At 43.8% G+C, this 70654-nt stretch overlaps 4 protein-coding genes across 5 annotated transcripts; 2 read left to right on the forward strand and 2 right to left on the reverse strand.

Annotated features, from left to right (window-relative positions):
- Positions 1-8957: 8957 nt before the first annotated feature.
- Positions 8958-36631, reverse strand: top3a (DNA topoisomerase III alpha). The gene is made up of 19 exons (XM_074695822.1): positions 36123-36631; positions 35599-35658; positions 35425-35498; positions 35268-35343; positions 35059-35167; positions 34633-34776; positions 34355-34525; positions 33816-33916; positions 30840-30914; positions 29690-29772; positions 25933-26143; positions 25569-25754; positions 25323-25452; positions 21462-21575; positions 21138-21303; positions 17995-18141; positions 13927-14049; positions 10439-11172; positions 8958-9938 (listed from the first exon to the last, which is right to left on the reverse strand). Exons 1-19 carry the CDS (start codon positions 36333-36335, stop codon positions 9769-9771), a joined length of 3087 nt encoding a protein of 1028 aa, XP_074551923.1. The 5' UTR covers positions 36336-36631; the 3' UTR covers positions 8958-9768.
- A 10739-nt stretch (positions 36632-47370) lies between these two features.
- smcr8a (Smith-Magenis syndrome chromosome region, candidate 8a) lies at positions 47371-54465 on the forward strand. The gene is made up of 3 exons (XM_074697153.1): positions 47371-48362; positions 50049-51749; positions 52092-54465. The coding sequence occupies exons 1-3, from the start codon at positions 47761-47763 to the stop codon at positions 52549-52551; spliced, it is 2763 nt and encodes a 920-aa protein (XP_074553254.1). The 5' UTR covers positions 47371-47760; the 3' UTR covers positions 52552-54465.
- Positions 54466-61826: 7361 nt separating this feature from the next.
- Positions 61827-63565, reverse strand: bud31 (BUD31 homolog). The gene is made up of 4 exons (XM_074696960.1): positions 63361-63565; positions 62741-62863; positions 62351-62517; positions 61827-62264 (listed from the first exon to the last, which is right to left on the reverse strand). The coding sequence occupies exons 1-4, from the start codon at positions 63452-63454 to the stop codon at positions 62214-62216; spliced, it is 435 nt and encodes a 144-aa protein (XP_074553061.1). The 5' UTR covers positions 63455-63565; the 3' UTR covers positions 61827-62213.
- Positions 63566-64229: 664 nt separating this feature from the next.
- On the forward strand, positions 64230-69237 carry pdap1b (pdgfa associated protein 1b). Of its 2 annotated transcripts, none has more exons than XM_074696658.1 (6): positions 64230-64384; positions 65380-65471; positions 66030-66131; positions 66284-66405; positions 66674-66825; positions 68845-69237. In XM_074696658.1, the coding sequence occupies exons 1-6, from the start codon at positions 64321-64323 to the stop codon at positions 68907-68909; spliced, it is 597 nt and encodes a 198-aa protein (XP_074552759.1). In that variant the 5' UTR covers positions 64230-64320; the 3' UTR covers positions 68910-69237. The 2 variants fall into 2 exon arrangements, with proteins under 2 accessions (XP_074552759.1, XP_074552760.1); XM_074696659.1 differs by having other exon boundaries at positions 66033-66131.
- The last annotated feature ends 1417 nt before the right edge of the window (positions 69238-70654 follow it).

Consider the following 70654-nt stretch of genomic DNA (forward strand, 5'->3'; position numbering starts at 1 on the left):
TTCTACAGGTAGTTAAAGGGAATACAGAACTCTCATTGCCCAAATAAAATCTTCAATGCCAACACTTCTGTTCCATGACAATATTTTAGTGCTTGTCTTAAAATTGTGACAGGAATTCATGTAGGGCTCATGTGGGCTACATATCACACAACAATGTAAACACGATAGGAATGAACAAATGAATAAATTCATCTAAGAAATAAATCAGATATGTTGCATGCTACAGTAAAAGTGCATGGTGAACAGTGCTATTTCAGGATGATAATGGCACAAAATATTTTATTTGCACTACACCACTACACTTACGCATTTAGACTGTCAGCAATTTTCTGCCAGCACTCCTTCCGTGCTTTAGCAGCAGTGACGGTGTTGCTTTTAACGTTAATTAGCCTACATGTTTCATCTTGTCATACTTCCTCATGATCACCTCCTGCTCCTCCTGTGTGAAGTATGCGGTCCTTCTCTCTCTGGCCTGCTCTGATGCTCCAGACTACTCCATGTTCGCGATTGGTCAGATGCAGCAGGCTTCGCCTTATATGCGTGCACAAGCTCATTGCCAAGCTGGATTCACTTATGAGGTTGGTAACCAGCGTCGTAAAACCGTGTAGCAAGACTGCCGGCTACCGCGCTCAGTTCAGCCCTCCAAGGCTATCTCGCTAGGCTGAACTTGCTTCGTAGAATAGGGCCCTGTCGTTGTTGTTGGTGGTGGTGTGTGTGTGTATGTCTAGGCCTAAAGTTTGTCTGTTTTAGATGTATTGTTTTATTGTGGGTGTTAAAGTGTTTTTAGTAGGATTTTTTGGTGTTTCAGTATGTTTCAGTGTGTGTTGGTCTGTGTCATAGTTAGGGAGCTCCAGTAGGCCTAGTTCTCCACCGGGGCTCTCGGTGACCTACACACTCTCCCAACCCACTACCCCTCCGTTTGCGCGTTCTCACGGAGGGTACGCCACATTAAGGGCCACCCAAAACCGATCTGCAGGGAAGGGCTATAAAACCCTCCACAAGCGAGTCTGCACGGATGCCGGTAGTGTGCCAAAAGTTGATTTTTGCAAGAAACTGATGTCCAGTCCACGGGAGTGCACATAGCCGCTATAGTTGAAAAGCACAGCTTCTGTGGCTCTGCAGCAGGCTTCGTCAGGCTCAAACAACGACTTTGTTTATGATCATAAAGTCAAATCTTGCAAATGTCACTCTGTGTTATATTAAGTTCTTTTGGGGTTAAATATCCTTCAATGTACAATACCAGCAGCATAAATTAGTTTTTGGCAAGCAATAAATACTGTTTTTTACAATGTAATGTCCCTTTACTAGCTCTGCTAGAAGGTGCCCTCTGAGGCCTATATCACGAAGCAGGATTAGTGTCTTAGCGAGATAACTTCAGGGTTAACGCTTGATTACTGATAGCACAAAGCCAGTTCCTATTTTATCAGAGTAGATCACCATGGTGACCTACTCCAAACAGCTATCCTGCTCTGGAGCAGGATAAGTTGGAGGTTGAATCCGATCCTATAAAAAGCCCCTCTCACTGGCCAATCGGCTTCTTAGAAACAATGGCCTGCCCTTTTCTCCCAAACCCGGTGGACAGAGGCACACAAGTTGTAAGAAGAGCTTTACGAAGAGAAAGGGTAGGCCTACTTAAAGATCGATCAGATCCACTCAATCAAAGCGATGATTCGCTGTATCAGAGGTATAGATTCTGACGACCCGGACAGCTCTGTGAAATATTAGAGCCGTACATTGCCCGTGCAACCCGCAGGAGCGGTGCACTGACTGTCCCACAGACATTGTGCATCGCCCTGCGGTTCTTTGCCACGGGCAGCAACATGTACTCTGTCAGGGATGCGGAGCGGCTGAGCAAGTTTATGTTATCCCGCGTTGTGCATCAAGTGGCTGCTGCCCTCACGCAACTTAGGGATGAATTCATAGCGTTCCCAGGATGAATGAAAAGAAGGTTGTGCCAGTTACCTGTGATAGGTAGCTAATTCTGAACAAAAGATGAAGGAATTCTAGCGCATATTTTGTCAATGAAATGTACACACAGCAGTACTTCGCAACACTTTTTTGGGAACAATTTAGGGGAAGATGAGCTTCCCTTGTAACCTTAGAGCAATCGCCACTGCTTGAAACAGACTTATCAGACGTGATGATGTTCTTGTATTTGTTTTTTTATCTGCTCCCATGTTCTTTTGACTCCAGAAGGATTACATCTGGGAGAATGATATGATAATTGGAATAGACTACACGCAAGTCATTTGCACAGTAGCATTTATTATCTTATAAGATTTAGAAGTGTGATCACTATCATACTGAGCCACTGATGAGTAATTGACGCATTTACACATGCATTGCCATGCATTTTGCCTTCGGTTGGCCGCTGCTACCATGTTCCCCCTTACCGAGTTATTGCTTCTCTCCTCCTCGTATTGCAGCATTATCAGCCGCTGCTCTGCAGCAGTGAAGTACGGAGCTTTCTTAGTCGCTCATGATTGTGACATGCGCGTTCACGGCTCTTGATGAGACAATCCTGGGTTGAGTTACCGTGTTGATAACTTGCATCGTGCTATCAATTATCCTGATTGCCATTGTTATGGTTACTCAATCCTGGATAGATGTGAGTTACCACGGATAAGTTGACCACGCTTCGTGCTATAGGCCTCAGCTCAGGCCGAAGACCCAAATAAACATTGTTGGATGATCATAAACAAACTTGTTGTTTGAGCCCGACGAAGCCTGCCACAGATGGCTGTGCGCGCTCCCATGGACCGGAAATCAGTTTCTGGCAAAAATCAAATTTTGGCACAACACCGGCTCGCTGAACACGTGCAGCGCTGAATACAGCCATGGAGGAAGCAACATACAAATGTAAGTTCCATGCATATGTGCCTGCACAAACACTGTTAAACTAACACAAATATTTAATGATTGTCATGCAGATGTTCACAACTTCAGATGTACATGTCATTGATTAAGGCCTGCCTTGTATTTGTTCAGACAGTTCGTGTTTAATATTTACAAAAAAAAAACAAAAGAATTCATTCAAGCGAGAGTGAAACATGAAAAACTCTTCAATAAAAAAGAAATACAGCCAAAGAAGGAGTACGTTTCTTTTGTATTTTCCAGGTTGTATTTTCTTTGTTTATCTGTTTCCGCCTGAGATCGAGTGAAGTTTCTGTCCCCAAGCTGTATTTAAACCCTACACCCTGATGAAGTGAACTTCATTCAGCTGCGAGTGTGATTCTGTGACGGAGTGCACTCCGTCACGGAGGGGGAGTGTGTAGGGGGCGGTTTGAAAAAGGCCCTTACGGTCGGTTCTCTGGTAGTAACTCCTCAGGGACCGGGTTCCGGGCTGTGTAATGTTCTCCGGGATGAAGATCGGTTTCCCGTAAGAAGGAAGTTGTGTGTTCAGAAACACGGATATCACGTGTCTCCGTATCTGCCCAGATACTCCTGCAGGAGCAACAACACAGCAGCTCCACAGATCCACACCCACGGGCTCTGAGTCACCAGTGAGTCACCAAACGTGACGGTAAGTCCGCTTCTTCTGTGGAATCACACACACACACACACACACACACACACACACACACACACACACACACACACACACACACACACACACACACACACACAAGGGAGCTGATTCTTGCGGGAATCAGCTCCGGTGCAGCTGCTTCGAGGCTTTAGTGAAACCATGAGGCTGTGAACTCGGATGATCTGTTCTGGAACACCGTTCATTATAGGCTACTTCTGACGAATGAACAGAAACTCCTCTAAATACTCTACAGGTCTCATTCACAAACAGTGCGTACACACAAATTTGTTCCATGAACGTACGTCGGGACATTCTTCCGGGAGGGGGGTGTTGTTGGGGGCGGCGCGAAGAGACACACACTTATCAATGATTAAGTCCCTGTGTGCAACTGTTTGTGCTAATGTTCATTCCAACCATAGACCGTATATAGAGTAGACAGCGTCGTCCCGCCATTTATCATTGTACGGTTTTGAAGCCAAAATTTCCCCGTCACAGGTGCCACCATTGTAGCAGTTTGCAGCCAGAGTCTGCGCTGTAGAGACGATGAGGGATTCTGGGAGACTCTGAGTGGAGCTGGGTGGCAAAAATAATATATATATTTTCTTTCAAGAGTCTAATCACTTCTTGACTCTACCTCCTGACATATTTTACAATCCCCCCAAAAATACACGAGAACGGCATCTGTCAATCATCATTAAACGCTATGTAAAACCTCGTTTTTAACCTTGTATAATGAAAACAAAACTTTTTTTTAAAAAAGGACTATGTTGGACTGAAGCTGCCATTGGATCTCCTCTTCTTCATTGAACTCCGTCTCTTCTTCTTGCTAGTATTAGGAAAGTAGCCCACAAAGTTATTACGCAGTCAGATCAAGAGGACCAGGAGTGAACCTCACTCTAGGAAAGACAAGTCAAATCAAGCCTTTTAAGAACCATACCAGCATTCATCTTTATTTTCATACCATTGTTCATACCAGGCTTGTTGTTTTGCACTGCTTTGTTTCTTTCTCTGTTTTTATATAAGTTAATTAATGATAATCATATTACACATCTAGAAGGCTTGAAGTTAAAACAATCAGTCAGTATTCTACTGTGATTTTAATTGTCCAAAGAAGATATGTTGTTTATATCACTTCATGCATCAATTCATCTCATTTCATCATAGCATGCAGGCCTGGCCTGTAGGAAAGAGTTTACATGTTGACAGTATCCTTTGTCGTGTTAGTCATGTTATGGAACGATTTATATCTTGTGTTTAGTGAGTAATGCAGAAAATAAATACCCCCAAAAGCACATGCTAAATCGCAATCGCAATATTGTTTAAAAAACATTACAATTAGATCTCCGGTGTCCGATACCTGATAATGTGATTTAGAGAAATAAAAGTTCAATTGTGTCTTCTTTGCTCTCCATTTTGGACAGGTTTGTCATTCGGACAGTCACAAACTAGAGTCAAAACTCTTGAAACATTTTAAATTGGAGGACGTCAGATGGGGCTCATTGAAGCTCACACTGCATCGGCAACACTCAGAGTAGGGGTGGAGGGGGGTAAGCGCAGAGGGAGAGGAGTGTATGTAGAGAAGAGAAACTGAAACTTACAGTGGGGGAAACAAGTGTTGAACTCGTCAACTTTTTTTCCCATTTCATTTATTTCCAAAGCTGCAATTCAAACAAAATTTCTACCAGGCATTGGTATTAACTCAAATAATCCACACATGAAAAGAAATCATGACATTCAAGTCCATAAATAATGATTATGTGTAATTAAGTACGATAACACAAGAAAAAAGGATTGAACACACCTTGGAAAAGCTGTATACTTTGGCAAGGAAATGCACCATACCACCTGAAATCTTTCAGTAATTATTACTTGAACTTCCAAATGGAGTAAACCAACATCAGCTGGGCTAGAGCAAATTGATGGTCCTATAAAACAGTGTTTCTCAACCCTGGTCCTGGGGACCCCATGCCCTGCATGTTTTTATGTTCCTGACTCCAACACACCGGATTCAAATGATCAGCTCGTCATCAAGCTCTGCTCTAGTCTGATAACGAGCCATTCTATACTATCTAATATCTAATTCTATACTTTCTATACTCTTTCTTACCTTTGTTTTCTTAAATGCTGCAGTGACTCCTGAATTTCCCCTCGGGGATAAATAAAGTATTTTCTATTCTATTCTATTCTATTCTATTCTATTCTATTCTATTCTATTCTATTCTATTCTATTCATTTGAATCAGGTGTGCTGGAGTGGGGTAACATCCAAAACATGCAGGGCAGGGGGTCCCCAGGACCAGGATTGAGAAACACTGCTATAAAAAAGGTTGTTTTTTCACCAAGCAGTTAAATACACACCTCATGATGGGTAAAGGCACAAAGAGCTCTCTGAAGACATTTGCAATCTGATTGTTGCTCAGCATCAGAATGGAACTGGTTAAAAACTTATATCAAAGCACCTGAATATTCCAGTCAGTACCGTTGGGGCCATTATTCGCAAGTGGAAGAAGCACCACCTTACCATCAACAGGCCACGCACAGGAGCTACTTGCAAGATTTCTGACCAGGGAGTCGAAAAAATAGTCAGAAGAGTACTCAACGAGCCATGGACCACCCTGAAAGTGCTCCAGAAAGACTTGGAGGTAGCAGGTACAATTGCTACAGAGAAAAAAATAGACAATGCACTCCACCGCCATGGCCTCTATGGACACTCAGCCCGCGAGACTCCATCCCTCAAGAAAAGGCATGTTGAAGCTGGTTTAAAGTTTGCTAAACAGCATCTTGACAAGCCTGTAGAATACTGGGAGGATGACCAAAATTGAACTTTTCGGCCTGTTATACTACTTACCATGTTTGGAGGAGAAATGGCACTGCACATCACCCAAAAAACGCTGTACCAACAGTGAAGTTTGGAGGTGGAAGTATCATGGAATGGGGTTGTTTCTCATCTCATGGTATTGGCAAACTTTGTTCAATTGATGGAGCAATGAATGAAGCCATGTATCTGTAAATTCTTGATATGAATCTGCTGCCATCCACCAGGATGATGAAGATGAGACTTGGCTGGACCTTCCAGCAGGACAACGATCCAAAGCACACAGCAAAGTTGACTCTTGAATGGTTTCAAAAAAAGAAAATCAATCTGTTAGAATGGCCCAGTCAATCACCTGACTTGAATCCAATTGAACATTTGCGGAAAGAACTTAAGAAAAGGGTTCACCAGAGGGCACCAAAGAATATTCAAGATTTAAAGACAATCTGTGCAGAGGAAAGGGGCAAAATCACACCTGAGCGGTGTGGGCGATTAGTTAAAACATACAAGAAGCTTCTGGAAGCTGTCATTACAAACAAAGGCTTCTCCACTAAGTATTAGATAAGTATCAGTTAGCATGTTCAATACTTCTTTTCCTGTGTTATCATACTTAATTCCACATAATCATTATTTATGGAACTGAATGTTCTGATTTCTTTTCATGTGTGGATTATTTGAGTTAATACCAATGTCTGGTAGAAATTTTGTTTGAATTGCATCCTTGGAAATAAATGTGATGAGAAAAAAGTTGCTGCTTTTTTCACACGTTCTCCTGAAAATGTGGAGAAATGTCAGGGCGGGCTTTCTATCAGACTGCAGAGGTGTCCCATCACAGGTTCCACCACATGCAGCTGGTGTCTTCTGGCTGAAGAGGTTCTTCTTAGCAGGAGGCTCCTCTCAGTAGCAGTTTTTCCTCTGTGTGTTTTATGAAGGATCACAGATTTCACCTCAGGTCTTTTTCAGGTCCTCCCCTGAGGCTCTCTCTCAGCTCCTGTAGAGTCAGAGCTGACTTGTGAATGGCCTCAGTTTAAAATGAATAACATGTCAAAGTCTACAGATCGTGTTTATCTCCACATTAGAGCTTCAACTCACAGACTAATCCACAGGATCAGTGAATGTCAGAGAGAGCACAGAGCTCAGCTGAGTCTGACTCCCTCCAGTTAGCTCATCACCCTCTCTTTTTCTATCACCTGTTGCACAATAAGGCCTCCCCAGTTTATAACTCACAGAATTTACCAGATCACTCCTGAAATGATGGGAGGGTCCTTTGATTCAGTTTGAAAGCTGTGTGTGTGTGTAATATCAGTCCTTCTACATGCACAGACCCCTGAGCATGTTTCTCTGCTTTAACCTACAGCCACTAAAGGTTTGCAAAATGTAATCACCTCTAATGTCTGCACCAGTAGATGTAAACATATATCATCTATAAATGTCTGCATGTGCACTCATCTCTGAATGTCTGCGCCTGAACTCATCTTTACAGGTTGGGCCTGCACTTATCTCTAAGGCTCTGTTTACAGGACAGTGTTTCATCTGAAAACGCTAAAATGCAGTGAAAAAAATTTGTGTCTATACGGAAACGCAGAGGGACTAAGAGCGCTGTAGTAAGCATGCCAGACCTATAGTCGGCGCTAACTGTCTTGTCCAGAAGCCGCCTTTGAGAAATCTCCACGATCATCTGGTGTATTGGAGAATACTAAATGCAAAAGTGGTGCAACAGATGCACATTTTGTTGGAAGACAGTCAGCAGATTGAGTAGCACAAGCACAACATGGTAGTTTGGGACAATCGTGACAATGGTACTGTTGTCCTGTTGTATGCGCTCGCGCGAAGCTGAGTGTGACGTCAGCCTTTACACTGAAAACGTTGGCTTACTGTTTATACAGCAACAGTGAAGGCAGAAAAACCCAAATCTGGAGGCCATTTTGAGAAGTTTGCACTTTAGGTTGGCTGAAATGCTGTTTCTGTGTAAATGCGAGGCCTAAATAAACAAAACTTTTGCGTTTCAACCTAAAACTGTTGTCGTGTGAACGAGGCCTAAATGTCTGCGCCTGCACTCATCTCTGGATGTCTGCACCTTTCTTATCTCTAATTGCCTGTGCCTCACTCATCTCTAATTGCCTGTGCCTCACTCATCTCTAATTGTCTGTGCCTCACTCATCTCTAATTGTCTGTGCCTCACTTATCTGTAAATGTCTGTGCCTCACTCATCTGTAAATGTCTGGGACTGCAGCCATGCATCTGGTAATGTCTGCTTCTACAGCCAATGAAGCTTTCTGCTTGTAGATGTAAGGGTCTGTTTCTTGTCCTTGTTATGTGGAGATGAGTTAGTTTGAGATCTGAACCGACAAAAGAAACTTCTTATGTCAGTTTTGATTTGACTGATTAAAAGTTTGTGTGTGTGTGTGTGTGTGTGTGTGTGTGTGTGTGTGTGTGTGTGTGTGTGTGTGTGTGTGTGTGTGTGTGTGTGTGTGTGTGTGTGTGTTTGTGTGTGTTTGTGTGTGTTTGTGTGTGGTGTTGGTCAGAAAGAAACTAAAACTAAAAAAAGATTCAGAAGGAAAGAGAAAATGGAACATTGATCAGCAGAATTGTTTACAATCTGTTCACAGCAGTTCAGCTTTATTCAGGGATAAGAAAATAAAACCATCAGTTTGCTAATACACTGAAAGAGGGGCATCCTTCATCAGACAGGACAGGATCCCACAGGACAGATTTCTGAGCTCTGCTAGAGGCACATGGTAACACAAATCGACAGGTACAGACAGAGACAGAAAGAGACATGTACAGATAGGATAGACAGAGGATAGGCAGATGCGGACAGATAAAGCCAGAGGACAGATAGAAACAGACAGACATAGACAGAGGGCAGGCAGAGACGGACAGACACAGAGGACAGGCAGAGACAGAAAGAGGCACAGACAAAGACAGACAGACACAGACAGAAGGAAGACAGTTACAGATAGAGACACAAGCAGTTTGTTATGGTCTCTCTTTGGTTCTGGTGAAACCCTGACATATATGAGTCTGTTAGAAAGTCTCCTGGGAGACTGATTTAGTCCTTTAACTGTTAGTCACTGATGGTAAGTCATGCTAAGCTAAGTGACGGTTCTGATCCTTCTGAAAACAGTCAGGATTGTTTTAATGAAGCTTCAAAACAAAGAATGGATACTCATTTCCCCCGTGCTGTATCTGTGTAATGATCCTCATGTCACCAGAGCTGAGAGGTGACAGGAAGTGAAGATCCAGTTTCTGGACCGAGAAAATAAAAGTCTGCTTTAAAATCAGGGTCTCTGTGAACACTAGCTCTGCCTCAGTTTGTTTCACAGCTTCAGGGTCTCTGAGATTCATGTTCTCCAGGAGGAGCTTTTGTTAGCGGCTCCTGACCCCTCTTTAGACCTTATTAATCGGCCTGAAGTCTGACTGCAGTGTTACCTCTGAGGGCAGGTGACACGTGTGTGACCCGGCATGCTGCAGATGCCACAGGTCCGAGCTTTTTTCGCAGCTGGAGGTCTGCTGGAGGAGGTGTCGCCCGTCATCTTCCTCCCTCTCTTGGCTTTGTCTCTAGAACCACTGAAAGCAGTGAAGCCAGCAGACACACCTGAAACAGAGTGCACAGAGCACAGAGAGGAGCAGGCGTTTAGAGGGCACTTCATCACAACCTGTTTTTGTGTTCAGAGCGTCAGCAGCTAAACAGCTCAAGGCCTCAGAGTGTGTGAGTCGTGACAGTTTTTTTTTCATCATGGAGAATACTTTCTCTCTCTCTGTTCTGATTTTTGAGACAATCTGTCCTTCAGTGTAAACAGAGCAGGTATCTGTTTCAATTTGCTTGTGTGTGTTCGTGTTTCTCAGTCAGACCCTCACCAGACCCTCAACAGACCCTAAACAAACCCTCACCAGACCCTTTTAGTTGTGTGAGTGCATGTGTGTTTTTCTGAATGTGTGTTTGTGAGAGTTTGTGATTTAATTTGTAAATGTGTATGTGTGTGTGTGTGTGTGTGTATGTGTATGTGTGTGTGTGTGTGTGTGTGTGTGTGTGTGTGTGTGTGTGTGTGTGTGTGTTTCTGAATGTTTGTGAGTGTGTGTGTGTGTATGTCTTGCCTTGTGGTGTTGTGCTCTGATCAGCCCACTGGAAGAAGCCACACTGCTGCTCTCTGGGCCTCCCACAGGTGTGGAAAGTGCGTCCTTTATTGGGTCCGTCTTTTTGCACGGTGCGTGTCACTGCTGCCTCGTTACAGTTACACATCGTCTGTCCTCCATCATTCTCCTGCAGTGCTCTGCCTGCTCCCCTTCCTCTACGGTTGTCCCAGGACCCCAGAGAGGACCTTGGAGGCTGCAGTGCCTGCAGTGGAGGGCCCCAGCTCTGTGGCGCACCCTGCTGGCTTGGCTGATCTGCCCACAGGAAGAAGGTACAGCTGTTGGCGTTGCACTTGTAGAACTGGCGCCCTTGGTTTGGACCGTCTTTGCGTACAGTGAGGAGGAGCGCATCCTGCCCACAGTTACACACGATGACCTCACTGTTGGCGTCTGTGCTGATGCCTCTGCCCACAGGGGGTGCCCCCGGCTGTTGGTTCCAGACAGGGGCAGAAGGGAAAGAAGCCTGAGGATTTAAGTTTGACACTCTGGGTGGTTTTGGTCTGGTGGGCTGTGTGGTGTGGGGAAAGTGATCGTCTCCTCCTGCTCCTCCTCCTCCTCCTCCTCCTCCTCCTCCTCCTCCTCTGAGGTATTTCAGGTCAAGCACCTCTCTGAGCATCTCGTCACACCCTCCAATACAGCCAACGAACTCCAGGGGCATCATGGGAGGAAGGCTGCCCCTCCTGAACTTAAACTTCAGCCTGAGACAGTGATACAGAAAGGAGTGTTCAGATAGACACAGAGGGTCAGCTGCCTTTAGGGTGTGCTGTTTTAACTGAACCTTTCAGACGTGCTCCTGGATTAGGATCACTACAGTAACAGACTCTGAACGGCGCCTCTAACTGTTCCCAGCAGCCCTCCTGTCGTTTATCTGCATGTTCTGGCCTTCAGTCCTGTGTTCTAATGGCATGTGAGGAACTTCCCCTGAGTGCTGAATGTGGCATCCCCTGGTGGTCAAAACTGGACCTCCTTGTTCCTATTTGAGAGTACAGTCTGTGAGCTGCTGAGGTTGTGGCTCTGACCTCAGTCGGAAACTTAAAGTGTGTGTGAAAAATAAAGGATGTTTTTCTGCTCCAGGATGATTTGAGAGGAACATTAATCAGGAAACGTTAAAAAGCAGTTAGATTTTAAGCTTTCTGTCAAAGTGATCAAACCTCAAACCAGCTCGGTGTGTGTGTGTGTGTGTGTGTGTATGTGTGTGTGTGTGTGTGTGTGTGTGTGTGTGTGTGTGTGTGTGTGTGTGTGTGTGTGTGTGTGTTTGTGTGTGAGTGTGTGTGAGTGTGTGTATTTGTGTGTATGTGTGTGTGAGAGAGTGTATTAAGCTGGATTGAACATTGTGTTGGATACTGCACACCTTGGCTGTGAACAGCTTCTCTCTGCAGGGTGAGTTTAATTAAAATAGAGAGAGAGCTCCAGATTGGTTGTCATGGTAACAGATGCTCCTGGATGCTGGTGGCCTATATTTGGAGCAAGCTGTAGCACGTGCTTGAGGGGTTAACGCCTACAAGTGTAAACAATAACTCAGACAAGTTTCTGATACTTCTGAAAACACACACACACTGTAGTCTGTGTGTGTTAAAGTGTGTCTGTGTGTCTGAGTGAGCACAGAGAGAAGACACATGATTTAACCTGTGAGTTCAGATTGGCTAAAGCAGGGTGTCCGCCGGGTCTTAAAAAGTATTAAAAGTTGATAAATCAATTGTGGGAAAATTAAGGCCCTTAAAAAGTATTAAAAAGTCTTAGTCCTTTTGTTATGAGGTATTAAATTTTATTGGTATTCAAGCTTTGACTCCAAAAGTATCCATGAATATTTATTTTCTTCCTTGCAACTGTTAAAAACTAATCTGACATGCCAGACAGACAATTCCATATATCCGCCACAGAAATAGTCCATGTGGTTCGAAAATGTTTTCAGGGTCAAAAATAACCACACCTGGTGATTGGATGATTATTTTGCTTGTCACACTCATCACAGACCAGCGTGAGGATCTGGAAAAAAGCATTAGCGTCTCAAAATATTTCACGCTAGATAATAAGAGTTTCTCCAGCCTCCTGAGGAAATTTCTCAGACTTTTGATGACCTGGGATTTTGGATTCTTATGATTTAGAGAAGGCTTCCCCTGATCTCAGTTGTTTTGAAACAAATTTTCTTTGTTAAAATCACCTTTTTACTGGATACTACGCGATGAGATAAGGTATTTATCAATACAGTTACGTAGCGCAATTGTTTGAGATGTGACAACAAACAAAGTTGTAATTTTGCGAGGCGTGGGCTATATGTATCGCTAGCAGCCCAACATATCTGTAGGCTAATGTGACAACAGTTCGTACAGTAGTTTAGTAGTCATCTGTATGTATTTTATGCAAGTTGGCCTTAAATAATTGTTACTTGTTGTGGTAATGGGAATGTCAATTAATCTGCCTTTAGTTTCATTTATACTTTCAAGCTTTATTCCTTCTCAGCGTATCTAATTTATGTTAAAATGAAAACTACAATCATCAAAGATTGGTTGCTAACAGCAGCTTAAAGTCGCAGTAAAGTCTTAAGACTTTTTGAAAGGTTTTTGAAAAAAGTCTTAAAAAGGTATTGAATTTAACCTCAGGATTTCAGCATATACCCTGTAAAGTGACCACTAAAGATTACACCTGTGTGTTCAAGTTTGTGTGTGTTTTCTACAGTGTGATTGAGTTTGTTGAAATGTGTGTTTGTGTGTGATGTTTCTTCTAAAGCGTGTGAGACAAGCTGGAGGATGGCAGACAAGTATTTTTAACACAGACGGTGAAAAAAAGGAGAGTGTGTGTGTGTGTTTAAACTCAGAGTTTGTGTTTATGTGTGTTTATGTGTGTGTTTAAACTCAGATAATAACACTTAGCTCTCTGTTTAACTCTCAGACAAGTGACTCCGCTCGTAACTCCGAGCAGAGAAACAAACAACCCAGAAGCTGGCCACTGAACCGTCAATCGCGGGTGTCGCATTCACTAGACCTTGTAATTCTCAAACACAGCATAAGTTGCAGCGTGAAAATATGTTGCATAAAATAAGCTAAGTATGATATTATTTACAACTAAAATGAATGCCTTTTTATAGTTTTTGTGGAAAATTATAACTGTAAATCCCCCACAAAGAATAATTACGTCACCGCCAGCGGCTGGTGATTGAGTGAGTTGTGTCCAAAATGTTGTTTTAATTTAGCTGATTGAGTGGACTATATAGTCCACTACATCTTATTCACTAATATAGTGAGTCGGGAGGAAGGAATGAGTGGGTGATTTTGGACAAAACCACAAAGTCAGAAATGTAGGACTCAGCTGCTCTTAAGCACCATCCGTGGCAGTGAGCTGTAACTGCAGCAGTGATTCTTCAGGAGAACTTGTGGTTAGTTTGAGTGTGGCACCACCTGTCGACAACATAATGTCGTGTACTTCAATGGGTCAGGTGTAATCGGTTCTCTTACATGTTAATAGGAAACGGCTGACAGGAGGGACACACGCTGTCATCTCTGCTGACCTCTAGCACCGTGTCAGGAAACCAGACGGCCGTCTTACAGGAGGGGTACCCTACACAGGTCAGGAACTTACTGTTAACAGGCAGAGAGCAAAAAGACAGAGATCAGAACGACAGAGAGCAGACAGACGGTGAACATGCAGAGAGCAGACAGACAGAGGGCAGAATGAAAATCAGCAGACAGAGAGCAGACAGACTGAGAGCAGACAGAGAGAGAAGGCAGAGAGCAGACAGAGAGCAGACAGACTGAGCAGACAGACTGAGCAGACAGAGAGCAGAGAGACAGAGAGAGCAGACAGAGAAAGCATACAGAGACAGACAGACAGACAGATAGAGAGCAGACAGAAAGAGAGATGAATAGGGAGCAGATATGGAGCAGATAGGGAGCAGACAGAGAGCAGACAGAGAGCTGACAGACAGATAGCTGACAGAGGGCAGACAGAGAGCAGACATAAATAGCAGACAGACAGATAGGTGGCACACAGACAGCAGTCAGGCAGAAAGCATACAGACAGAGAGCAGACGGAAGACAGACAAGAAGCAGACAGAATGCAGACAGCCAAAAAGCAGACAGAAAGCAGATAAATAGGGAGCAGACTGACAATCAGCAGGCGGGGAGCACCCAGACAGAGGGCAAAATAAGAGCAGACAGACAGAGACAGAGAGATGGGTAGCAGTCTAAAAATAGACAGACAGAAAGCAGACAGAGAGCAGACAGACAGAGAGGAGACAGAGGGCAGACAGAGAGCAGACAAAGAAGAACAGCCAAAAAGCAGACAGAGAGCAGGCAGAGGGCAGATAGACAGAGAGAGAGACATATAGGGAGCAGACAGGGAGCAGAAAGACAGAGAGCAGACAAGGAGCAGACAGAGAGAGAGAGCAGACAGTGAGATAGGGAGCAGACACATAGAGCAGAGAGACAGCAGTCAGACAAAGAACAGACGGATAGGGAGACAAAGAGAAGACAGACAAAGAGCTGACGAAGAGCAGCCATACAGATAGGTAGACAGACAGATAGGTAAAAGACAGGTAGCAGACAGAGAGCAGACAGAGAGCAGACAACCAAAAAGCAGCCAAAGAGCCAACAGATAGGGATCAGACAGAGAGTAGACACAGAGCACAAAGACAGATGGCAGACAGAGGGCAGACAAAGCGCAAACAGGGAGCAGACAGACTGGGCAGACAGGGGGCAGACTGAGAGCTGTCAGACAGAGAGAGCAGACAGATAGCAGACAGAGAGAGAAGACAGACTGAGAGCAGACAGAGAGAGAAGGCAGAGAGCAGACAGAGAGCAGACAGAGAGCAGACAGAGAGCAGGCAGAGAGAGGCAGAGAGAGACAGAGAGCAGACAAAGAGAAGACAGAAAAAGAGGAAAACATAGAGCAGACGGACAGAGACAGACAGATAGAGAGCAGACAGAGAGCAGACAGAGAGCACAAAGAAAGAGAGCAGACAGAGATGGACATATAGGGAGTAGACAGGGATCAGACAGAAAGACAGAGAGCAGACAGAGAGCAGACAGAGTGAAATCAGACAGAGTGAGAGCAGAGTGAGAGCAGACAGAGAGCAGACAGAGAGCACAAAGAAAGAGAGCAGACAGAGATGGACATATAGGGAGTAGACAGGGATCAGACAGAAAGACAGAGAGCAGACAGAGAGCAGACAGAGTGAAATCAGACAGAGTGAGAGCAGACAGAGAGCAGAAAGGGAGCAGACAGAGAGCAAACAGAGAGCAGACAGAGTGAGAGCAGACAGACTGGATCATTGAACAAGGGAATCCCCGCCCAAATCTTTGCTTTTTATTGAGGGTTTTTTTAAGACACAAAGTGTGATTGACTTATGGTGGTTTTGTTTTCCCACTCTGACAGCAAATTCTTATTTTTCTCCAGTTCACCAGACTTATTCGTGAAAAGATTGTTTTTTTTTCTTGATAAAATAATTCTACACCTGGCTAAAAGCTGTTATTATGGTGTTATAGTATTCTCAGATCACTGTCCTCTAACTATGCAATTGGTCATCCCTAACGCACGGTCTACCCATTGTCCATGGAGATTCAACTCTTTGCTTTTGTCTGATGACAAGTTTGTCACTTTCTCATCATCTGAAATTAGACTGTTCCTGGAAATTAATCAGTTCTCCTGCTCCTGTCCACCCTATGTTGTTGTCCTTTGTGTTTCTTGGAAGGGATGAAACTGAAATTTAATTTCCTTTTGGGGATCAATAAAGTAATTCTGATTCTGACCCCTGGCATGTCACCACCTATAATATGGGATTAATTGAAGGCTTATTTAAGAGGCCAGATAATCCCTTATTGCGCACACAAAAGGAAGGTAGACACTGAACACCTCATGAAACTAACAGACAAGATACTAGAATTAGAAATGCTTCACAGTCATTCCCTGTCCCCATGTACAATCAAAAAGAGAATGGAGCTGCAGACAGAGTTTGATCTTTTGTCTATACCTCTAGCTTGGACAGCTTAAAAGATAAATGGGAAAAAGACCTGGAGGAAATTTTTACCAATGCACCTTGGAATAAGATTATCCTGAGAATCTATTCCTCCTCCATATATCTTAGGCCCCGTTTGCACGACGTTTCATCTAAAAACATTAAAATGCAGTGAAAAAAATCTGCGTTGACACGGAAACGCTGAGGGACTGAAAACGCCGTAGCAAGCATGCCAGGCCTGTAGATACTGCTATAAATGTCTTGACCAAAAGTCGCTTTTGGGAGATCTCCACCGAAGTAGAGTTGAGTCGATCATCTTTGGTGCATCTCAATGCGTTAATTTCGTGCCTCCTGCGTACTATCTCCTCCGCGGCACTGGAAGTACTTTCTCAGTCGCCATTTTGAAGACTGTCCCAAAGGATAATTGTGCTAAGAGGAGAGAGGATGGAGGAGACTGATCGAAGGAGCTATGATCAAGGAAACACGAGAGCTGGCTTTGGGGAAGTCCTTTCACTGACAGACACGCCCTCATATGGAATATCACTCTCTGATTGGTCGCTGCAGCGGCTCAGACTTCCTCTACATGAAACTAAACAAACACAACAGAGTTTAATGAGAGAAAAGACGAGCTGAGGACAGGCACAGAGGATCGTTCAGAAACTAATCATAAATCTGGTAATAAAGAGTTTGTTGTGAGTTTAAAGCACACAACACTGAACACATCCATCATCAAATCAATATAATGGAGGATTAATACTGAAATCTAATACAAAATATCTTCCTGAAACACAATAAACTTGGTTACATTAATAAGTTTCAGAGTTCATAATCTAGATAAAGGCTAAATAATTCATAAATAATATAACAATTACGCATTGTACTGGTAAAGTGATCCTCAAGCTTCTAAACAGCACACAGAATAAACAGAGAGCAGGTTTTCTTCACTGTAACGTGTTTGTTAAACAGGTTAAAGGAACATATAGTGCTCTGTTACTGATTATTTTTTATCACAGTTGTTTCAGCGCACATGCAAACACACAAACAGCTGTTAGAGCTGACTGACAGTTAATCCAGAGGTCAACAGCTGATGCCGCCATCAATGAAACACGTTGCTCCATGTGATGCTCCGGAGGAGAGGATGTCCCATTGCTCTAAAAATGAATCTCCTCCATCCTCTCCCTCTCTCTCTCTCTCTCTCTCTCTCTCTCTCTCTCTCTCTCTCTCTCTATATATATATATATATATATATATATATATATATATATATATATATATATATATGTATATATATATATATATATATATATATATATATATATATATATATATATATATATATATATGTATATATATACAAAATTTACTACTATTTTTTTTGTTTATTCATTTATTGACTTCCTGGCAAAATGTTTGTTTTTTGATGACTGTATTTGGGGAAGGGGGAATAGGACAGGGGTGTCTTTTGTTCGGACTGTCCTAGGTTTTGTTGTTATTCGTGTTGTTCTCTCCGTGGTAATGCTGAAAAAAAATCATAAAATACCTAGTTAAAAAATAGTGAGACTGATCTGACCTGTTACCCTCCCTCTTCTTCTTCAGAACCATGCCCTGCCCACATTGAGGACACTTCCTGACAGGCAGAGGGAACTCCACTTCTTGCTGCTCTGCCTCAGGGATCTGCTGAGCTGCTCCCAGGTACGGGACCAGGGCCTCATCCAACCTAAGACCACAGGCAGAGAACAGAGACAGATACTACCGACTGAGATCAAAGACAGAGACCACAAACAAAGATCAAAGACAGAGACTGCAGACAAAGACAACGACTGAGGACGTGGACACTGGCAAACCGTGCTGTGCTTAAGCCTGCTTCAGTCCCAAAGCACGTTTGGAATGGCCAGTGTGACAGCAACCGTGGTGTGCTTGAGCACAATTATCTTTTCTGTTTTGGCACGCTTTGAAGAAGTGGGCTGCAGCATGGTGGGATTCAGCATGGTTTACTTCATGCACGAGCACAAGCACGCGAACAGGGCAGGTGATCCATGACGTATGATCACCGCAAGCACACCTCTTGATAATCATTTTAAACAAAGTGGGGGTGTTACCGGGCTGTTTCGGTATCAGGACCCTGGCTCAGGGGAGGCAACATAGGAGACATTAGATGAAGTTTCAACAATCACTTATTACAAAAAGATGAAGGAAAAGACCAGAAAAGATTCAGAGCAGCTGCTGCCTTGCTGCTGATCCTGGCTGCAGTGTGAGAGAGAGTGGGAGAAGCCAAGCAGAGACTTTTGAAGCCAGCTCACAGGTGCCAGGGATCAGGAGCGAAGCAGGCATGGAGGTCCAAGGTGGCCTCAAGATAAGAAACAGAAACAAAACATTAGTGGCACATAACAGTTGGGAAAAAAACAACTTACCATCAGTCTAAAAGTCTCTAAAGTTGTAGCAGTGCTCTTTGCCCCATTGTGCTGACTCTGATGAGATTGCGCTTTCTGTAAACAGATGCTTCACAATGACTTAGACGGGCCATGCTTGTGTGTGATACCCGCTAAAGTCTGGTTCATATTACAGTAGTGTGACTGCTGGTCGTACTCTCCAGCGGGGAACAGCACTGCGGTGGGGCAATCATGCTTAAGCACCGCACGGTTTGGATGGCCAGTGTGACCGCGCCCTTAAATCACAGACAAAGACAACAGACAGAGACCATGGACAGAGACCACAGACAAAGATCAAAGACAAAGACTGCAGACAATGATCACAGACAGAGATCACAGACAAAGATCAAATAAAGAGACCACAGACAGAGACCACATAAAAAGGTTTTAGAATAGAGACCACAGACAGAGACTAAGCCTTTGCTTATAGGAAACATCCACCAAGTACACACCCTCCAGCAGGTGAACATCCAGTAGGTGAACTTTCAACAGGTAAACATTCAGTTGATCAACACTCAGCAGGTGGATAGAGTGACATGTACGTGTGTTTGTATGTTGTGTGTGAGTGTGTGTGACTGTCGGGGGCTTGGTGTCCTCTGGCCTACGCCAAGGGGGTGTAAGGGCTGTTGAGAACTAGGGTTACTGGGGAGGGTTGGTGACCTGGGGTACAGATGGGAGGGGGATAGTGGTGGGTTGGGCTGGGGGGTCATGTTCGGGAGACGTTGGGTCTTGGGGAAAGGATCTCCATGGTCTACAGAATCTCGCCGTGGGCGGGTACTGACTCGGGTTGGGGGGGCTGCCTGGGCCGGGTCCGTCCCCCCGGGTGCCTGGCCAGGCGCTTCCCCTTGGGGGGGTGGATGGCCCTTGGGTTCAGGGGGCCCGGGTCCTGCCCCCTGCATTTGATCAGGGGGCCCGGTGTCTAGCGAGGCCTGTGGGCCTCGGGCCTCAGCCCCCCCGGGCCCTCACCCCGCAGTGTTGGGGGTCTGCCTCCTGCCTCCCCTGGCCCCCTCTGGTGCTGGTGGGCCCTCCGGAGGCGGCGGGGCCACACCTGCATGATAAATCCTGGGCATGATCACTTAACACGAATCAAAACTAACCCCCAGTAATCTGCTCTCTCACTCGTGCAACATGTGTAGGTATGCACCTGTGTATTATTATATATGTTACATACAAACATTTCTACAATTGCCGTTGATGTGCTCACTGTTGCTCATGATCTCTCCATTTCATTTCTCCACAGGTGCTCCTTGTGATTATAATGTCAAAGACCTCAGCATACTGTCTCTTTTTTTAGGCCCAACAGCTGGTTGTTTGGTTCCCTTGTCTGTAATCATTTGCTCAGTTGTTGTGGTTGCTCTCTACTGTTGTTTTGTCGTCTCTTTCTCTCCTTGTCTGTCTAGTCTCTTCTCTCTTAAGCCGCGTTTCCACCAAGCAGTCCGGGTCGGTTCGTCTCGGTACGGTGCGCTTTTAGCGGCGTTTCCACTGACTCATCCCGTCCCACTTTTTTGGGACCCTTTTGTATGGGTGCCAGACTGAACCGATCCGCTCTCGGGAGGTGGAGCAACACACTGCAGACGGTTGATTGGTCAAAACAATTGTCACTTACCCCGACAGCGGCTGCATTTCTCCTGGCGGCTCACAGACTTCTCTGAAACGAAGCTTAATTGCACTTTGTAACAGAGAGTTACATGACAATCACAGAGAGGACGAAATGCTGCAAGTCTTCCATCCATGCTCTTTGTTTACTGTGTCGGGTTTTCTTCTTTGTTGGATTTAATAGCGGGGTAAGCTGCTACGGCGTCGCGCTATTGTTTACTAGCTGTAACTTTCGGCATCAGGCTTACGCGCCGCCTACCACAAGGGGGTACGGCTTGCGGTGGAAACGCAAACGGGGTGAGACTTAACTGTCCCAAACAGTCCCAAACCGTACTGAACCGACCCGTACTGCTTGGTGGAAACGCAGCTTTACACTCTTTCCCTTTGTTACTGTTTCTTTTCTGATATCACCTTGTTCTGGTCAAGCCGTAATCTTCAAACTTGGAAATACACTGGAAAAAAAATACACTACAAAACATAAATAAAGAGTATCATTTTTTTAATACTCAAGGGTAGCCTTTAACACAAATGGCCCCCTTTGGAAAAGTAGATTTGTTCTGCACAATACGGCAGCCAGACCATAATTCTGTTGTTGCGATGCTGGACAAGACAAGTTAAAAAAAATAAAAACAGATTAATAAAACAGCATTCAGTAGGTGAGCATTTAGTTTGATAACATTCAGCTCACCTTTTGGCCTTCTTGGCTGACTCGATGAAGATGGTTTTGTATTTCTGGATGTACTGCTGCAGCACGCTGTGTTTGTCCCTCCTGCCATCTGACACCAGCTTCAGATCAGCTTCAAGCTCAGCTCGCAAGTCAGGTTTAGACATTTCATAGCCCATGGAGTTATAGCCTAAACACACACACACACACATACACATAAGTATAAGCAGACACACACACACACACACACACACACACACACACACACACACACACACACACACACACACACACACATGCAGAATCAGTGACTGCAGGCTATAAAAACAGAGGTCACAGTGGGCATACCCTCTACCAGTCCCATGCCAAGCTCTCCAGGTAGAAACCTCTGGTCAGCTGTCAGACCCACATACATCCGACTCTTTATGGTCTCGATGTGCTCAGCATGAGTCGCATCCGTACCTGGAAAACACGCACAGGTGATTCTTTTTTTTTTGTCAATTATTTTTATTAAAGCAAGTTTACATTATAATGTATAAAGAAGTGTAGTAAATGTTCTCTTTTTCAAAAAGACACGTATAAATAGTTTTGCCGGACAGTTTGCCATCCTTCCATCTTCTTCTGTTTAGAAGACCCGGGGTCGGGTCCCGGGGGCAGCAGCCTAAGCAGGGAAGCCCAGACTTCCTTCTCCCTAGCCACTTCGTACAGCTCTTCCAGGGGGATCCCAAGATGTTCCCTGGCCAGCCGAGACATGTCGTCTCTCCAGCGTGTCCTGGGTCTGCCCCGGGGTCTCCTCCCAGTGGGACGTGCCCTGAACACCTCACCAGGGAGGCGTCTGGGAGGCATCCTCATCAGATGCCCGAGCCACCTCATCTGGCTCCTAACAACGTGGAGGAGCAGCGGCTCTACTCCGAGCTCCTCCCGGATAGCCGAGCTTCTCACCCTATCTCTAAGGGAGAGCCCAGCCACCCTACGGAGGAAACTCATTTTGGCCGCTTGTACCCGCGATCTTGTTTTTTCAGTCACTACCCAAAGCTCATGACCATAGGTGAGGGTGGGAACGGAGATCGACCGGTAAACAGAAAGCTGAGCCTGAAGGCGACGCTCCCTCTTCACCACGACAGACCTGTGCAGAGTCCGCATTACTGCAGACACCGCACCAATCCGCACGAGAGGAGATTGTTGGCATTGGCAGGTAATGGTGTACTTTTATTTGACCTTGTGAGGTGATAGTCTCTCAAAGTACTGAAGCAGAGGTCTCCAGTGAATCAAAAAACAATTAGAGCACCCTCTTATAGGAAATTTTATTTTCTCTAATATCAGAAAAAATAGAATATTGTGCATACCCATGCTTTAAAGGAGGGGGGGTTGAGATGATTTCCACAAAAGGATTTTCCTATGGGCTTTTAATGAAGTAAAAGCAATGACATTGTCTTGGATGGCTGAGGTGGCAAGATTGTCAGGAGACCTACCAAAAATAGCTATATGAGCGGATGGATCAATACTTAACCCTAAAATATTGGAGATGGATTTAAAAAAGGACTGCCAGAAATTGGCTAACTTCACAGGACCAGAACATGTGGGCCAGGATTCATGGAGTCGGGGAACATCTGCTGCAAGTTTCATCAACTGTATCTGGAAATATTCTGGGAAGTTAATGTTTGCTGTGGTGAAGTCTATGAAGCACTCTGAATGAGAGACATCCTAGCTACAGCTAGAAGAAGAGTTAACGGCCCTAAGAGCCTTCACCCAGAAATCTTCGGAGATGTTGATTTGCAGTTTGATTTCCCAATCAGCTTTGATCTAATTTACTACTGACTCATCGCTGTAAACAGGAGGTTATAAAGAAAAGAAACCTGACCCTCAGTTAATGTCCCTGCCTTGAGTACTAGATCAATACAACTGGGATTTGGAGCCTGGGGGAATTCTGTTAAATGTGTCCTGGCAAAATCACGGAGTTGAAAATATATAAAAAAAAAATCTGAGTTATTTAAATTAAATGCAGAACATAGATGGTCAAAACTAGCAAAGATGTTGTTAATGTACAAATCACCTAGACAGCAAAGGCTGTTCCTCTCTATAGATGTATATCTTGAGTCAATTCTGGTTGGTATGAAGAAGAAGTTGTTGCAGATCGTTGCTTTGGAAAGAGAATGCCACCCAAAGTGCTGTCTAAAATGTGACCATATTTTGAGTGTATTAATCACGACAGAATTAGATGTGAAATTAGAGGGTGAGAGAGGAAGGGGGCTACAAACAAGAGAAGGGAGAGAAGACGAGCAGGAGTCTACCTTTAAACGGCACCAGCTGTACTGAAGAGAGATAAACCAAAGTATGATTTTATGGACATTAGCTGCCCAGCAGTAGCTGAGGAAATTAGGTAGTCCAAGCCCTCCCATCAATCTGCTCCTCTGGAGTAAAGTTTTACTTGTTCTTGCACGCTTACCAGCCCATATGAAAGAGGAAATAATATTACTAATAGATTTTAAAAAGGACTTGGACAGATATTCTTCCCTAACTTAAATTGTGTATATATTTTGTATTTACTCTGTGCAGAGTTCTTTATTTAATATTGTAATAATTATTATTCTTTTTCTACTACTTAAACTCTATTTTTCTACTCTTGTTAATTCTATCCACGTTTGTACTGAGAGAGTGCAGTTTAAACCGGAGTCAAGTTCCTTGTATTCTTGAAAATACTTGGCCAATAAAGATGATTCTGATTCTGATTCTGATATACGGGGAGACATTGAAATAAATACAAGTATCTGGGTGGCACATTTATTTTTGCAGTCTGTATCCTTCTGCCAAGGACAGCGGTAAACAGTTCCATTTCTGAAGATCTGACCTGACCCCGCCGTTGGAGTGATTCAAATTTTTTCTCGGATTGTACGAATAGTATGTGCAATCATAACACCTAGGTATTTAAATCCTGTGGTGGATATTTTAAAATGGATTCATATTTATGGCAGGTTGATTAATGGGAAAACATTCACTTTTTGAAATATTTAGTTGATAACCTGAAATACCACCAAAAATACTCAAGAGAGAAAGGATAGGAGGGATACTTGTCAAGGGGTCACGGACACAGAGAAGGAGATTGTCTGCGTAGAGCGAGACGCAATGTTCCGCCTCCCCCTTATGATTCCTTTAAACTATGCAGCTGACTTTAAAGCTACCGACAGTGGTTTGATGGCAAGGGCGAACAACAGCAGAGAGAGCGGACAGCCTTGTCTAGTGCCACGAAATAGAGGGAATGGACTTGAACGCTGTGAATTTGTACACACAGTTGCACAGGGGGAGGAATAGAGAAGTTTTATTCAGGAAGTGAAACTAGTATTGAAACCAAACAGCTGCAGAGTGAAGAAGAGATAAGGGATTTGCCACTGTGCATTGAGCAAATGGCTTCTTTAATTTCAGAGATTTTTAAGAGAGTTTCTAACAACTGATTGTCGTTAGGTGAAACGTTTGGTAATGTTAATTTATTAAAGAAAGTGTTTAATTGACTGACATAACATGAGGTTTCTGAGGAATATAATTTGGAGTAAAATCATTTAAATATGTCATTAATCTTCTCTGGATCAGATGTTAAGGAGCCAGACTCGTCTTCTATCTGAGTGATCTGATTGGAAGCTGTTCTGGCTTTTAGTTGGTGGGCCAGGAGACAACCAGCCATATCGCCTCGTTCATACAGCGATCCCCGGGACCGGAGAAGGAGACGTACGGCTTCTGTAGTAAGAAGAAGGTCAAGCTCAGTTTGCAGTCCTAATCTTTTTCTGTACAGGTCAGGTGTCTGAGAAGGAGACAGTAGAGCGTCAAGACTTGCAATGTATTTTTCAAGTTCTTATGATGAGCTTTACGCTGTTTGTTTACATGAGATGTATATGAGATAATTCTGCCTCTAATGAAGGCCTTCAGAGTTTCTCACAGTAATGAGGGGGTTCATCGTTTTTGTTAGTTTCACAGAAAAAGTTAATCGAATCAGTGGCATATTTGCAAAAGTTCCTATCTGCCAGCAGTAATGGATCCAAGCACCGACATCTAAATTCTTTTGGTTTACAGTTACAGTGGAGATCCAGAGTTACTGTAGCGTGATCAAACAAACTAATGCGCACAGGTGAATCTGACCTCATTACACAAACAGGCAATGAAAGAATACACAGCTTATTTATTCCAGCAACATGTACGTGTGTGTGTGTGTGCGTGTACCAATGCCATGCTTCTCCATCAGTGATATGAGGTCAGCTTCAGTAAGCAGCTGTGGAGGACTGGTCTGTCCGTCTGTCATCTCGATAGCAGACGGCTGGAACTGGGAGCCCTGCTCATACACTGGGATAAGCTAACACACACACACACACACACACACACACACACACACACACACACACACCAACACAGGAGGGTTATTATCTTACACACACTCAGCTGGCCGCTCAGTGAGTGTCTGAGTCTCACCTTGGTGCTCCACCTGTCGTACGGGTAAATGTCCAGGTAGTTTCTGGCGGTGATCATGAGTCCTGAGGTGGAGAACTTCTCCTGGGCGATGTCAATGTCCACCACGGTTTCCTGCCCCTGAGCATCCTGGGATACACACGCCAGGAAATGCCTGACTATGAACTCGTACACCCGACCTTCGTTCCCCTGAGAGCAGAGAGGGGGAGAGATCTTCAGGAGGTTTGTGTTAGGTTGGTCAGAGCAGGAATGTAGAACCATGATGGTCAGACACATGTGTGCTCCTTTCTGGGTTTGGTCCTGATCAGATGTTTTTTGTGTCATCTCATCAAAAGAACTGGGGTAAGTCCCGGTTTACCCCTCCTACCTGCAGGGAGCCGCTGTACTTGGTGGGGTGTATGGGGGGATGGGCTTGGTCAGACTTCTTGCCCTGTCGTGGATTTGGACCTCCAGGCTGGTCCAGAACCCGCTGAGCAAACATCCCCCAGACTGGGCTCTGTGTCTGCTGCTCTACCAGGGGGCCCAGGGGCAGGTTCTGGGGGAAGATGTTGGTCTCTGTGCGGGGGTAGCTGATAAACCTAAGGAGGGTCACAGGAGGATGATGGTGAGCTGGTACCAGTCCACATAACCATCATGGATCAGTTCTGAGAAAGACCTCAGCCACACACAAAACTCCATCTGCTCTGCTGCAGGGTGGGGAGCCTCAAACCCTTTCAGGGAGGGCTTCGGCTCTGTTCATGCTACAAATCAAGTGACCTGAATATGATTTATTGGCTACCCGTATCGGCTCTGACTGTCTGAACAACACAGGTCACTTTGAATTTGACACTTTCAAATCAGATTCAGGCCACTTTCAAATGTGGGACTGAATTGGATTCCTATTGGGGATGGGCAATGACCAGTGGCGTGGCGTGGAGATTTTTTTTGAGGAAGCCAAGTGAGACAAAGCCTGTTATCTGTATTTTTTTTAGGGAGTGGGGTACATAAAAGGCTTTGTTGCAGTTTGTATCGCTATTTCATGTAACGGACCTGTTAGAGTGCCCAGAGAGCGCTCGTTTTACTTACTTCAAACACCGACACACGCCCTTTAGCTCTCCCACCCTCACTCACTCATTCACACACGTACATTGTCCTCTTGACTTAGCTTAAACATCGTATTAATTAATTCAACCGCCCACTTAAACACACAACCGGCCGCTTCATGAACACTGCTAATGTGCTAACCTCCCTGATTTCATTCTGTGGCTCGAGGATGACGATACTGTTATTTGATTGGTTTGAGGCCAAAGACGGGGTGGCTTCCCTTGGCACAGTCTTGGTCAATCACAGATGAGCAGTGTCATGACCACGGCCTCATCTGATTGGTCAATCATTCTTGTTTTTTTTCACCAAGGGATGCCAACTCAGCTTGGCTTCCTTGCGGACAGCAACGTGCAGTATCGTATTTTCACCACGCATTCGCCACAGAACATTTACGAGGGCGCTGTTTTACACATTGTAAAATGCTCAATAACTAGAGGAGAGAAATAAGGAGGAGATGGCGGTGACAAAACACAGAAGAAGTATCGAAACTGTTAAAAAGGAATATTTTCATTAAATCACAGCTACAGTCTAAAAAAAGAGAGGAAGCATGGCTTCCCTTGGCCTCCGGTAGAAAACGCCACTGGCAATGACTTTCAAAATAAAACAAACCGTGTCCAAACCAGATGGTATTTAACTTGAACACGGCAACAAACTGACATATTGAATGGAGCCAGACCAGAAGTCAACAAGGTGGTGGATTTACAGCCAAAACAAGAACAAGGAGACGTTCCAATATAGACTACGAAGAGCAAGAACTCCTTCGAAAAAATAAATAAAAATGAGGTGCAGTGAAAACTCTGCAAGGTTGGACTAGCATCTCACAAGTCATCAACAACTATGCACAGCCATGTGAGAGCAAGGCATGTGGCGGAAAGTACAGCGCTGTCTGCAGATCAACAGTCAGAGTTCGGCTTTGGCACCCGAAGAAATAAGTTTTGGTGATTGACATGCAGAGCATAACAACCCTCTCCATCTTCGTCAAAGTGTAATGTTATGTGTATGTGGCTGGACAGCAGCGGCTTGCAGGGAGGGGGTAAGAGAATAATCTTTGAATAGTTACAGGTGAATATCAAATTGTTGTTTTGCTTGAAATGCCCATCCCTAATACATATCAGATTTTTTATAATGGACCGCAGTCTGAGCAGCCAGGCCGCATTTAAAGCAACTTTGGAGTCATTCTGGAGCAGAAGTCATGCTCAGTGAACACAGACATGGAAGAAAGCCCAGATGGGGATTGAGGGGCGGAGAGAGCAGCACACAGAGAGAAGAGAAACTGAAACTGAAGTACACACTTTTCCCCTTGTGAAGAGCTAGGAACAAATCAGACAGGGATCACACAGGGCTAAGGGTAAATGATTATTTTTTAAACGATTAATTGGGCAATTATTTTATCGATTAGTAGACTAATCTAATGATTAATTGGACGATTAGTCTAACGATTATTTTTCTGTTGTTCAAGTATTTCAAAACCATAATGTATCCCATATAAATGCAAAAATGATCTCTCTCATAACAGAGTTTATTAAACAACACTGTTTTGCACAGCAAAATGCAAAATATAGAATAAAGTTATAAAAAATAATATATATAATATAAATAAATATATATGGTTTACTCTTACAGTGCAATAGGGCTGCAACTAACAATTATTTTTCAGGTCCACTAATCTATCGATTATCTTTTCAATTAGTTGATTAATCATGGTTATTTTGTGTTTCAACCTAATTTGGCCTTTAAAATGTGCAGACCTTTATAATTTAACCTGTGTGTTGCATTTTCACTGCATTTACCCAGAGTTAGGTGCTCACCTCTGATTGGTCAGCCCTGTGTCATGTTTGTTTGTTTGTCTTTATTTCATTCACGATGACATAAGAAATATAAGTACTATACAGAAAAATATATAAATCTCAAAATGAATGAAGCAGGTAAAAGGGAAATGAAGTTGTTGTACGCAGTGTTGGACAGACTGATTATTAGTGACTTTGGGCTTGTTTTCTAATGTTTATTTGCTTATTGGGGCTTTGCTCTCTGTATGACCCCGCCTGACTCTCTCCCAGCTCTCCATGACAACGCCTTTTGTTCCGTTTCTCTACATGCGCTATTTCGCTCATGCGCACTCCACCCCTCCTCCTCCCCGCTGAGTGTCACCCATGCAGTGTGAGCTAGAGAGTGAGAGCTCCATCAGATAAATGTCCTCTCTTTTAAAAAGTTCGGGGAGTTTTGACACTAGTTTGTGACTCAGATCCTGAAAACCTGTCTGTAACAGAGAGTAAAGGAGACTCTCTGAATCACGTTATCAGACGCTAAACTCCGGAAGCTGTCAGGCTGTCCAAGCTGGAGATGCAGAGCCTCCGTCAGCGCACAGCGCTCTCTGAGAGTGGAGATTTTGCCTCAACAATATTCCTCACGTATGAACTTAGTGATCTTTTCCCATAAAAGTATCCAATAACACAGCACCTCATGCTGTGAATTGAAGTTACAAATGAGTATTACCCCCTGGTATTTGATTTCACCATGTGACAATGACAATAAAAACAATAATACGATGCGTTGACTATGAAAATTTGCGTTGATGAATTTTTAATCGTCGACATAGTCGATTATGTTGACTAATCGTTGCAGCCCTACACACCGCATATGCTCACATGAGGCATGTAAATCGATAATCAAAGCAATTAAATCAATATCGAATAGAATCGTGACCTAAAGAATTGAAATCGAATCAAATCGTGAGGTTCTTTGCAAAACCCAGCCCTGTGAAGGGAAGTCTAAGGTGGCGTTCCGAGCCATTACAGGCTTGGGCCGTCAGACACCTGGGCAGTCAGACACCTGGGCCGTCAGAGACCTGGGCTGTCAGAGACCTGGGCCGTCAGAGACCAGGGCTGTCAGAGACCTGGGCTTTTAGAGACCTGGGCCTTCAGAGACCTGGGCCGTCAGAGACCTGGGCCTTCAGAGACCTGGGCCGTCAGAGTCCTGGGCTGTCAGAGACCTGGGCCATCAGAGAACTGGGCCATCAGAGAACTGGGCCATCAGAGACCTACCCTTGTGTGTAGAGCTTCTCGGCAATCTTCATGGTCTCTTTGGCGTTTATTCTAAGCTTCCTGGAAGCAAGTTTCTCCAGCTCCTAAAAGAGAGACACAGACAGAGAGATAGACAGAGAAAGACAGAGAGACACAGACAGAGAAAGACAGAGAGCGAGACAGACAGAGACAGACAGATGGAGAAACAAACAGAGAGATAGACAGTAAGAGAGACAGGCAGGGAGAAAGACAAACAGAGAGACACAGACAGAGAGGCAGGTTTGTTTTAACTCGGGGACACAATGACGGGTAAAAGTTATGGTGCTCTGTGCAGGTCTGAACAGGTCTGCGTGGGTCTAAGCAGGTCGGTGCAGGTCTGAGCCGGTCTGTGTGGGTCTGTGCAGATCTTTGCAGGTCTAATCAGATCAGTGCAGGTCTGAGTGGACTAAGCATGTCTGAAAAGGTATGTGAGGGAATGCAGATCTTTGCAGGTCTGAGCAGATCTGTGCAGGTCTGTTGGGTCAGCGCAGGTCTGAGCAAGCCTAAGCAAGTCTTTGAAGGTTGGAGTGCAGGTCTGCTGTGCAGGTCTAGGCATGTCTCAGAAGTTATGTGCAGGTCTGTGCAGGTCTGAGCAGGTCTATGTAGGTTGGAACAGCTCTGTGCAGGTCTTTGCATGTCTCAGAAGTTATGTGCAGGTCTGTGCAGGTCTGAGCAGGTCTATGTAGGTTGGAACAGCTCTGTGCAGGTCTTTGCATGTCTCAGAAGTTATGTGCAGGTCTGTGCAGGTCTGTGCAAGTCTGAGCAGGTCTAAACAGGTCTGCCTGGGTCTGTGCAGGTCTGAGCAAGCCTAAGCAGGTCTATGTAGGTTGGAGCAGGTCTGTGCAGGTCTTAGCATGTCTCAGAAGTTATGTGCAGGTCTGTGCAAGTCTGGGCAGGTCCTAACAGGTTTATGTAGGTAGGAGCAGGTCTTATTGTGTCTCAGAAGTTATGTGCAGTTATGTGCAGGTCTGTGCAGGTCTGAGCATGTCTGTGCAGGTGTCTTCAGGTCTGAGAAGGTCTGAGCCAGTCTGAAAAGGTATGTGCAGGTCTCTGCAGGTTCTGTGTGGGTCTGTGCAGGTCTTAACAGGATGCAGCAAGTGACTAAGCTTGTTTCTTGGACTCGCTATCTCACCACGGTGTCCAGGGGCAGCGGTCTCCACTTGCTTTTGGGTTTGCTTGTTACTGAGGTGACTGTTGCCATGGGATCCTGGAAATGAATGAAAAGACATTTTCATGTGTTCCTTTCCACACGACCAGAGCCCAGTTTATACAACACATTCACATTAATGTGTGTGTGTGTGTGTGTGTGTGTGTGTGCGTGTGTGTTCTGGAGGTTAGAGAAGTTACACACACCTACACGCTGTCCACTCTGCTCCCCCACGTGGGCAGCATCAACCATCAGAATATTTCTGCATTTCTATGAAATCCATCATATCTATGTGATCAGAACCAAAATGCTGGAGTTCAGCAATGTATTCACAGTTGTGTGTGTGTGTGTGTGTGTGTTTGTGTATGCCAATCTTTCTGTGTTAACACCAGCCTGTTAGTCCTGAAGCTAAAGACTGTGTCAGGATTTGAATCCTGATGTGGGGCTTGTTTTTTACTAACTCAGGGAGGAGGAGAGGAAAGCTTAGAAGCAGTGCTTGCTGGCTGAGCTCTGATGTTGAGAAACTTCCAGTTTCATGTTCATCTGACCTGAGTTTGGCTCTGACAGTCACATCCTCTCTGTGTGGGAAACACTAAAAACAAGCCAAGTGATAATCAAACGTCAGCTGTGAACATCCTGACGAAGGAGCACTCTCAGCCAGACCTCCTTACCGGGCTCCAGAAAGTAAGACAGAACCAAACAGCAAGTCAAACTTCAGACTTAATAAGGATGGGCACCCTGCAGGAAGCTGAGTGAACTGTTCATATTTCCAGCATCTAAGGGTTTAACAATCATTTTAAGAGCAAAGACAACTGATGAAATGTTGAAACAGACTAATTTTATTGTTAAGTATGTTCATGTCTTTTTAAACAGCACAGAAAGACTCAGCATCAGACCTGCAGATCTCAGCTCAGAAGTCATGTTAGAGGCAGGTACACAGTACAGGATAATGGGGCAGGTTTTTGCCCCAATCTCCTGCTCATAATTAAAGCCAGCAAAGGCTCAATTGTCAGATGTCTGCAAATGACATTGTGTGTGATTTTCCTGTGGTGTGCGACAAGATGGATTTTTTTCTGGTCAGAGTTGCTTTAAAGGCCCCCGATTGAGAGATCGTAGGTAATGAACATGTTTAATATTTGCAAATAGAAAGTAGGGCTGAATGATTTGGAAAAAGTAATCTAACTGCGATTTTTTTTTTACTAATATTGCAATTGCAATGGAACATGCAATTTTTTATTTTATTTTATTTTATTTTATTTCATTTTATTTTATTTATTTTATTTTATTTATTTTTTTTTTGGGGGGGGGGGTAATCTTCTCGATTATTCACTAAACACAAGCAATAAATTCTCCTACGTATATAAAGGATATGAAAGGACAAAGGATCAATGTTTAATCAACTCTTTCCTGTAGGCCAGGCATTCATGTTATGATAAAATAAAATGATCTGTTGGTCTTACTATTGGGATTGAGAGCAAGTTACCATATCTCCTCCAGGTCTGTGTACATGAAGCTTTTTTTTCTACCCTTTCTATGCGCTCTACTAAATTGCGATGTCAGTTTCAATTCTATTAATTGTTCAGCCTTACTAGAAATCCTGTAGTGCATGGGACTCGTCTGAGAGGAGCAGAGCAGGTACAGCGTGTAACGTTACGTTTACCATAGCAAAGCTAATCAGTCAATAATAGCTGACTCAGCTGACTGACCATTGAAGAAGTAGGAAATCTATCTGTAATACTTTTGACAGCTTTACACACTACCAACTCGCAGTGTTGTTCATACAGCCCATGTCCCCACTGTCTCCATGACTTCTTCCTGAATCTTTTTTCTTTTTGTGTGTTGATTTTTTCAAAATTTTAGAGGCCGAAAACAACCATCATTGCTTTTTCCCGTCTGTCCATCATGTTTGTTTACACCGAAGTCACGTTTTACTACCTGAGATTTGGAATATTGAGCGTGAAGAAGCTGGTACTTTGCTGAAAAATCGATTAGTGAGTGGTGTCCTCTGGAGTGCACACCACATACTCTAAGATCAGAGGAGAGAAATCTTGTGTCTTTTGTTATCATTGAGTGTGTGCTCTCTAAATGTGTGAAGGTTTGAAGAATCCTGTACTGTGTGCCAGCCTTAAAGTGATACTCCGGGATGAAACAAGTTGGGTCCTATCACAAGGTTTAGGGCAGAAATTACCCCTACAGCAGTGTTTTTGTGCAGCAGAAGCCCAGGGCGCACGCACCAAACACCCCCTCCCTGCTCCTCTGCCGGTTTCCTATGCACTCAGACGGGGCCAATTTTTACTTGACCAAAAAACACAAATAAACGGACTCCCACCGAAAAAAATCTGATATGGGTCTGCATTCACGCTTTATTCAGAGAATTTTCAGTGCGTTACTTTCACACAAAAACTCTCTCTCTCTCTTCGTCCTGGCAGACTGCCTGCGTTTGTTTATATCTGGCACGCCGCGCACGTGGACTGATACACTAAGTGGCGAGCGCCTCGTAGCCAGCTGTGGCTCTGCAGCGGAGGTAGCGCTGTTTAACGTCACGATGAGAACTAGAGCCTTATTTAGCTGTATTTTTGTGTGAAAGTAACGCGCTGAAAATTCTCTAAATAAAGCGTGAATGCAGACTGATATCAGATTTTTCCGGTGGGAGTGTGTTTATTTGTGTTTTTGGTCAAGTAAAAATTGGCCCGGTCTGAGTGCATAGGAAACTGGCAGAGGAGCAGGGAGGGGGTGTTTGGTGCGTGCGCCCTGGGCTTTTGCTGCACAAAAACACTGCTGTAGGGGTCATTTCTGCCCTAGACCTTGTGATAGGACCCAACTTGTTCCATCCCGGAGTATCACTTTAAGTTCAGATGACCTAAAGCGACTCGCCCTAAGTCATCATTCAACAAAACACCCAGACTGTGCACGAATCCATTTTGCCTCTCTGTTCCTCTCAGACACCAGCTGACAAATTACCTCCATGCAGATCTGGTAAAGCACCAGGCACGCCGTGTGGTGGAAGAGGCGATTTCTCTTCCAGCTGAACTCCACTTTGTCCTCCTCCACCTCGTGCACCACTGGGACCACAAAGATACACAAATACAGAGAGACAGAAACACACAGATACAGAGAGACACAGATGAAGATGGACACAGATAAAGACACAAAGACACAGTTACAGATACACACAAATACAAAGAGACACAGTTAAAGAGAGACACAGATACATAGAGACACAGTTAGAGAGAGACAGATACAGATAGACAGGGTTACAGAGAGACAGAAAGACACAGATACAGAGAGACACAGATACAGATAGGTACGGTTACAGACAGAAAGACACAGATACAGAGAGACAGTTACAGAGAGACAGAGACACAGTTACAGAGAGACACAGACACACAAATACAGAAAGACAGAGAAACAGCCACAGAGAGACAGGAGGAGAGAAGAATAATGAGAGTCGGCTTAAAACGTGCACAGGTAGGCGCATCTGTGTGTTTGCGGGACTGAACCTTTAATCTTGAAGAAAGTCTCGGGTATAAAGGCCTGAATGGCTTTGAAGCGCTCCACCACAAAACCCAGAGTGGGAAACTGACAGCTGCCGTATGAGATCAGCTGATTGGCAAGAGAGTTTGGAAAGATCTTCTGCAGGCGAAGCGTCTGGAAGCGAGTGAAAGATGCACCTGCAGGAAGTATCATCGCAAGGGTAAATCATGACTTCCTGAGTTTCGTTCTGTTGAGCTTTGAAACACTCCTAAGACTTGTTTTTGACTTTTGGGAAATTCCTCACCTATTCGCAGGTCCAGCTCTTGGCGGACATCGACAGCATCGCTTATGTTGGCGTCTGGCTCGCTCAGAGTCTCACAAGCTCTCCTGATAGAGTTTGGGGTAATCTCAGAAAACTTTGCCCGAAAGACTTGTAAATTTGGCTTTACTGAAAAAGAAGAAAGTGAAGTTCAGAAACACACAGTGAAGACTACGTTCACAGGCACATCAGCTGCCACCACTCAGCTTCTCACAGGCAGGAATTGGTATTGTTTCACATGTTTGATTAAAAAGATTTTAATGCTACATACTTTGATGAACATTGTTTAAGAAGAGAGGACAAACAATTCTCAGCCCATGTAACACTCTGCTTTCTGTGGTAAAGCTTTTCATGAGCTTTGAAAGGAAGACAAACCCTAACTAAGAACAAACACAATCCATAAATTAATACCTGCTCGGCAGACATCAATGATTTCAAAGCCAATGTTTTCTCCCTCTCGGTCACAATCAGTCCAGATGACTAACGCTTGGCACTGCCTTACCTCTTTCTCCAGAGTGTGCTGCAGAGACAGGGGGGACAGAAAGGGTTAAAAAGGGGGAGAGGATATTATACTGATACGTTTTTTTATTTGAAAACTGTATTTGTGTGGTTCTTCATACCTTGATTGGTGTCATGTTATCCGGACAGCTTTTCTCTACCACAGCATCAAACAGTAGCACAGGGTTGCAGCTGTGCCTGGAGATAAAAGATTTAAGCATGCAGACATATGATTGCATGATAGTGAACTTTAAAAAGACAGATCTTTTATAAACCTACCATTTCTTGAATGATGCTGTAAACTCCAGACCCAGAAGATGTCCAGAGACTGACGTCATGGTGACCGTCACGTTCTGCAGGGGATTAAAGCATGGGCAGAGGAAAACAAATCAAACACAGACACAAACAGAACAGGTGCGTAAATATATTTAACATTCCACTCTGTTCTCTTACCTGATCAAAGAGATGATACTCATACTCGTATATTTTATTGAACTTTGACATCCCTTCCCTCTAAAACAGAATGTAAAATAATCAGTATCAAAAGGAAACTGGTGATTGTCTCTAAAGTTTCAAGCAGCATGTTTACCTGGATCCGACTGACCATCAAACGTTATTCTATTAACATCTCACGCAGCCTACCAACCTTTATGGACCGGAAGACTACGCACTGTTTGGGACCATGTAAGTAAAAAAAACGAGGGGATCAGAAGTTTTAATGTAAGATCGCTGGTCTGTATGTTGATTTGGGCATCTGAGTAGTTCCTGAAAGGTTTGACTACCTTCTAACAATGAGTTATATGCCGTCAGAGTAATAAACCGAGAGGATTCGGGGTGACAGCCTGGTCATAATCTGGGTATCTACGTGTTGGAGTACAAAGTTAAATGCAGCTGTTTCGCTCTGTCTGATGTTTGAGCACACGCGGTCTGATCTGTCAGCTGGTCTGTACTGTATGTGTGTGGGGACCCTCACTGACCCTTCTGAACCTGCCGTTAGACAAGATCTCTGAGATGCCTTTGGCCACGTCGTTCTTCTCAGCCACACAGAGGACCCTCTGGATCTGAGCCCGGCTCCGGTTCATGTCTGCCGCATGCTCTGGGTCCGGACTAACACACACAAGCCTCCGCTGGATTCCGAGCCGCTGAAGTCCTGGTCGAAGCAGAGTTCTCCACAGAGGTAGGGCCAGCATACCTGGCTCACCTAAAGTCTCCGGTCCAGGCAGCACTTGAGCTGCTGTCCCCCAACTCCGTTAGCATGTTAAGTCCCTGAAACTACTGTCCAAACACGTTGGTAGAGGGCTTACAGAGAGGTCACCGGCTAACTGACCCTACCGCAGATCAGAGCACAAACAAGGACTGAAGAGGTCAAGTAAATAAGTTCACAAATCCCACAGAGAGCAAAAAAAAAACGAGCCCTGACAGCAGCAGCAGCTCAAAGCTAACTGTTTACAAATCCCCGCCTGTCAAACACTGCCGTATAGCATTTCCAAAGTGACGTAAAGTTTCTGAACCGCCAAAATAAAATAAAATTATATATATATATATATATATATATATATATATATATATATATATATATATATATATATATATATATATATATATATATATATATATATATATAATTTACAAATGTAATAGATATGAAATTATACATCTTTTCATGTCCGTGTTTTTCATTCCAGCTTGACGTTATGTCGTGTTTTTCAGTTGAGTGTGCTTTCAATGCCACATTTGGTTTTCAAAACCTGACAAGTCAACGTTTCGGCTTCAAGCACAATCAGTAACATGTCATGGCTCCTAAAACAAACAAAATGAACACACACACACACACACACACACACACACACACACACACACACACACACAAACAAACTAATCAATTAATTGATTAACACAATAAACATTGTACTAAAACCAACTAGAATGCCTGGAGATAGAGAGAGAAAGAGAGAGAGAGTGGCGACAGTTCCGTTTACTGCAACGGTTCAGTTTTTTCACTGCAATGGCGGAACATGAAGCCCCTCAAACGTTCCCGGAAGCGACTTTTTTCTTCCCCACAGCCATTATATACGTGGACGCCTCATTGACTGGCACTGCTGCTGCTGCCTAATGGAGTTGACTTAGCTGCCGGCCGCCATCTTGGATGGGTCTCACACGCCGCCCCAGTGCGTTTATTATACTGAGAAAGGTGTAGAATGCACAACTTTTATGAGCATACCTGTGGTTGCAGAGAGACTTGTCCCTGAACGGACGTGTGCTTCTAGCAAAGGCTGAGGGAATTTCAAGGCTTATTTATTCTGCCACCTCTCTGGCTTTAAACAGGAAAACAATCAAAAAATTGACTAATTATTGTTTAACTTTCTCTGGAAGAACAGAATACATTATATCCGTAAATCTGTTGTAATCAATTCTCGAAAAAATGGAGGGCTTGACTTCTTAGATTTTGGATTATTACACCATGTTTTTAAGATCAATTGGTTAAAAAGTTTCTTTAGAAATGATTCATCCTTATGGAATTTTATACCCAAATTTGTATTTAACCAAATAGGTGGACTTTCTTATTTGTTAGTGTACAATTATCAGATTAATAAAATGCCCCTAAAACTGTCAGAGTTCCATAGACAGGACTTACTTGCATGGAAATTAATGTACAAACACAATTTCTCTCCACATAACTACTACCTATAGAATAATGGAGACATTCTACACAACAGAAAGAGCCTCTTCCTTAGAAACTGCTTGACAGAGACATTCACACTGTTGCTCAGCTGCTGAGCTCAGATGGCTTTTTAATTTCCTATGAGGAATTTATACTAAAATTTGATTTTTTGGTTTCAGTAAAATAATTTTACAAGGTGATTCACTCCATACCAACAGGTGTTGTAATTTTATACAGAGACTCATTTCAGCCGTATACTGTCTCCATTGTAAATCCACTTAACACTGTTTGTGGCAAAGTTTGTCTTGGATCTTGCAAGAGCAACAACAGAGCTACTTGGGAGCTTTTTATGAAAGAAATTGTAACAAAACCTTATGTTACTGCATACTGGGCAAAATCTAAAACAAATATACCATGGGCCAGAGTCTGGATGTTACCCCACAGATATATGATCTCTAATAAAATCAAAGAAGTTTCTTTTAAAATATTACATAAAATTTACCCAGTTAAAAACTACATGCAAAAATTCAAGAAAGATATTGATGTTAGTTGTTCATTTTGCTTAGTACAGCCTGAAACAGCCAATCACATTTTCTGGCACTGCAGCCACACAAAAGGCTTTTGGAGAGATATTGCAAAATGTATTAATGATAAGTTACATATGAGCTTTGATTTGCAGTTATTTTTTTATATTGTGTACTAGTCAATGTTTATACTTTTTTGCTTTTGTTTCTCAAGAAATGTATTATTGTCTATAAATAATGAATGAATTTAAAAAAAAAAAGAAGGTGTAGAATATACAACTATTATGAGCATAACTCAGCAATTTTTTACCCGATTTTCACACGGATGCGTTTGTTACAATCAACAGAGATGTACTAATAATACAGGACTCGGTCACACATTTTAATACATTCTTTCAAATTAAAATACTTTTTATTTTGCTATTTTTTGTCGTGCAATGAGATAGGACAGTGAGACGGACAGACAAAACATATGAGCAACAACATTTTTGTGGTCATACATATATACTTATATTTACATATATATTCACAATGCCAACTTTACACATATTTCCTAATATAATAATATTATTAATATTGATAATAATAATAATAATAATAATAATAATAATAATAATAAATATTTATTTTAATTACCACTTAATCGTAGTAAAATTAATAATAACAATGGCAACATCAGCCACAATAATAATGAAATTAAATTTAACTGTAGTATGGATTCTTATAAGAACAAAGATAAAAAAAAATAGATACTGTTACTGATACTGTAGAACAGTAATATTAATAATTTGTTATAAAAGGGAGAAAAGTCATTAGTAGCTGCAATCTAATTAAAGTAACTGTAAATGTAAATATATCAAAGTAAATAAAACAAAAAAGAAAGTATTAAAGAGTAATAAAAATACATAAAGGGTGGAGTATAAACAAGCAGAGGATGAACAACAACATCATTAGCGGCAGGTGATATGATGGTAGGGGCAGGGAGGGGTTGTCATCGGTGTGGCTGTGGTTGTATGGAGAGACGCTGTAAAGGGGGCCTCCTCAAGCCAGTGTCACCTGGAAATCTTAAAAATGTGAAGAAGAAGAAAAACGCTTGAGATAAAGTGAGAGAGTACCAGCTCCTACTGTTGGCATTTTGTTGATACTCCAATACCGTTAGTTGTGATGACATAAAATGATAAATGGTCAATAAAACAAAATTATTGTGAAGTCTTACTTGTGAAAGGTAATCCCACGTGATCTGCTCTCAATATTGCGCCGGTTACAGCAACCATAGGCGGCACAAAATACTGGCATAATTAATCACTTTGCGCTCAATCCGTTTGTGTCTGCTGCTGGAATGCAGTGAGAAGACCCATCCAATATGGTGGGCGACGCCCTACGCAGTTCAGTACGTAATGAGGCGTCTATGTATATAATGTCTATAGCTGTTTCCCAAAGCCCAGGTACCTTGCCTTGCCTTGGTCTGATGTGGACGTGGGGTGGGCGTGGGCAGGCATCCACATCATCAGTCGCTGCCCAAGTGCTGTTCCAATGTTCATGTCCTCCGGAGGCATATGTCCTCAGTTTGGTTAGCATGTGGCTAATTGACCAAGGATACACAGGTGTATCCTTCGCTGCCTTGCCATGGCTATAAATACCCAATATGCAACGCGTGAATCTACAAAAAAGGAAAAAAATGGAAGGAAAAGACGCACCAGAGAGAGACGCTCCAGCGGAGGCGCGTGGTAAATTCCAATTTCAATGTAAGCAACAAAATACACCTCTGAAAAATAACAACTTATGCCATGTCCACCACGTAACTCTTTTATGTGTCATTCACGTAACTATAATTACTGAGAAGCTGCACCTCCAGAGTGTCAATGATGTGACAATAAAAAGCAAAATGCGTAGAAAAGTGGCAAGCCATGACAATTGTTGGAAATGAGATGAGGTGTATGACACACATCTAAGTGTTAAAATAACTGTTTTCCCACACTGCTTTGCAGGGTACCTCTAACTGAGCGCTCAGTAATTTTCCCACACTGCTATCCTGAGAGAGCTACTTTTCCCACGCTGCCTTACAGGGTACCTTTCACTGTGCACTCAGTCAGTTTCCCACACTGCGATCCTGACAGGGTACCTCACAGATAGTTTGTCACTCAAAATGATGTCTTAGCACTAAATTTCTCAAATACTTAACCTACTTCTTGTTGGAGATGTGATGCTATCAATCTGACCAAAATACCTTAAAACTATTAATCTGACTCCATTCTCTTCTCACCTCTTTCCGCGCAGTTCGTTGATAGGGAAGGATCAGGAGGCGTCCTGGTTCTCAGTTGAACACAAATGTATTAATAATAGGTCAAGAATATGCATTTACAGAGATCTCTGGTGCAGCCTCATTTCCCTGTTCACTACATGTTGCAGAGACAGTTCATGAGACTGACCCTGACTCTCTCAGCACCAATATAAAGTCTCTAACAGAGTTTCTCTAAGGAATGTAGGTTGAGTCGTCTTCTTATTGGCTCTCCAGGTGTTGTCTCCCTCTTATTGGCTGCTGGCCGTCTTCTGTCTCTGTCTGTGACTAGCATTCATCAAGTGGGTGATCAGCCTTATCTGTAGAGAAACTGTTAAAAACACATCTCTTGCTTCCTTCCTTCCTTTAATTGTTTACCTTCCTCACTTCGACTGAAACACCTCAAATCCAAAAGAGTAATAACTGACTTGCGTTATTAGTGTTACACAGTTACTTCTTTTTATTATTGGGTATAAACATTAACTTCACTTGTGGTCACTCTCTACTCTGGGTGCTCCGTAAAATCCCAAGAATCCCCAGCCCCCCTCAAGTGTCCTGCAATACATACCCCAACAATGAGCACATGTGTACAACCAAGTTAGTAAAAGCACATCTGTATAGTATTGTTAATAAAAACATGTCTACATGGGCTATAAATTCTTTCACAATATTTGTAGCCGCCTGAGCTCCTCCCATGTTTGTATAAACTTTCCAAGAACTGTCCACAGTGCAACACGTTATGTGAGACAATGTAACTCCAATTACATATACATTTGTGACAGGAATCTGATGGTAAAATATGCCTTTGTAGGCTGTTCCATTAGCATTTCCTTTTGAGCAGAGGCAGGACACTTGCCTTAGATTGGAAGGAAGTGGCTTTGGGGGCACTGCCTTCCAAGGCAAGGCAAGGCAAGGTACCTGGGCTTTGGGAAACAGCCTATGTTTTTCCCTTGGATGAAATCGGGAAATCCACTCCCCCAACCCATGTGACTGGTTCCTGCAAAGTTTTTGTTTTATTGTCAATGTACAAATTAACAAGGCATCACATTCAAGTGAAAACAGTCTTATAACAAGAAAAAGACAGAGCAGTCACAATAATAACAAAAAGATGACTTACATAAAAAACACATAAAAAAAAGAAAGAAAAATAAATAAATAAAACACAAGCGGTCAATCAGGAATTAAAGTACAAAGGTACTCATATAGACATTGGGCTTTTTGAGTATTACAACATTCCATACATTTTTTATTTATATTGATCTCATTTTGAAATGCATAAAATATTCGAGCAACTTTTAAAAAGCGACATTTGTGTAAGAAAAACTTAGCCAAGATGATTAAATTATTATTCCCAAACTGTGCTTTCTTGTCCTCCACTAAACCAATCAGTATGTTTTTGTATGTTAATCTCCATGTAATTGGATTCAATTGGATCATTGTAGTTTGTCTAATTTTGAAAAGAATCCCAAAAGGGTTTAACTAGGTTGGTTCCTGCAAAGTCTCTCACTTCCACAGGCTTCTACCTCGAATGCTCTAATGGTCTTTAAATTTTCACTGCAATTACATCGCCGCTTCCACCACGCTGTTTCGAAAGTGTCTAGTTCTTGAATTGAAATTTAACATGTGGTAATTCTATAGTAGTGTGAAATTTTAAATGTTATGAATCTTTGATGCTTTTTTAGTTTGATGCTTTTACTTTTCATTAAAAAAATCAGCTTGGTTAACTTTTTTTTTGTTGTTGTTCAACTCTGAAGCACTTTGAGCTGCATTTCATCTCATTAAAAGTGTTCTACAAACAGGCCCAGTTTTATTATCAATATGTACACTTCATCATCACGATTATCACCCCCATAACTTCTTACCAAAATTGCATAACTAGATAATAATGCATAGATCTTCAGTTAATAGGATACTACATGGCTCCCTTGAAGTTGGACCACCAACACTCCATCAGTCAGAACCATATGTAGCCAAAACGTTTTCAAGGAAAACCGCATTAGCTTTGGAAGGTAGGCGCGCATTTCTACAAGATGCAAAATAGCCTACAGATGATGCTGTTATTGAACATAATTTAAGTGCGGAGTATTTTACTTTAACATAATTTCTGACCTCCAAAGGCGGACTTTTCGAGTCTTCGCCTCCTGGCTGTTTGCAATGCAGACAAAAGATAGCCATTGCAACAGGAAAATATTCAAAATCTGCGCGTTTCTTCTTGTTCTGATTTTATATATCATTCTGATAGGTAAATGTAAACTACCTGCGAAGACCTCATTTCCCTCGGAGACCAATGGTGCATGTAATGCACTTGATATCAAATCAGCAGGATTACAAAGAAGAAGAAGAGATGCTGCAGGAACGAATGACATGGGTTTGGGGTGTGGATTTCCCCGATTTCATCCTAGGGAAAAAAAATCTTGCTTCCCGGAAGTTAGCGCAAGCTAACTGCCGCTCAATGTATTTCAATGGAGAGTATGTACGGAGCAACACTTGTTCCAGGCAAGGTTCAAATAGTTTTGGATTTGTCATTATAGTTTAGTTTTAGTTAGTTTTGACATTTTTTTTCCATTACAGTTTGGTTTTAATTAGTTTTAGAGCGGGCATTCTAGTTTTTATTTAGTTTTAATTTTTGCAACAATGCTTAGTTTTAGTTTAGTTTTAGTTTAGTTTTAAGTGTTTCATGCCTTATTAACCAGGTGCGGGATTCAAAAAGGTCAGAGTAAATATTTTGTAATACAGTTTATTTTCCAGTTCAACATAGTGCTCACTGCTCAGTCAACGCTGATACTGAACTGTTGGCTGCTGCCTTAAACACAAAAAAATTATATAAACTTAATATAAAAATATAAACATAAATTATATAAAATAATGTTAAGATGAATTAAATAAAAATAATAAAAACATAAATTATATAAAACAATTTAATATGAGCTTTAATAATTAGAAACTTGGACTCTGTAACAATAAAGTCAGACTCACATGAAATTAAACTATTACAGATGCTCTGATTCATAGCCCCTTTACGTTTTGTTGCAGCACAGAGCATAGCCAGTCAGTGCAGTAAACAAGCACGTCCCTGTACATCGCTGTGATGGTGCCGTACGGCGCTGACAACTGCCGAAAACTGTCGTAAAATTGGTTGGGAAAATGTGTCGGATTAATTTAAATTCTACAGGCTATTAATATTGTCAGAAACGATAACGAAGGACATTTTGGGCTCTAATTTCGTAGACCAGGCTCAGGCGCAGGCGCACCTGCCCTACGCCGGCCTTCGCCGTGCGCACAGGACGTGACCGGCGCACTTTGCAAGTTTCCTGCAGTGCCAAGAGAGGCGCAGACCAGGCGCAGAGCTGCGCACCCACGCCTCCCTCCGCGCAAATGGCAGAGAGGGAGGAGAAAAGCCGTGAGTGGGTTTAACACAGCCCAGCGCTGTTTTCACCAATCAAATGAGTGCCTCTCCTCGCCTTTAAATGCCCTGCGGCCGAGGCGCAGCGTCTGATTGGTCTGACTGATCTCCAGCACCGCGGAGAGTGCTGGTAGCGGAGACGGTCAGAGCTGCTGTGCCTGCAGCAGGTCAATGGACAGCGGGGCGCATCGGAGGACACGACACACGTCACCGTGTGGGCCAGCTCCCAGGACAGATTTAATCTGTTCCTTTGTCATTAATAGGGGTACAAAATGAAGAGACAGTTACACAGCTGGCTTATCCATTCAGAATACTTTTATCCACCTGCACTCCTGGTTTGTCATCTCCAAGCAGAACCTTTGGTGATACACTGTATACTCTCCCGGTGTCTCCACCTCATCCTCCTTACAACAATGTACTCCGTCATTTTAGATCACGTTAAAAATAAAGACTAAAACAGAGAAATATGGGAAATCACAGATAAATCCTGAGTGACATACATTTATTTTGTCTCTTTTTTCTTCGTCTTTTCTCTCCCCCTTTTTCTTAGAATTAAATGACATGAGAGAACCAGCTATATACTCAGTATAAGATGTTAAGGCTGTTTATTGTTTAATTGTAAGATGTGCATCAAACTTCCAGCTGCCGTCAGGTTAGCTTTCCATTATGACAATCGGCTTTAATCTGACATCAGATGTGACGGGACAGTTAATATAGATATAAATGTATATGCTGGTTCAGACGGTTACATTAAATAGCGATCGCTGTGATTGTTTATTGCATTAAAATGTGCCTGACACTCTGGAAACCTGCCTCTGAGGCTTTGTTGACATGTGTGCACATGTGCTCCTGTCACCAAATTACAGCTGCGTGGGGTGCGCTCCGCCTTGCACCGTGGATAGACCAGGTTGGAGCTGGCGAGCTTTCAGCGCACTTTTTTGGCACGAAACTGTCACTGCGCCAACATGAATCTGCTGACACCTCCCCCTGGTGCGCCGTCAATTCCCCCTGGCGCGCCGTCACACCCATCTCTGCGCAGACTGTCTACCAAATTGGCAGTGCATGGCGGTGCGCCGCACGAAATTAGCACTGCGCAGGCTGCGCCAGGCTTGCGCCCCCTGTGCTGTGCCACGAAATTAGAGCCCTTTTTGTCTTTAATTTTGGTTAGTTTCAGTTAGTTTTGTGAACACAAGATACAGTTTTAGTTTACTTATCGTTTTTGTTTTCTTTTCTAGTTTTTATTAGTTTGAGTTAACTGCAATGTATTTTAAATTTTAGTTTTCCTTTTTAGTTTCGTTTTAGTTAACTATTATAACTTTGGTTCCAGGTAAAACGTTTAAGTAATGACATTTTCATACCGGACATTGGAATTAAATTGAAACGAATAATTGATTACGTGAGCGTATTTTCCATGTCTAGATTATAGGATTTAGGGAATGTTAAAAGATAAAAGTTTAGGCAGGCACACTGGATAACTATAAAAACCCGTGCAACAGGCGGATAACTGTAAATACTGCTCTGTAACTATAAGTTAATCCAGCCCTGTCGCTTTATAGTAGCAAAATTAATGTGTAGGGGTTGTGATTGCTGCTGTTAACAGCTGTTTTTGTGGATTGGAAGAGAGCAGAACCTAAACAAACCAAGTTTATCTGCATAGTTATATTTTGTTTGCACATATGTTACATGTGTGTCATGTAACAAGCTCTATTCTTGACATGATTCCATTAGTGGGATTTAGATAGTACATTATATGCTATAAATTTCAAATTTCTTTGTGGTCTGGTATTTGAAAATGTGTCAACGTGCAAATGCATTGTTTGAATGTGATTACCTCACTTATTTTTTGTTGTTAAGATCTTTGTCTGTCACAGCTAAATTGCTCCTTCCAACTTGAGTCACCCATGTCTGTCTTCTGTCCCTATCTTTGGGAGAGCCATACATGCAGACGCCTTTCTCTGAGTGGCTGGAGCAACCCCATGCAGTGCAGTACACCATGGTGAAGACTGTACCAAGGACATCGTAGTGGAAATGACACAAAACAGCTTGTCGTGCTGATCTGTTTGACTTCTGTCAATAAAGTTTTTAAGGGATTCATTGTGGTCTTCAGTTCATTGGAAAAAAAAACAGTTGTGTGAGTTACTATGCATACCTCAGAGTAAGTTTGGGATAAGTAGGAGTAGTTAGATATTGATAGACCTCAATTTGTTTGCAATGAATTAGAATATTAGAACATATTTATCAGTATGCTGTTGTGAGCCCAAACGTAATTTGTAGTTCTCTGACAAATAATTGGTTGTCACCTGTTAGTGTGCCTCACTCAAGTCTGAAAGTTTGGGAAAAAAAAGGGGAAATATCAGTTTATCACAGACAACAAATGCACAGGTTTAGAAGAGAGAGAACATGTCAAAGCAATTTAAAAGGGATAAGAGGTAAGAAACAGTGATAGAATCTTAATTCATTTGCATTAATAATATATTGGAGCAGTTATTGTTATAGTGTCAGATTTATTGTGTATTAGTCAAATGGGAAATCACTAATTTGTCAGTCTGCTTAACTCATCTTTTAAAAAAAACTACAGAAAAACTACAATTTTATTGCGGTTTATGAAGATATGTTAAGTAAACTTAGCAGAGTTCAAGGCAATTAAGATAAACATATAAACACACACACACACACACACACACACACACACACACACACACACACACATATATATATATATATATATATATATATATATATATATATATATATATATATATATATATATATATATATATATATATATATATATATATAGATGTTCTTTACTGGTAATCCTTGGTTTTCTAACATTTTTGTATTGCCCGCCAACCAACAACAGGTGTTATTTTTTGAGGCTACATGGACCACGTGATCGGCCAGCGTTTTGAACTGCAGTTGTCGCCACTCTCTCTCTCTCCAGGCTTTTAAACCAACCTGCTGGAAAATAACAGTTTACAAACGATGTACAATTTTTTCATCCATCATTGTACATAGATATATTTCATAAATTTGACTTAAATCATCGAATTGCAGGGTTCTTTTTTTTCAGACTTGACTGAGTTTTTTTTTAACATTTTCTTTTAATTTTTGGAGAAAATCTTAATCTGATTTCATTAACGTGCGCATTTAAAGTATACAAATACATTCTTCAGCAAAGAAAGACGTGTAAAAAGATCAAAAGTTGTGATAAATTCCTCACTAAAAGGAACCCTCCGAGTTTCCCCGAGTTTCTGACCCATATGGTTCCTTTTTGGAAGATCTAGTGAATAATGACTTTTATTCTGAAGTGATCGTGGCGTTTTTGTTTCCCTTCGGTTTCTTCTGGTGGGCGGGGTCTGGGTCACCTGACAGGAGCACAACCAGCTGGGTAAACATGGCGACTGTGTGTGGATGTGAAAATCAGCTGTAGCTCAGTGTGCTCTCCGTGTGTCTGTCCACGTTCGGCGTGCTTTTGGATCGGTGACGATGGACAGAGTTTGTCCGGCAAAAAAGAGGATGAGGATGAAGAGAGGAAGGTTTGTGTAAGGCTCTGCGCTCCTCTCTGCAGCCTGATGGAGTGATCCCAGCCCGGAGCCTCAGCTGCCTTTGTTAGCAGAGACGCTCTCTGTGTGTCTGTAGAGGAAGATCCAGGCGATTCTCCGATCATCACTGAGCCCATCATCACCCTGCTGGACTTTGTGGGACTCTGCATCCTGCTGCTTATGCCGTGTTCACCTGTAACACTATGATAGGCTCACCTGACCTGGTGGCTTTCACTAAAGAGGATGAGTACGGCCACACCAGTCCAGACCCCTGGGGTATCCCTGAGGAGTTTTCTGTCCCCCTCCATCCGCTGGCAGACTTCAACCCCTGGGCCAAGACCTCGTACGCCAAGTTCACCAAGGACTTCATCCTCATCTCAGAGTTCTCAGAGCAGGTGGGTCCTCAGCCCCTCCTCACCATCCCCGATGACCCTAAAGTCCGTGGCACCTTCGACCTCAACTATTTCTCCCTGCGCATCATGTCGGTGGACTATCAGGCCTCTTTCGTGGGGCATCCACTGGGCACTGGATACCCCCGGCTCAGCTTTGTGGAGGACTCCAGGGTGGTGCTAGGTGACTCTAAGGAGGGGGCATTTGCCTATGTCCATCACCTCACGCTGTATGACCTGGAGGCCAGGGGCTTCGTGCGACCCTTCTGTATGGCGTACGTGTCAGCTGATGAGAGGAAGATTATGCTACAGTTTCAGGAGCTGTCCCTGCGTTTCTCCCAGGCCTCTGAGTGTCTGAAGGCGGGGAACAGGAGAGCCTTCGCCAAGGAGCTGCAGAGAAAGCTGAAAGACCTGGAGTAAGACCTTTCACACATCATCTCTTTAAAGCTGTAATGAGCTCCAAGCTCAGCCTAGATCAGACCTCAGAGCAGCTCCAGACCCTGTCTTCAATGTGTCTTCTGCCACATCCTGAGCTGTCCTCATGAGGACTCATCGTTCAGATCCTCAGAGACTAACCAGGACTCAGATTGACAGTTACCCTGCAGAAAATTCATTAAACAGCACAAAATAAAAAAGAAACTGGCAGTCAGAAATATCCCTGCTTTCTGAGAAATGACCCAAAGATCATGCTTATAACCTTTCAACAGACCAGTGTTGTAACCTGAACTGACTCGGCTTTTAGAGTCCAGTCTGGATCCACACTACAAAAACTGAAATCTCTTATTTTTATGAAATTTTTCTTAGTTCACTTGAGCCACATTCAGCTGACAAGTTGAGAAACGTGTCTTATTTCAAGTTATTTAGAGACAAAAATGAGGTCTGAAGTGCTTGTAGCTAGTGAGAGAGTGAAAGACAGTGAGAGACAGGAAGAGAGAGACAGAAAGACAGACAGAGACAGATAGACAGACAATGAAAGAGACAGAGACAGAAACGGACTGAGAGCTGGGTCCTAGACTTTTTTAATCATTTTAGCCCTGAGGAAAAAAAGGAGAAGGCTCAGGTTAAGGCCTAAGTGTTCTTCCAGACATCTCCAAAAGTAGAAGGGGACTCTGCAGATTTTATAGTTAGGTAATTCAATAGCCTGGCTCGAGATTTAGAACCATGTGGGGCTGGGAGCACCAGGCGTCTTTCACAAGCAGAGCGTAGTGGGCCAGAAGGAGTAAAGACTTGAAAGAGGGACCCCAGGTAGGCAGAAGCCATTCTTGTCAATGTTTTGCAAGCCAGAAGAAGAGCTTTGAATTTGATTCAACAAGCTGCCACTGGAAGTCAGTGAAGAGAGATTTACAGCAGGGTGACATGTATTGTTTTGGGCTGGTTAAAGACCAGACATGCTGCTGCAGTCTATGTCATCAGCAGAGGTTCAAATGTACATGCAGAGGTGGCCTTGTCAGGAGGGGGTTGCAGTAGTCGATGCGCAAAATCACAAGGGTCTGTACAGGGTCTGATCCTCCTGATTTTATAGAGGGCATATTGACAAGATCAAGCATGGAGGCCACATGGGAGCTCAGACGGGAGCTCAGATGGCCAAGTGATTTAAGGTTGCGCTCAATGAGGTTCTCCGTCATGCAGGTGGCCTGAGTTGGAATCCAACCTGTGGCCTCTTTCCTGCATGTCACTCCCCCCTCTGGCCCTGTTTCCTCCGCTATCCACTGTCCTCTCTCCTATCCAATTAAAGGCATAAAAGCTAAAAAAAAAACAACTTAAAAAAATTGAGGCCACATGAACCTTAGGGTCAGCTGTCAGAGACAGACAGCTAGAGAGGGACAGAGAGAGAGAGAGAGCAGCTCTGAGTTTACAGTGTTTATTATCACTTTACTCCCTTTCTGTTGATTCTCCTTCACTTTTATTGGTCACCTTCACCATTGATCACCCTCACCATTGGTCACCTTCACATGTGCAGTGTGCAGAGGGTCAGTCCATGTGAAAACAGCTTTAAAGGGCCATTTCTGCAGTTTTTAAAATACAGCAAATTTAAAATGTGGTTCAACTCATCACACCATCACTTTAAAATGGCTTCCTCTAACTTATTGACTGTTCTTTAGGTACACTCACTCTGTGCTGCAGAAAGAGGAGGGTCTGCAGAGGGAGGCGGGGCCTCAGACCATGTACTCTGCCCACGCTGTTGAGAAGGCTAACGAGCTGGCCAATGTGGAGAAAAGCATCTACGAACATCGAGACTTGTTAAGACAGATCAGCTCATACCACCAGCGCCCACGCAGAGACCCGCACGCAGTCACCTGCCAGAAGTGTCTGAGTGAATGTCTGAGCGATTGTGAGGAGCTGCTGGAGAAGTACGCCCAGCTCGCAAACCCTGTCACCTACAACACCATGACAGATGACATCAGAGGTGAGGAAGAAGAGGACAGGGAGGAGGATGACAGCGTGAAGCGCAGGCCATCCTACACGCCGCAGCTTATCAAAGCCAAGTCTGCCAAGTGTTTTGACAAGCGTCTGAAGACACTACAGGAGCTGTGTGACGAGACCTTCTACCAGGCCACAGTTGGACTGCTAAAGGACACGGAGCGCAGCTTCAGGGGGGACCTCTGCTATCTGCACACACGGCACCTGGACCAGGCCCTGCGCAGGAAACAGCAGGTCACTAACTTCCTGTTTGAGGAGGACCTGAGGGAGGATGGGGACAGCGACTGGGGATCTCTGAGAGCATTCTGTGCTGTCAATCATGTAGTGGAGAACTGTACCTTCCTAAATCCCCCTTCCATACTGCTTGGACCAGATCTACTTGAGCTGGACTCTATGGCGCCTACAGACCTTTTAGACCCAGCCTCTGAGACCAGCCAGATGCAAGAGGGGGAGCTTGGGATGGTAGAGGACTGTCTGGAGTCCTCCCCTTCAGACCAGACTCTGGAGACCCAGGAGAGCTCAGAAGAGACCAGAGCAAGTCTGACCGAAAAGACTCCAGAAGCTACTGACCCAGACTCTGACCTGACCCTTGACCCTGACCTGGAGAGGGAGAGCAACAGTGAAGAGATGGAGACGACTGCTGGGGAGGACGAGGGGGGCGGTGGGGGGGCTCAGACCCTTGTGTCCCTGCTGGAGGTGACATCACAGCTAGGAGGAGACAGAGAGAGCGGGTCTAAAGGAGGAGCTGACGGGACCTGTGAGATCCAGACCGACCTGTTGGTTCCTCTGGACACTGCATGCTGTATGTCCCAGGAGGGCTTTCTATACGAGGTTTCTGCCCCTGAGCTGGCATCCCGTCTGGACCATAGCTCAGACCCGCTAGCCTGTGACGTCCTTGTGGTCAATCGGGAGCCTCAGGCTGTTCTCCCGCTGCAGGATGAGTACGTGGTGGGTTCCCCATACTCAGAGAGTCCAGCAGCTGGTCTGGAGCTGCCTGTAGGGGCTCTGGGGGACACTAGTTCCCGTACATCACTGGAGGAGGGGTCGGACTGCACTATGAGTGCATCTACGGGCTCTGAGCGTGCCGCCTCTCCCCTGGGATACGGCCGGTTGGTGACGCTGCGTCAGAGGAAGAAGGCTGGTCAAGGGGCACTGAGGTTCGTGCGCCAGTACCCCTTCGCCATGCAGGCTCTGTGGTGTCTGCTGAGTGGGAGGACCGTGGTGGTGCTTGGGGCTGATGAGGGGAGGGTCAGGCGTCTGGTGGCGGCTCTGGCTCTCTTTGTGCCGGGTCCTGGGAGATGTGGAGAGAGGGTCCAGGCCTGGCTGTCCTGTCCCTTCACCCTGACTGACCTGCAGAGATGGAAGCTGATTGGCCTGCAGAGGTACGTCACACTTGCTCTAGAGGTTAAACTCTGACCTTTGACCTGCGGTCTCTCTGGTTAATGAAGCTGATGGAGGATGTCAGTGACTCACAGAGAGGCTCTGCTGATTTGTGGGTGTATTCCTCTGTGACTCAGCTCAGAGCCCCCCCCAGCGGTTAAAGTTTCTGTTCCAGGTGGTGCTAAGCAGGGGGTGTCCTGTCTCTGCTCCTGCTTAGCATTTCTCTGTGGAGCAGAGGTTTAAGGAAAGTGATGCTGTGTCTCTGTGTGTTAATATGTTAATGATTAATGTATTGCTGCCTCCTGGTGGCACTGTTGTGGACTAACACTCTGTGTCACCCTCAGGGTGGCGTCCCCGGTGGGATCTAGCATGCTGTATTCGCTTTCCCGTTACAGCCGCTACATCTCCATCCTGGATGCCGACCAGAAGACTTTACGCTGCCCACCGTACTGTGGTCAACTCCTCGCTAACATTGCCACCCACCGCACCTACATCCGCCGGGGCTCCACCTACTTCCTCCACCTACAAAGCACACTCTGTCGCCTGGCAGCCAAGGCTTTCCTGTTCACCTTCACCCATCACCTCCACCTGCCCGTCAGCTCCACAGAGGGGCCTGAGGTGGTTGAGGGCCGCCGCCTCTGCTTCCTGCAGGAGCAACTGGGGCTCAGCGAAGAGGACAGCCTGATCCTGCTCTACCTCAGCCAGCTTATCACACAGCAGTACCTGCAGCCCACCACTGGGGGCAGTGCAGCTGCATCCTGTTTCAGTTTTAACTACACCAGCAGTGTTTTCTACAAGATCTGACTTCACACACACACACCCAGGCACCTGATAGGCTGAGAGTTGAACAGACAGCATGTGACCTTTCCAGGTCCAGGTTAATCTCAGCTGTGAGGAAGCTGGTTTTTCAGATTCACTGGACAGTGAATTCAGACTGGTAAGATCGACCTTCACAATAAAACATTTCCAGGGGCTGATCCAAGCCATGATCCAGGCCCATGATCCAGTCTTTGTGTGGTCTGTAGTTAATGAAGATGAGGAAGTGTATTTGTTGTGTGAATTTGGATGATGCATGTTTTTAGTAATTTCATCTTGCACCTGGTCTGTCCTCAGAGAGCCATCAGGTGTACCTGTTTCAGGTTTCTCTGTTTCAGGTACACCTGTTTCAGGTGTACCTGGTGGAGGTCTGACTGTTGTAGATGTACCTGTTTCAGGTGTACCTGACAGCAGCTCTGAAGCTGTTGTAACCTTGTGTATTGTCGTCTTGGTCGTGTGAGAGCTGTGGTGTCAGCATGAGTCCTTTGTGTCTCTGTGGATCTTTCTGGTGGTCATGTTTGGGGGCTATGGAGTCAAACGTTCTTTGAGGAAGTTTCTGAGGCATGAAAATGTGTTTGTGTTGATATTATTACTGAAAAGAACATACTTCTTGTGCCATCAAAGCCAAACAATAACCTTTAATTTATTTATTTCTGTGACCTTCTTTTTATGTAAACACAAACAAAGGTCCACTCCTCTGTATTTGTTTGATCATCTGGATTATAATCCTGTTTTCTCTCTGAGGCTGTGACCTGCTGTCAGTTTATGATTTACAAGGAGGGAAGTTTCCGATTAATGATCATAAGGTGTGACAAGGATCTTGTACCTTCAAACTATTTGTGCCTCCTTTAGCAGGACTTTTAGTTTCAGGCTTCATTTACTGAGTCTTGTGTGGTTTTATTCCCTGAGGACTTCATTCCAGGTTATTTCCTCGTGGTGACACAATTTAATGCTCTAAATAACAAACTTTCCTCTTAAAGTCTCAGACTGTAAAAGCTCTGCAGTTTGAACAGCAGGAGGTTTTCTGCAGTCCAAGACTCTTGGTAGGATTGAAGTGGTTTTAATCTGACGTTGAGGCTGAGATGGCCTCAGAGTTTGGACTCCGTATCATGGATGGTAACTGTGACTGCATGGTCAGACTTTTTTTGTGCAAGGTGAGGCTGCTGTCCTTTCTGTTACAAATTAGAAAACTTTTAACAGCCCCTCTCATCGAAACTATGTTCTCTGAGTCAAGTTTGTGTTTTACTTTTCTTGCCACCTGTGCTTTCTTTGATCAAGTCTCTGCTCTCTGTCCTGACAGGGCGTTGATGTTTTATTGTATTTGATGAAAAAAGATGAATGTATCTGAAGCCATACACCGTGAGCTCAATCAGTGTCCTCAATCAGTTGCCATAACACTTTTTGTACATCACCATGAGGGGGCGCCGTTGCCTGTGGTCTGAATAAAGCACGTTGTGAATGTCATTATGCTGTCTGTACAGTAGCTTATATTCATCTGATCATTTCATGTCCTCACTCAGTGAACACCTGAGTTAGAGGTAACCAAGGCGATGATGACAACTCCTTTTCTGAGGTCCTGGAACAAAGTGCTGCCAGCTGGAATCAGAATAAAACAAATACACTGTGTGGGTGCATCCGAATTGTCCATTTTTGATAAGGAACCTTCCTAACTGGAGAAATGACCCGGAAGTATTTAAGCATCAGCCATGATAAGTGCTGTTCGAATTCTCCAAGGGCCTTTTTCAAACCGCCTCCTACACACTCCACCTCCATGACGGAGTGCACTCCGAGACGGAGTCACACTCGCAGCTGAATGAAGTTCACTTCATCAGGGTGTAGGGTATGAATACAGCTTTGGGACAGAAACTTTACTCAATCTCAGGCAGAAACAGATATACAAAGAAAAAAAAAGAAATTATAACGTAGAAAATACAAAAGAAACTTACTCCCACGTTTCTTTGGCTGCATTTCTTTTTTTATTGAAGAGTTTTTCATGTTTCACTCTTGCTTGAATGAATTCTATTGTTTTTTTGTAAATATTAAACACTAAAATAAACACGAACTGTCTGAACAAATGCAAGGCAGGCCTTAATCAATGATATGTACATCTAAAGTTGTGAACATCTGCATAACAATCATTTAATATTTGTGTTAGTTTAACAGTGTTTGTGCAGGCACATATGCGTGGAACTTAGATCTGTAAGTAGCTTCCTCCTTGGCTGACACCGGGCGCAATCTAGCGCTGCACGTGTTCAGCGAGTCGGCATCCGTGAAGACTCGCTTGTGGAGGGTTTTGTTGCCCACTACCCCTCCCCGCGGATCGGTTTGGGATGGCCTTTAATGTGGCGGACCCTCCGCGAGAACGCGCAAACGGAGGGGTAGTGGGTACGGAGAGTGTGTAGGGGGCGGTTTGAAAAGGCCCCAAAAGTTAAGGAAAAGAGGGTCGTTGCTTCCTTTAATATCTCCTTTAGCTTAGGAAACACCGGGCCATTCTTTTCAAAAGGAAAGGGGAAGAAAACGCCCCATAATGCCTTACAGCACCTGACGTAAAGAAACACGGCTCCTGCCGAAAGTTTACGGAAACTTACGATGGAGAAGGGACGGAAACGATGTGAGTACTGTTGCTTTTCTAACATTAAGCATCATGTGTCGGCCTGAATGTGTTTATTGTGTTCACGATGAATAAATGTCAAAAAGATTTATAACCCGGAACGTTTGGTTGCAATTCCGAACTGAATTAATTAATCACTAGTAATAGAAGTAAAAACGTTTATTGAAATCAATATAAGAAGGACAAATGAGGACTTTTACAATACTCCAAATATAATAAATTCAAACAAATGTTCATAATGATATATGTGAATGAAACAGCGGGTATAGTGTTTCTGACAGTCTGCTGTATTATCTAAGACAGTCCTCTTGTGTTATCAGGCTTCAGACTGTCAACATTTACTATAGATGCTCTCGAACCTGTGTTTCCTGAGGCCTATAGCACGAAGCGCGGTCAATTTATCGGCGGTAACTCACATCTATCCAGGATTGAGCAACAGTAACAATGGCAATCAGGATAATTGATAGCACGACGCAATTAACAACAAGGTAACCTAACCCAGGATTGTCTCATCAAGAGCCGTGAACGCGCACGTAAAAGAGAGGGCTCAGAGGCAGCTGACCAATCACAATCATGAGTGGATGTAGTAATGTGGAAATGAGTGTCACAATGGTTGTCCAGCAGAGGGTGCTGATGACCACGGGGTTTACATTAGAAGACAGAGTTGTTGTTCTGAGCCTTGAAGAAGAAATGACCGTGGGTTTCATATGTTGTACTTACCGAGTGAAGTAAAATAAACTCCTCCCGTGTTGCCCAGTGATTATTCTCCGGTGAGTTACTACATAATTGGCGACGAGGATAAAGAGTCTTCAGAGTGCCTTGGAAGAGGTGGAATGCACGAATGCATGAGTGGGAACGCTGGCAGTTAGCACATTAGCGAGACGAAGCTAAGTGACGGTATCAGAGAACGGCAGCCTGAGAAGAAGATGGCAGCGGCTCTGGTAGGAAGCACCGCTCCTTTTGACAGCCGAAACCAAACTTGGGAGGAATATTGTGAGGTGCTCCACCATTTTTTTGAAGCTAATGCGATAACAGATGAGGATCGACGGAAGGCTATATTGCTCAGTTCTGTCGGCAGTCAGACTTACAGTCTCATGAGGAATCTCGTCAGCCCCGCGAAGCCGGGGGAAAAGACGTTTGATGAGCTGGTAAGGCTATTAAAGGACCATTTCAACCCCAAACCCAGCGAGATTGTGCAGCGCTACAAGTTTAACTCAAGAGCCAGGAGGCCTGGAGAGTCAGTCATGGCATATGTCGCTGTGCTGAGAAAATTAGCGCAAGATTGCAACTATGGAGACAAGTTATCGGAAATGCTTCGTGACAGACTGGTCTGTGGGATCGGAGACAACCGCATACAGCGGCGGCTCTTGTCAGAGCCGGATCTGACCTTCGACAGAGCTTTGAAGCTGGCGCAGGCTATCGAGACGGCCAGCAAAGACGTCAAAGACTTGCAGTCACAGGAACCAGCGCCCACACACGTGAGGACCTCTCAAACTGTGCACAAATTGTCGGCGAAGCAAGGCTTCAGTAAGAACCAGAGCAAGACTTGCTATAGGTGTGGCAGTGAAAAGCACGGAGCTGGGGACTGCAAGTTTGTGAGTGAAACCTGTCATAAGTGTGGCAAAACAGGTCATATACAAAAAATGTGCCGGTCCAAATGTCCAGCGGGTGCAGCTAAAGGCAAGTGGGGAGGAGTACAGCAAAGCAAGAAGCAAGGGCAACCTCAGGGTGCTAATTATGTTAGCCAGGGGGATGATGAGACAGATACAGATGAGGTCATGTTCACATTGTACAAATTGGATGTGTTGGATATACCTGCAGAGGAGCCCTTTGTTGAAACACTGACAGTTAATGACACTGTGGTGCAGTTTGAAGTAGACTCAGGATGTGGGGTAACAACTGTTAACCATTCTGTGTGCAAAACTTTATGGGGAAAAGTGGTACCAGCTTTACATCCATGCAGAGTCAGGCTAAGAACATACACAGGGCATCAGGTGAAGGTTTTGGGGGCAGCCATGGTCAAAGTGCAGAGTAAAAACACAACGAAAAAACTCCCAGTGGTGGTGGTGACCGGATCAGGCCCTAGTCTAGTCGGCAGAGGCTGGATTAAAAAGCTAGGCTTACAGTGGAGACCAGAACCCCGAGTCTACCACATCAGAGAAGAGACCCTTGAGGGGGTGCTTGGGGAATATGAGGAGGTATTCAAAGAGGAGCTCGGGAGATTCAACGGGCCCCCAGCTAAGATATATGTGGATAAGGATGCAACCCCCAGGTTTTTCAAAGCCAGGCCTGTTCCATATGCTATGAGAGGAAGAGTGGAGGCAGAGCTTGACCGTCTCTTAGCCCAGGACATCATCGAGCCTGTGAAATATGCAGAGTGGGCAGCACCAGTGGTGCCCGTCCTTAAGCCAAATGATTCAGCCAGACTGTGTGGAGATTACAAGCTGACTGTAAACCAAGTATCAAAACAGGAGCAATACCCAATTCCAAAAATTGAGGACTTGTTTGCCAGTCTGTCTGGAGGACAGAAATTCACAAAGCTGGATCTCAGCCATGCTTATCACCAAATTCCTTTGGATGAGGAAGCAAAAAAATATGTGACAATTAACACACATAAAGGTTTGTTCACATACAAAGTCCTACCTTTTGGAGTGTCATCCAGCCCAGCAATCTTTCAGCGGACTATGGAAGGACTGCTACAGGGGATCCCTCATGTTGCTGTGTTCTTGGATGACATCCTGCTGACAGGAAAAGGAGACCAAGAGCATCTTCAGACTCTCACAAAAGTGCTGCAGTGGCTAAAGGATGCCGGTCTCAGACTCAAGAGAACCAAGTGCTCATTCATGAGTGAAGAAGTGACGTTTCTAGGTCACAAAGTGGATTCAACTGGACTACACCCAGTTCATGAGAAGGTGCAAGCGATCCAGGAGGCACCTACACCTTCAAATGTGACAGAGCTGAAGGCATATCTTGGACTGTTAAACTACTACAACAAGTTCTTGCCAAGTCTGTCAACGGTTCTTGCTCCATTGCACAAACTGCTTCAAAAAGACACAAAGTGGCAGTGGGGTGAGGCACAAAGGGCTGCATTTGAAAGATCAAAAGAGAGGATGCAGTCAGCTAATGTACTTGTACATTATGATCCAGAGAAGGGCATTGTGCTTTCATGTGACGCATCACCATATGGAGTTGGTGCCGTGCTGTCACATTGCATGCCTGATGGAACAGAAAGGCCGATAGGCTTCACATCACGGACTCTCAATTCAGCAGAGAAAAACTACTCACAACTGGACAAAGAAGGGCTAGCAGTGATGTTTGGGATCAAACGCTTCCACAAGTACATTTATGGACGTAAGTTCGTCATAGTGACAGATCACAAGCCCTTATTGTCACTCTTCAGCGAAATGCGAGCAGTACCACAAATGGCATCTCCAAGAATCCAACGTTGGGCTGTCACTTTAAGGGCCTATGAATACACAATAGTGTATAAAGAGGGAAAGTATCACAGCAACGCAGACACTCTGAGCCGCTTACCTCTACCAGTAAACCCTGACATCGAGAGGCCAGAGGAGAAGGTTCTAATGTTGGAAAATTCTGACATCACACTGGTGACGGCTGATCAAGTGAGAGCATGGACAGATAAAGATCCTGTACTCTCGCAGGTGCGAGAAATGGTGCACAGAGGCAGATTGTCAGAACTAAAAGACAGTGAATTTGCACCATACACAGTGAGAAAGGAGGAACTCAGCATCCAGAATGGGTGTGTGTTATTTTCTTGGCCTGGCTTCGCCAGGCCAAGAAAATGTGCTGAGACAGCTTCATCAGTGCCACCCAGGAGTGTCCAGAATGAAAGCATTGGCTAGGAGTTATGTCTGGTGGCCAAAGCTGGATAAAGAGGTGGAGGATACTGTAAAGGCTTGCCCAACATGTCAAGAGCACAGAAATGTTCCGGCGCCAGCTCCTTTACACCCCTGGGACTGGCCTGACAAACCCTGGAGCCGTATTCATGTGGATTATGCGGGACCATTTATGGGCAAGATGTTTTTTGTGCTGGTAGATGCTCATTCAAAATGGATGGATGTGTATCCGGTGACCTCTGCAACATCAGCCACAACAATCGAGTGCTTACGTACCAGTTTCAGCAACCATGGATTGCCTGAATTGTTGGTGTCTGATAACGGCACATGTTTTGTCAGCACAGAGTTTGAGGACTTCCTCAGTAAAAATGGGATTCGCCATGTGACCTCTGCTCCCTATCACGCCTCCAGCAACGGGTTAGCAGAGAGAGCGGTACAGACATTTAAAAGGATGATGAAAAACTGTCCAGAAGGCCCACTGTCTGTAAAAGTAGCCAGAGTGTTATTTAGCTACAGAGTGACACCCCAGACTACGACAGGCTTGTCACCAGCAGAGCTGCTTCTAGGAAGGAAGCTGCGCTGTACTCTGGATTTAATCCACTCAGATCTTAACAGGAGAGTGCGAAACAAACAAGAAAGACTGTCCAAAGATCATGACATCAAAGCAAAGGGGCGCTGGTTCACAGTGGGGGACTCAGTACTGACACGCAACTTCAGTCTAGGACCCAAGTGGATCCAAGGGATCATAGACTCTGTGACAGGATCGGTGTCATATAAAGTGATGCTTGGTGATGGGAGAGTGGTCAGGAGACATGTGGATCAGATTCTGGTTCATCAACAAACACCAGTAAAAAACACAGAGAGACAGCAGATGGACACAACTCAGCCAGGTCAGATGGAAACAAAGGGAGAGACGTGGCTGGATGTGGAGGACGTTGTGCTCTGTGATGGCAAGCTGGAAGAGCCAGCAGCTGCTGAAGCTGTAAAAAAACCTGAGACAGACAGAGGGACGGGGACTGAAGCAAGTTCAGTGAGGAGACAGTCTAAAAGGGAGGTTAAGTTACCTAGTTACCTTAAAGACTTTCAGTTAGCATAAGGGAGAACTGTTGAGAGCATTGAATGTTGAATGTTGGAAAAAAAAAAAAAGTCTGTTTATTGTGAATGATGGAATCTGCTTAAGGGGGGAGGGATGTAGTAATGTGGAAATGAGTGTCCCAATGGTTGTCCAGCAGAGGGTGCTGATGACCACGGGGTTTACATTAGAAGACAGAGTTGTTGTTCTGAGCCTTGAAGAAGAAATGACCGTGGGTTTCATATGTTGTACTTACCGAGTGAAGTAAAATAAACTCCTCCCGTGTTGCCCAGTGATTATTCTCCGGTGAGTTACTACAGTGATTAAGAAAGCTCCGTAATTCACCGCTGAAGAGCAGCGGCTGATAATGCAGCAATACAAGGAGGAGAGAAGCAGTAACTCGGTAAGGGGGAACACAGTAGCAGCGGGCAACCGCAGGCAAAATGCATGGCAACGCATAGCGGACTGTGTAAATGCCTAAGTTACTCATCAGTGGCTCAGTATGATAGTGATCGCACTTCTAAATCTCATAAAATAATATAAGCTACTGTGCAAATGACTTGCGTGTATTCTAATTATCATGTCATTCTCCTTCTGGAGTCAGAAGAACATGGGAGCAGATAAAAAACAAATACAAGAACATCATCACGTCTGATAAGTCTGTTTCAAGCAGTGGCGATTGCTCTAAGACTGCAAGGGAAGCTCAGCTCCCCCTATAATGCTCTCAAAAAAGTGGTGATATGTACTGCTGTGTGTACATTTCATTGACAAAATCTGCGCTAGAATTCCTTCATCTTTTGTTCAGAATCAGCTACCTATCACAGGTAACTGGTGCAACTTCCTTCTCATTCATCCTGGGAACGCTATGAATTCGTCCCTAATTTGCGTGACGGCAGCAGCCTTGATGCACAACGCGGGATGCCGTAAACTTGCTCAGCCGCTCCGCATCCCAGACAGAGTACATGTAGCTGCCCGTGGCAAAAAATCGCAGGGTGATGCACAATGTCTGTGGGACAGTCAGTGCACTGCTCCTGCAGGTTGCACGGGCAATGTACGGCTCTAATATTTAACAGAGGTAGAGTACTCCGTACCGTCAGAACCTATACCTCTCATACAGCGAATCGTCGCTTTGATCGAGTGGATCTGATCGATCTTTAAACACCCTTTCTCTTCGTAAAGCTCTTCTTACAACTTGTGCACCTCTGTCCACTGGGTTTGGGAGAAAAGGGTAGGCCATTGTTTCTCAGAAGCCGATTGGCCAGTGGGAGGGGCTTTTTATAGGATCAGATTCAACCTCCAACTTATCCTGCTCCAGAGCAAGATAACCGTTCGGAGTAGGTCACCATGGTGATCTACTCTGATAAAATAGGAACTGGCTTCGTGCTATCGGTAATCAAGAGTTAACCCTGAAGTTATCTTGCTAAGACACTAATCCTGCTTCGTGATATAGGCCTCTGCTTCATGATATAGGCCTCTGGACTCAGAGAGAGAGATAGAGTTTTTTTTTTTTAAAAGACAGACATGTTGCTAAAGAAATAATGAGATGTGTAACTTCAGGAATATCAGGAAAATGGTCTTTTGCATGTTGAACTTTTAGAGGTTATCAAACAATCTGCTGCTATTGACAGTTTTTATGCTTCTAATGTGTTAAATATGTGAAATGTGTTTAACATGAGTAAAGAGATTAAGTTTTTTAAAATCAGACACATAGAGGGAGAAAGTGTTTCAGATGTTTTATTCAAAATTAAATGAGAAAGCAACATTGAAAACCAAGTCTACAGATTCAAACAATGACAACTCTGTCCTGACCCCTCCCTCTCTGTCAGCCCTTTGTTTATGATGAAATGAATACACAAGTTTAAAATCTTCACGGTGTGCAGCACCAGCTCCACAGGCCTCAGAGCTGCTGGGCCAAGGAAATAAAAAACACAAAAAAGAAGAAATAACCCCCCCCCCCCAAATTCCACTGTATCTTAGTTTCATCCTCTGTACATCCTCTCAAAAAAGTCAACTCAGGGTGGGGATGATGAAGATGATCAGCTGCTGGGATAAGACGATGCTGCTGTGAGGTCTTCAGAGATACAGAGACCTAAAAACAGAAAAACTGCTCCTAGCCAGAACATCCTCTGCATCCACAGTGGGTGCACTCAATGATCCTCCCCTGTGGAGAGGGAACACACAGCAGGGTTCAGACCAGGAGGAGAGATACAGAGTTTAGGGAGAGACAAGGAACATTTTCAAACTTACAACTTCCAGTTTGCTCTTGGGGACTCTGCAGATACAGTTGGTTCCAAAGTTTGTGTCTCTTGTTTGGATGCAGCGCAGGCAGCACAGGTTTTCATAGCCCTGCTTCTTCCACTTTGCAATCAGATTCTTGTCTGCATATCCCTCTTTTATACAGTACTCATACAGCTCTGTGAAGAAACAGACAGACAGACAGACAGACAGACAGACAGACAGACAGACAGACACACACACACACACACACACACACACACACACAAAACGAACATGATGGTCCGACTTTGTAAATAAAGCTTAAAAGGCTGAACTCTCAGACATTTCTCCTTTTAATCAGTTAGTAGACAATATGATCCACCAAGATCATCTTGGACAGCTCTCCTTCTCTTTCTCTACCTCTGCTGATGGCTTTCCTCTTGTAGAAAAGGTCAAAGATGTACCGACTCCTCTGATGATGCAGCCTAAAAATGGGCCATAGAGACTCCACCTTCCTCTTCCCCTCATGAGGCTCTGTTTCAGCTAAGACACAGACACAGACAAGGTTTCAGTGAGGAAAGCTTAAAACCCGCTTCAGCTGCTGCACGGTCTAAGAGGAGCATCTGCCCCAGGTAAGGGCCAGATCACGGGATTAGGGAGACTATTAAAGAAGATAATAAGTAGTACCTGAAGTCCCCAAAAGCTAATGTCTTCTACAAAGTGCACATGAGAAAGATTAGTACCACTTTTTGAAACTTGTGAAGCTCCGTAAAAATCAGGTGAGTCAGAAATATTAAATTTAGATTATGGACTGCAACTTTTGCACCAGCTGACTTCCGTTTTTTTTTTTTGTTTAAAACTAAATCACCATTGAACCAGTAACCATTACCTTTGGACAACGTGGCATGAAATCATTGCAGTTTCCATGTGAGGAAAGTGGAATAAAACGGGTAACGTGTGTGAACCATACAGTCCGTGGTGTAAACAGAGGGACGGAGCTCTCCTCTTAGCGGCCTCAGGAAGATATTTAGCAGGCTCACCTTCTCTCATTTTCTGGTCCAGCTCGTCCAGAGTGGGCTCGATGAGCTCCCAGCCATCAGGAGGGGGTTTACGGCTCCTCTTTACTTTAGGCATGTTTCTCTGAAAGGAGATAAAAGGTGTTTCCAGATCAACAGACGGAGGTGTTGTGCTACTTTTAGTGAACACTCCGTTTCGGCGCGAGAGTTTGACGTCATCCTGGGGTCCATTTCTCTTTCTGGCTCCTGCATGACGTCACAACCATAAATAAACATACTTAAAAAACTTTATTTGAACCTCTAACTTAAAACTTAATAAAAATAGTTAAGCTACTACTTATAATGATAACAACAACAACAACAACAACAATAATAATAATAATAATAATAATAATAATAATAATAAACCATTTATAGAGCGTTATATCAAAGATTACTACTAAACAAAGAACACAGACAAAAATGCACATAAACCAAAAAACAGCCACAAATGTAAGGCTAATTCCAAAAGTTTTAGCAGGGGCTTGGAGCTGAATGGATAGATGGTTTGGATGAGCAGTTTTAAAAATGAGGGGGTGGGGGGTGGCTCTGTCTTACAATAAATATCTAACTGTTAAAGGTTTCTTCAGTTCATTGAAAACAATTCTGATGAGATAAATTCGTGGTGAAGTTTGTTTTTCTGTCGTTCCTGACTCATTGCATCACTTTCGCATACCAGCACAATGCCTTTAGGAAAGTAACACAGTGCAGTTTGCAGCATGTCCTATCACTCGTCCCTGGTCGGAAGTGATCAGTATGTCATGAATATGTGAGAGCTCTATATCCTACAGCTGCAGACACTATGATAAAAAAAATACAAGAGGTCCGTGTTGTGTTGATTTGTAATCAGGCATGTGTCTGACCTCTCGTCAAGATTGTGTTACTCAGCCTGCTGTGAGGAGTGGAGTCAGCTGTGAGCTCGTGCTGTTGTAACTTCCCTGTTTTATGACATCATTGATCGTCAGGTCGCTAATAACAGAGGCTTCAGCTAATAACATGCCCAGAGGAGGTAGGAGTGACCGTCACAGCTTCTCCATCCAGTGTTATCTGTTCTCCCCCTTTTTCTGTCTGCCTGCCTGTCTGTCTGCCTGTCTGTCTCACTCTTTATGTGTGTGTGTGTGTGTGTGTGTGTGTGTGTGTGTGTGTGTGTGTGTGTGTGTGTGTGTGTGTGTGTGTTTGTGTTTGTGTGTGTGCGCGCGCGCGTTAACCCGTTGTTAGCCTCCAAACAACCCTCTGACGCCTGTAGACCCGAGCGCATACACAGTTTAAGGTGCACACCTTTTGAAACGTATAAACATCGATTATCATGTTAATAGAGCGGCTGTCTCTGTCAACACCTGTCTGTCTGTCTAACTGTCTCTCTGTTGGCTGTTCCTCCACCTGTCTGTCAGCTGTTCCTCTACTTGTCTATCTGTAAGCTGTTCATCCCCTCCACCTGTCTGCCTGCTAGCTGTTCCTCCACCTGTGTGTCTGTTGTTTCTCCACCTGTCTGTTAGCTGTTCCTCCATCTGTGGGTAAGCTTTTCCTACACCTGTCTGTAAGCTGTTCCGTCCCCTCTGTTAGCTGTTCTTCCACGTCTGTTAGCTTTTTCTACAACTGTATGATTGTTGTCCCCCCTTTCTGTCAGCTGTTCCTCCAGCTGTCTGTCAGCTTTTTCTTCAACTTTATGTTTGTTGTCCACCCCCATTTGTTAGCTGTTTGTTCCCCTGTCTGTTAGATGTTTTCCCACCTGTCCTGTCTGGCAGCTGTTCCTCCACCTTTCAGCTGCTCCATCAACCATCTTTCTGTCAACTGTTTCTCCACCTGTGTGTTAGCTGTTCCTTCAAGCGTCTGCCTGTTACTGCTACTCCACCTGTCTGTTAGCTGGCCCTTATCTGTCTTTCTGTCACCTTTTTCTTCACCTGTAGGTCAGCTGTTCCTTAACTGTCTTTCTGTCAGCTGCTTCTCCACCTGTCTGTTAGTTGTTCCTTCAACGTGATATCATGTTGATTCTCACCTCCTCAGGTAGGAAAGGTGGACACAAGGGTCGTGTGCGGACCTACACCAGCCCTGAGGAGATTGATGCTCAGATGAAGGAGGAGAAAGAGAGAAATAAGGTCTGTCTACCTTAATTCACCTCATCAGTCTTTATTTTTTCACTGCAGGTACACATGTCAGCCATGGGGATCACATAATGTCATCCAGACTCACCTGTCAGCCAGAACAGACTCACCTGTCAGAGAGCAGATTAAAGATCAACAGGAGCCTAGATCTCAGAGTTACAGCACATCTTTATAGGTCCACATGAGTTCAGGTCTCAGAGAGTTACAGCACATCTTTATAGGTCTACATGAGTCCAGGTCTCAGAGGGTCACAGCAGAGCTTCATAGATGTACATGAGTCAAGGTCTCAGGGGGTCACAGCACAGCTTCAGAGGTACACAAGGGTCTGGGTTTTAGGGGGTGTGTTTATCTTGTGAAGGACACAGATGTGGTTTTAGCTCTGTTAGGGTTGGTGGAGTCAGACCCTCAGACCCTAAGACCCTGCAGCAGACAGTGATGGTTGAATTGATGGTTACTCAGCTGTAGCTAGAGGAAACAGCCTGGGTCCTGTCAGGGACTTTGGTTTCATGGTTCTCTGTGTTTGGTCCTCATGTTCTCATGTCTTCGTCCCAGCAGGAGCAGGAGCAGGACGAGGCTGGAGCAGCTCGGAACGATGTGACAGACGACAGGCCCCCTGGGTCTGGATCAGAGGACAGCGACGATGAAAACTCCTTTGTAAGGATGAAGTGTTTGTCAGTTTGCAGCATTCACAGTCACCCTGATGAAGTGCTTGTTATCAGTGCTTGGAGTTTTCTCTCATGAACCTGGCTGCCTGCTAGGTTGCTTTCACTTATGTATTTCCCTGCTCTGCTTTGTTCTGTCTGCAGAGGAGGAGAGCAGGTGTGGAGGGCCTGATTGAAATTGAAAACCCAAACAGAGTGGCTCAGAAGTCCAAGAAGGTGACACAGATCGAGGTGGATGAGCCCAAGCAGTTATCTAGGAGGGAGAGGTGTGTTGGTGTCTGAATTTAAAGTATTAACTGGAAACTAAACTTATTTTTCTCACTTTAAATCCATGTCATACTTGTTATCCATGTTTTAATAACTATTGGAGCAGTGTGGAGCAGTGACACCCAGCTCCTCTGTGCTGTAGCGACAGAGAAGTCAGAGTATAATATTTACATGTTTACATGTTTACAACTCAGCATGTTCAGTGTAGTGAAATTGAAAACTGCTCAACAACACACCATAATCAATAATATACTTCCCATGGAACAGAGAGGAGATTGAGAAGCAGAAAGCGAAGGAGCGCTACATGAAGATGCACTTAGCAGGGAAGACAGATCAGGCCAAAGCTGACCTGGCTCGTCTCGCCATCATCAGGAAACAGAGAGAAGAGGCAGCAAAGAAGAAAGAGGAGGAGAAGAAAGGTGAGGACAGCGTACAACAAAGCTGTTATTACATTACTCTAATCCAGATTATAACTCTGCAGCCTGGGATTTCTGTGATGTGTTCATGCTCTGACGTGATGATTTCTGGCACTTCTTTTCCTGTTTCCACCTTAAAGGAGTACTCAGTTAGGTCTAGGGATGGGTACCGAATTAGGTACTTTTATAGAAACCAACCAAATTCTCTCCGTAGGACCACGTACCAATTCATGTAAAATCAAATGGTACCATGTTTAGGTATCTAAACCATCCTTGTGGCTGTGAGGGAGTGGAAGAGTAGGTGATTTCCCGTGCTGGAGATAGACAACAGCATTGCAAGGTTATATATTGAGAAATAAGAATAAAGTAGAATAGAAATTTATTTGTCATTGTAACAAGTACAGTGAAATTGCAAACTACATACAACTAAATGTATGTTACATTGAAAAACTCTAAGATTCTATAGAGGGATTATCAGTCCATGTCATCATATAGATGTGCACACATTTTGAGCACAGAAGCAGTGTTTAGCTCCATTCATTCAGACAAGTTATCTTTTTACACGCTAAATCCAACCTGTTAGCAGCATCAAAACGACGGTTGTTCTGCGGTCAGTTGTCAGAAACAGTACCATGCAACAGAAGAAACGTCTGTAAAGTTTGGAGGGTAACAGAGCAACCAGTGTTTTGGAGTTAATAGCAACCATACTAAGTGGTGACTCTCAGCCGAAGGTATTTGTGATTAACAGCCGGTGGTCACCAGTTAACAGGGTCACACTTTATGCTGAAACACCAGCGACCACCGCTGGTGTGTAATTAAATGTGTCCTCTTTATTCAACTTCAGTTAACCGGGTTTGACTGCAAATAAATAATATTAACTGCTGACATTAGAAATACAGATTAGACTTTGCTTATTTAGTGAAAAAGTTGGTTTGGGGCCGAGGTTATGACCAAAAATGGACCCAATATAGAGAGGACATAGTAAGTAAAGCTATAAATTGTGATAAACAGAAACAGATTTTAGGATCAAAGTAAAACTAGGGAATAAAATGAAATGGTTAACCAGTCTACTAACCCTGAAATACTCAACCATTTATATTCTGATTTGGTGCAGTTCTCTGGACATCGTTTCTGGTTGTTTTATAGTGAACCGGGTCCCAGACTCAGCAGCCTGTGTGCTCTCTTTGGTTTGGCAGGGTTTCTGATTTATTGGCATATGTTTATGTCCTTGTATGTCACAGTCGGTAAGTGTATGTATAATGCAGTCATGAGCACAGTGTGACAGTTGTGTGTTTAAATTCCTCTCTGGGTACACGCAGGATTTCTCCTCTAAAAACGACTATCCACCCAATATCTGTCCACTTGATGATCCACTCACTGCTATTACACAAACATGGCAGCCATTTACCATCTGTTTAAGTGATATTAAGTTAGAAAAACTGTTTTTTGGTTGTTAACTCCCCCACGTCAATTGACAAACATCATACTCCGCTGTGCTTCTGCACTCAAGTTATGAGGCCTCCGCTCTGTCTATAAGTAGCAAATTCATATTTAATACCTCATACACACACAAAAGTACTGAAAATTGGCACTGTTGAGTACCAAAAGCAATTAGTTTGGACCGAAACGTGACTGCGGTGAGCGAAGGTCCGTTTCTCAATGGATTTGTCATCTAGGAGGGCTAAATAACAAATTTAGCCGGGGAGTATTTTTTTAAATGGCGGGGAAACATTTTTAGAGGCCAAAATCCAAAATGGCTGTCGTGGAAACGGACCTTCGGTCACCGCGGTCACGTTTCGGTCCAAAATGACCCAACTAAATTGCCAAATATCCTTTCGAATTTGAAAGGTCAGTGTTGTCAGAGTTTGAGGTGCCGTCTTAACTGAGGCTTCAGTTTGAACAGAGTTCAGTCTGTAACAATTTTTTTATCAGTTCTCTGTCAGTGTTTAAGACTCACCATGTTGTCTCCCCTCCTTTCTACTCCTCTCCTCTCCTTTCTACTCCTATCCTCTCTTCTCTCAGCCAAAGATGCAGCAGCAGCGGCAGCAGCAGCATCCAGAGGAGTAAACTCCCTCACGCTGAATTAATGCAGAGTATTTATTAGAGGCACTTGCTCATGGACTGATGGTGAATCTATATTTGACATTTTTTAAAGAGGAATTTATGATGCTGTTATGACTGTAACATATTTGGAAAATGAAGGAGAACACAGTGTGTGTGTGGGTGGGGTGGGGGGTGCCTCTTACCTTAAGGGAGGAAAAGTCAGGAAACAGACCTCTTTACATTCTCACTCAGAATGATGGTCCTCTAACCGAACATCCTGTACATGATATTGATGAAAATCAAACTATCACTGTACAAAAACAATTTTGCTAACTGAGCTTTGCCACTATTTGTTTTTTTTCTGGATCTTACACTGTAAATAACAGAGTCATGAATATATGTCAGATTAAAATAACAAAATCAGTCTCATGTCTCCGTGTCTTCATTCACTACATTTCTCTGCAAGGAGCTGCTGTCAGTCACCATGACAAGACGAGATGAGACAATGAGTGGAGGTTTGTGTTCAGATTTAACAAACATTTTATAGAATAATGAACACAAAGTCATTTCAAACAATACATATCAATACATTAAAATTAGTCAGTGGAGATTGTTTTAATGTGAGGATGATGAATATGATGATAAGACAAGAAGAATTTTCTGATTTTATTTATGTCTAGGTAAAACGGTGACGGAATCCACAGTAAGACAGGACCTTGAAGTTGAGCAGAAGGTGTCATAGGTCTGATGTCTACCACAATCTGGAAGACAAAAGGGAGAGTGCACAGAAAAGCGACAGTGAAAGTTAAAAACATGCCGTGTTTGTTTCTCGTTGTGGAGAGTTGCAAGAGAATCAGGGATCATACAGGCAGCAAAGCAAACCCAAATAAACAACTACACTCTAGAACAGTGTTTCCCAACCCTGGTCCTGGAGGACCCCCTGCCCTGCATGTTTTAGATGTTACCCCAATCCAACACACCTGATTCAAATGAATGGCTTGTTATCAGGCTCGAGCAGAGTTTCGGGTCAGACACAACATTCTTCTTCAGTTTTACACTGCCATAATTGAAAGTATTCTGACCTCAGCAATAATTGTTTGGTATGGGAACTTGGACAGCCACTCACGCACATAGATACAGCGGATAATTCATAAATCATCCAAAATCACTGGCCACTCACTCCCATTCATAGACACACTGTATCAAAGACGCATCACACAGCGAGCAAAAAAAATCACCTCAGACCCAATACACCCTGCCCATCATTTGTTTACACCCATGCCCTCTGGGAGGCGCTACAGGTCATTGCGAGCAAAGTCAGACAGGTTTAAAAACAGTTTTTTCCCCATGGCCATACAGACATTAAATCAGACACTTGAATAACTGTAACCATATTTGTGTGTATCTGTATCTGTATTGTGTTGTGCGTGTTGTAATGTGACTGACACTGGAATGTCGAGCATGAAGTGCTGTACCAAAGACAAATTCCACCAACCCTGTTGTGTGGCCATTAATAAATAAATGAATGAATGAATGAATGAATGAATGAATGAATGAACGATGACGAGCTGATTCTGCAGCTACATGTACTCTGTCTGGGATGCGGAGCGGCTGAGCAAGTTTACGGTATCCCGCGTTGTGCATCAAGTGGCTGCTGCCCTCACGCAAATTAGGGACGAGTTCATAGCGTTCCCAGGATGAATGAGAGGGAAGTTGCACCAGTTACCTGTGATAGGTAGCTGATTCTGAACAAAAGATGAAGGAATTCTAGTGCATATTTTGTCAATGA

The sequence above is a fragment of the Halichoeres trimaculatus genome, unplaced genomic scaffold (assembly GCF_033239565.1).
Source record: "Halichoeres trimaculatus isolate MK-OKI-2021-1 unplaced genomic scaffold, fHalTri1.1 fHalTri1_scaffold_20, whole genome shotgun sequence".
Lineage (NCBI taxonomy): Eukaryota > Metazoa > Chordata > Actinopteri > Labriformes > Labridae > Halichoeres > Halichoeres trimaculatus.

What these genes read in the sequence shown, in the direction of transcription:
- top3a (XM_074695822.1), bottom strand. Translation starts at nt 36,335, where the DNA reads ATGCTGGCCCTACCTCTGTGGAGAACTCTGCTTCGACCAGGACTTCAG. An exon ending in TTTACCAGATCTGCATGGAG is followed by an intron (nt 30,915 to 33,815) that starts GTAATTTGTCAG and finishes ATTCATTTCCAG; the next exon opens with GATCCCATGGCAACAGTCAC. An exon ending in AAGAAGAGGGAGGGTAACAG is followed by an intron (nt 14,050 to 17,994) that starts GTCAGATCAGTC and finishes GCCTGTTAACAG; the next exon opens with TAAGTTCCTGACCTGTGTAG.
- smcr8a (XM_074697153.1), top strand. Translation starts at nt 47,761, where the DNA reads ATGATAGGCTCACCTGACCTGGTGGCTTTCACTAAAGAGGATGAGTAC. An exon ending in AGAAAGCTGAAAGACCTGGA is followed by an intron (nt 48,363 to 50,048) that starts GTAAGACCTTTC and finishes ACTGTTCTTTAG; the next exon opens with GTACACTCACTCTGTGCTGC. An exon ending in AAGCTGATTGGCCTGCAGAG is followed by an intron (nt 51,750 to 52,091) that starts GTACGTCACACT and finishes TGTCACCCTCAG; the next exon opens with GGTGGCGTCCCCGGTGGGAT.
- bud31 (XM_074696960.1), bottom strand. Translation starts at nt 63,454, where the DNA reads ATGCCTAAAGTAAAGAGGAGCCGTAAACCCCCTCCTGATGGCTGGGAG. An exon ending in GAGGAAAGCCATCAGCAGAG is followed by an intron (nt 62,518 to 62,740) that starts GTAGAGAAAGAG and finishes GTTTCTTCACAG; the next exon opens with AGCTGTATGAGTACTGTATA. An exon ending in CCAAGAGCAAACTGGAAGTT is followed by an intron (nt 62,265 to 62,350) that starts GTAAGTTTGAAA and finishes CCCTCTCCACAG; the next exon opens with GGGAGGATCATTGAGTGCAC.
- pdap1b (XM_074696658.1), top strand. Translation starts at nt 64,321, where the DNA reads ATGACATCATTGATCGTCAGGTCGCTAATAACAGAGGCTTCAGCTAAT. An exon ending in AGGAGAAAGAGAGAAATAAG is followed by an intron (nt 65,472 to 66,029) that starts GTCTGTCTACCT and finishes TCTTCGTCCCAG; the next exon opens with CAGGAGCAGGAGCAGGACGA. An exon ending in CAGTTATCTAGGAGGGAGAG is followed by an intron (nt 66,406 to 66,673) that starts GTGTGTTGGTGT and finishes CCCATGGAACAG; the next exon opens with AGAGGAGATTGAGAAGCAGA.